Source organism: Adiantum capillus-veneris, chromosome 2 (genome assembly GCF_014529385.1).
Source record: "Adiantum capillus-veneris isolate H3 chromosome 2, ASM1452938v2, whole genome shotgun sequence".
NCBI classification, from domain to species: domain Eukaryota; kingdom Viridiplantae; phylum Streptophyta; class Polypodiopsida; order Polypodiales; family Pteridaceae; genus Adiantum; species Adiantum capillus-veneris.
Window position 1 is genome coordinate 100,616,228 of NC_140932.1, and position 72,089 is coordinate 100,688,316.

The following is a 72,089-nucleotide window of genomic DNA, read 5'->3' on the forward strand; positions in this document are numbered from 1 at the left end:
AACATGGGGGGTTTACGTTCAAGGTCCACCACTTGTCCAAGCTATTACCGCTAGTAGCATGAGTGGTTTTGTCTCAAGATTCACCACTTTATCACTCTATTTCATTATATTAGGGATATTCGGGTGTTAAGGTCCACCACTTGTGCAACCTATAAGGCTATATCTTAAAGGTTATTCTTTCTCACGCCTTGGAGTGACCATGATAGGTTTTCCATTGGGGTTTGGTTCCAAGGTCCACCACTTGTCCAAGATAACTCTATTGAAACATAGAGAGAAGCAAAGGTCCACCACTTGTGCAAGCTAGGGTCCATTGAAACATGGAGAGAAGGATGCTCCACCATTTGTCCAAGATAGGCTCCATTGAAACATGAAGAGAAGCAAGGTGCACCATGTCTCCAAGATGCTAGGCTCCATCTAAATACCTTAAACCCACGATATTTCGTACATGGGGGGTTAACATTCAAGGTCCACCACTTGTCCAACCTATTATCGCTAGTTGCATGAGTAGTTTGCTCTCAAGATTCACCACTTTTCCACTCTATGCCATTATATTAAGAATATCTGGGTGTTAAGGTCCACCACTTGTCCAACCTATAAGGATATATCATTAAGGTTATTCTTTCTCACCACTTGGAGTGAACATGATAGGTTTTACATGGGGGTTTGGTTCCAAGGCCCACCACTTGTCCAAGCTAACTCTATTGAAACATAGAGAGAAACAAAGGTCCACTACTTGTCCAAGCTAGGCTCCATTGAAAGATGGAGAGAACGATGCTCCACCAGTGTGGAAGCTAAGTCTATTGAAACATGGGGGGTTTACGTTCAAGTTCCACCACTTGTCCAAGCTATTATCTCTAGTAGCATGATTGGTTTTGTCTCAAAATTCACCACTTTTTCACTCTATGTCATTATATTAAGAATATTTGGGTGTTAAAGTCCACCACTTGTCCAACCTATAAGGCTATATTTTAAAGGTTATTCTTTCTCACCACTTGGAGTGACCATGATAGGTTTTACATGGGGGTTTGAGTTCCAAGGTCCATCACTTGTCCAAGCAAACTCTATTGAATCATAGAGAGAAGCAAAGGTCCACCACTTGTCCAAGATAGGGTCCATTGAAACATGGAGAGAAGGATGCTCCACCATTTGTCCAAGATAGGCTCCATCGAAAAATGAAGAGAACCAAGCTGCACCATGTCTCCAAGATGCTAGGCTTCATCGAAATACCTTAAACCCAGGATATTTTGTACATGGGGGGTTTACATTCAAGGGCCGATACTTGTCCAAGCTATTATCGCTAGTAGCATGAGTGGCTTTGTCTCAAGATTCACCACGTTTTCACTCTATGTCATTATATTAAGAGTATGTGGGTGTTAAGGTCCACCACTTGTCCAACCTATAAGTCTATATTTTAAAGGTTATTCTTTCTTACCACTTGGAGTAACCATGATAGGTTTTACATGGGGGTTTGGCTCCAAGCTCCACAATTTGTCCAAGCTAACTCTATTGAAGCATAGAGAGAAACAAAGGTCGACCACTTGTCCAAGCTAGGCTCCATTGAAACATGGAGAGAACGATGCTCCACCATTTGTCGAAGCTAAGTCTATTGAAACATGGGGGGTTTACGTTCAAGGTCCACCACTTGTCCAAGCTATTATATCTAGTACCATGAGTGGTTTTATCTGAAGATTCACCACTTTTTCACTCTATGTCATTATATTAAGAATATTTGGGTATTAAGGTCCACCACTTGTCCAACCTATAAGGCTATATCTTAAAGGTTATTCTTTCTCACCACTTGGAGTGACCATGATAGGTTTTACATGAGGGTTTGGTTCCAAAGTCCACCACTTGTCCAAGCTTACTCTATTGAATCATAGAGATCAGCAAAGGTCCACCACTTGGCCAAGCTAGGGTCCATTGAAACATGGAGAGAAGGATGCTCCACTATTTGTCCAAGATGGACTCCATTGAAACATGAAAAGAAGCAAGCTCCACCATGTCTCCAAGATGCTAGGCTTCATGGAAATACCTTAAACCCACGATATTTTTTACATGGGGGGTTTACATTCAAGTACCACCACTTGTCCAAGCTATTATCGCTAGTAGCATGAGTGGTTTGGTCTCAAGATTCACCACTTTTCCACTCTATGTCATTATATTAAGAATATGTGGGTGTTAAGGTCCACCACTTGTCCAACCTATAAGTCTATATCTTAAAGGTTATTCTCTCTTACCACTTGGAGTGACCATGATAGGTTTTACATGGGGATTTGGTTCCAAGGTCCACCACTTGTCCAAGATAGGCTCCATTGAAACATGGAGAGAAGGATGCTCCACCATTTGTCCAAGATAGGCTCCATTGAAACATCACGAGAAGAAAGCTGCACCATGTCTCCAAGATGCTAGGCTCCATTGAAAAACATTAAACCCACGATATGTCGTAGATGAGGGGTTTACATTCAAGGTCCAACACTTGTCCAAGCTATTATTGGTAGTAGCCTGAGTGGTTTGTTCTCAAGATTCACCACTTTTCCACTCTATGCCATTATATTAAGAATATCTGGGTGTTAAGGTCCACCACTTGTCCAACCTATAAGGATATATCATTAAGGTTATTCTTTCTCACCACTTGGAGTGACCATGATAGGTTTTACATGGGGGTTTGGTTGCAAGGTCCACCACTTGTCCAAGCTAACTCTATTGAAACATAGAGAGAAATAAACGTCCACCACTTGTCCAAGCTAGGGTCCATTGAAACATGGAGGGAAGGATGCTCCACCATTTGTCGAAGCTAAGTCTATTGAAACATGGGGGGTTTACGTTCAAGGTCCACCAGTTGTCCAAGCTATTATCGCTAGTAGCATGAGTGGTTTTGTCTCAAGATTCACCACTTTTTCACTCTATGTCATTATATTCAGAATATTTGGGTGTTAAGGTCCACTACTTGTCCAACCTATAAGGCTATATCTTAAAGGTTATTCTTTCTCACCACTTGGAGTGACCATGATAGGTTTTACATGGGGGTTTGGTTCCAAGGTCCACCACTTGAATCATAGAGAGCAGCAAAGTTCCACCACTTGTCCAAGCTAGGCTCCATTGAAACATGGAGAGAAGGATGCTCCACCATTTGTCCAAGATAGGCTCCATTGAAACATAAAGAGAAGCAAGTTGCACCATGTCTCCAAGATGCTAGGCTCCATCAAAATACCTTAAACCCATGATATTTCGTAGATGGGGGGATTGCTTTCAAGGTCCACCACTTGTCCAAGCTATTATTGCCAGTAGCATGGTTTGGTCTCAAGATTCACTAGTTTTCCACTCTATGTAATTACATTAAGAATATATTGGTGTTAAGGTTCACCACTTGTCCAACCTATAAGGCTATATCTTAAATGATATTTTTTCTCACCACTTGGAATGTGCATGATATGTTTTACATGGGGTTTTGCTCCAAGGTCCACCACTTGTCCAAGCTAGATCTATTACATATATATTATACATACAATATTCAACTAGACTCCCTACCTATCATGTCTAGTAGCATGGATGCTGTAGCTTTAAGGTCCACCACTTGTCCAACCTATACTCTCTTATGTAAGGGCGATCTCGCTATAAATTCAAAACCTTCTCGCCTAAATTTAAAATTCAAAATCTGATTGCCTAAATTTAAAATATCCCTCCCAAATTTTAAATATCCCGCCTAAATTTTAAAATATCCCGCCCAAATTTTAAAATTCAAACTTTTTTATAAAAATTTAAATTTTACCACTTAAATTTAAAATATTACACGCGAAATTGATTTTAGATTCAAGTTTACCACAAAAAGATATCATTATACCACCTAAATTCAAATATGCAAATCTCAAATCATTATATTGTACATAAATTCAAAAAAATTCAAATTAACAAGCCTAAACTGATATTAGTTTGCATAGATATGAATTTTTCACACCTAAATTATGTCACCATGTTAGAGAGAGTGGTTAGAGAATTTGAACAAGGTCCACCACTTGTCCAACCTAGATACCAAGAAGGATTGAGTGTACAAGGTATTGTTTGGAGGTCCTTATAGTCCACTGGTCTCAAGGTCCACCACTTGTGGTAAGGGTCACCAAAAAGTGTATATATTCATCCAAAGAAATACACGTATTTTTGGTCTACATGTCCTAGTTTCAACCATTTATCTCCATTAGGTGTATCACTAAACAACACTACTATTTTTGAGAAACAGAAGTTACAATCATATCTACAAATGGGTTAGAGGAAAATCAGCTCAGCATACATCCAGAACTCACTACAAGAATCGGCTTTAACAGATCACGCAAGTAAGTCTTCCATTCAAGTTTACTAGTATTACAATGTGTTAGTTATTTGTGATATTTATGTATGTATATATACTATGTGTGCATATCCTAATTAAGTGTAATTGTGTATGTGCATTATGTATGAGTATTACAATGAAATAACACAAATATACATACATACACATAGATAGCATAGACGCACACATACATGAGCATGTATTTTCAAGAGAGAGATAGCAAGATACAGAGATAGATAGAGAGAGAGAGAGAGAGAGAGAGAAATACCTATTTTCTAGAGAGAGGAGAGAGAGAAAGATAACAGATTTCACTGTGTTTATGTATGTGGAAGAGAGGAAGACGATGTATCGGAATATGTGCAGGTATTTTCAAGAGAGAGACAACAAGATAACAGATTTCACTGTGGTTATGTATGTGGAAGTGAGGAAGACGATGTGTGGGAATATGTGCATGTATTTTCAAGAGAGAGACAGCAAGATAACAGATTTCACTGTGGTTATGTATGTGGAAGAGAGGAAGACGATGTGTAGGAATATGTGTATGTGTGAGGGGATATTTTTAAACTACGTATCTCTGCCTTTTGACGAGAGAGTGTGTGTGCAAGAAGAGTTACAGAGAACCATCTTCTCTATATGGAGAAAGACAGAGAGTGAGAGAGAGAGAAATACCTCTTTTTTCTCTATTCGTGAGGTGTGAAATGTCTCTTGAGAAGAAGCTATGCCCGATCCTGCCCTTCTGGAAAGCGTTGCCTGCGCTGCTGTTTCTTTATCTTGTGCGCGAACTTTCAATCCTGTGCGCTCCACCTTTTTGTTGTGTACGATGCAGAGCTTGCTCCTCTACGTGCGCGTATACTCCAACTGTGTGCGATCCGTGTGCGCTTTCTGTGTGTTTGCTGCTCGCCTGATTTCTCTGTGTGCATTGCTCGTGCGTTCTCTCTGTGCCTAATCTTGATAGGGTTTATTAGAATGCCACGTATGCTACAAGTCCATGTTTTATCATAGCATTAAAAAAAACAAAAGCAATATAAAACATTAACCAATATAAAATCATAGGACCCCGCCTGGAACAATATCCCAAAATCAGCCTCCCAAGCCCCGCCATCGAGAGCGCTATATTCCACATCCCCATCAAGAGCGCTACCCCCAAACCTCACGTGGAAGCGCTGCCTTGTCACCCCATTGTGGCATTGCCCTAAGATCCCGCATGTGGAGTGCTAAATGGGAACATTCTTCATTAGTGAAATTTTGAACATAAATTATATTTAGCATATACTTAAATATAATACAAATATTAACATATTAACTATACTACTAATTTACTATAGCAGTTCTAGATTATGTCCCATACTATATTTAAGGTGCCAAAGGTTTGGCCTTATGGTCCTAGATTTAGCCAAGTGGTCAACACATATAGGACCAAGTGCACATTGTGCCACAAAACTTGTCCACCACTTCACTTGCCAAAGTTTAGGCCACATGATCAATCCTAAGTTTCCAATGTTCTTATTATGTCACCTTTTGCCTCGTGGAAAACCTAGGCTTGTTTTCACATACTCAGGCACTTCAAGCCATAATAAATTTTCATTACTCTTTGGCAACCCTTTTGTTCAAGTCTTTGAAAAAACGTTGCTTAAGGCCACCCTAAACCATTTTCATTTAGGGGTGTCTAAAACTAGCTTTTTGGCAATTCGAGAAGAAAATGGTCAAAGTTTTATACTTAGTTTTAACCACTTGACCAATTCAAATATTGGAAAGCAAGGTCTTGTAATACTTTTCTTTGGACATCACACATTAAAACTAGGTCCCTCACTTGTCCAAGCTATGCTCTAATACAATAAAGGGCTTTTGGTTTCAAGATGCACCACTTTCCCAACCTTGATTCCATTAAAGAATCTAGCTCTACTTAGACATTTAATAGCAAGGTCTTGTAGCAGTTCACATTGAACATTTTCCATGGCAGCTAGGTCCACCACTTATCTAAGCTATGCTATAATACAGTAAGGGGGTTTTGGTTTCAAGATCCACCACTTGTCCAAACTTGATTTGGGAAGCAAGGTCCTATAATAGTTTGCTTTGGACATTCACCATTACAACTAAGTCCACGACTTCTCCAAGCTATGTTCTAATACACTAAGGACGTTTTGGTTTGAAGGAGAACCACTTGTACGACTTTGTTTTTGGAAGTAAGGTCTTTACATAGTTCACCTTGGACCTTGGACATTGGATACTACAACTAAGCCCACCACTTGTCCAAGCTATCCTCTATATATAGCCAAAGGGTTTGGGTTTCAAGATTCACCACTTTTCCAACCTTTCTTCCATTAAAGAAAGGAGGGGCATTATAACTAGGTCCACCAATTGTCCAAGATATGCTCTGATATAGAAAGGGGATTTTGGTTTCAATAATCCACCACGTGTTCAACCTTGCAAGACTCAAGGGATACTTGGACATTGGAAAGCATAGTCCTATAGTAGTTGATAGGTGGTAGTGGGTATAACAACTAGGTCCAACCTATGCTCTGATATAGCAAAGAGGCTTTGGTTTCAAGGTCCACCACTTGTCCAACCTTGCTTCCATTAAAGAAATGAGGGGCTACGTAAACATTGGCAAGCAAGGTAGAAAGGTCCTAAGGTATTTCACCTTGGATATTGGGCATTATAACTAGGTCCACCACTTGTCCAAGCTATGCTCTGATATAGAAAGGGGATTTTTGTTTCAAGGTCCACCACGTGTTCAACCTTGCAAGACTCAAGGGATACTTGGACATTGGAAAGCATAGTCCTATAGTAGTTGATAGGTGGCAGTGGGTATTACAACTAGGTCCAACCTATGCTCTCATATAGCAAAGAGGCTTTAGTTTCAAGGTCCACCACTTGTCCAACCTTGCTTCCATTAAAGAAATGAGGGGCTACGTAAACATTGGCAAGGAAGGTAGCAAGGTCCTAAGGTGTTTCACCTTGGATATTGGGCATTATAACTAGGTCCACCACTTGTCCAAGCTATGGTCTGATATAGAAAGGGGATTTTCGTTTCCAGGTCCACCACGTGTTCAACCTTGAAAGATTCAAGGGATACTTGAACATTGGAAAGCGTAGTCCTATAGTAGTTGATAGGTGGAAGTGGGTATTACAACTAGGTCCAACCTATGCTCTCATATAGCAAAGAGGCTTTGGTTTCAAGGTCCACCACTTGTCCAACCTTACTTCCATTAAATAAATGAGGGGCTATGTAAACATTGGCAAGCAAGGTAGCAAGGTCCTAAGGTATTTCACCTTGGATATTGGGCATTATAACTAGGTCCACCACATGTCCAAGCTATGCTCTGATATAGAAAGGGGATTTTCGTTTCAAGGTCCACCACGTGTTCAACCTTGAAAGCCTCAAGGGATACTTGGACATTGGAAAGCATAGTCCTATAGTAGTTGATAGGTGGCATGGGTATTACAACTAGGTCCACCACTTGTCCAACCTATGCTCTAATATAGCAAGGATGCTTTGGTTTCGAGATCCACCATAATTTCCAACCTTGCTTCCATTAATATAGCAAGGAGGATTTGGTCTCAAGGTTCGCCACTTGTCCAACCTATGCAAACCTTTTCCATGTTGTAGCATGATTTTTTGTTTGAAGAGTATTTTTCTATAACTATGGATTTAACAATGTAATCTTTTTCACTTACAGGATGGACTTTGAATCTGGGGAGAAAGTACATATGATACTTGACAATGAAATTGTTGGTATTGGCTGTGTGTGTAGAATAGATCCAGATTCCACTTGTGGTGGTACAAAGATAGGGCAAGGAAATGTCTCCATACTAGTGGAGGAATGCTTGAAGGATGTGGTCCTACCTTTTCCTACAATGGATACTTCATCTCTCCAAGGCTCATTATGGAGTGATGTTCGATGGTCAAACCTTCTTTTGCAATCTTTTGTATTAAATGGGAACTTAATTGATCCACAGGAAAGCTACAATGGTGATGAAGAACATGATCATTATGATCCTCTAGTTACAGATGCAATACCTATGACAAGCCCAGAATTTGAAGCAATGATTCGAGAGTCTTGGAGAAATCAGAGGGTCCTTTTAAAAGATGACACAATGATGCAAACCATGAATGAAGGGACAATCTTATATGTATTTCCACTTGATTATGTCAACTTTCAGGAACTTGGTCCTGATTGTGTGGGTGTGGGTATTGAAAGAGAAAATGCAAGCATTGATGATGTGGTTGAAGTGGGTAGCATCACTTTGCTAAAGTGGCCCATCAAGCAGACAACAATGTTGAATGGGAGCCCATTACAACGATTTGTTCCTGTTGATGGCATGCATGCTACATATGAGGATGTATCCAACGATGACAATGTTGGAAAAAAACTTGATGGGAGTAATGTTGTCCAGTTGTCAAGGAAGAGACGATACACTTTCATGAACAGGACTCAAAAATCAAAAGCAGCACCAGCTTCGACTTTTTACCTTTCAAACAAATCAATTCAAAGGGTATCATGCATTGATTGTTGTGCACAAAAATGTTGCTAGTTTGCAGATCGTGATATGGTGACAAGGTTACGACAACAGTTTTGGGGAGAGTCTCAAAAATCACGCACTAATTATGTTTATGATGTTCTTTCTATATGTTATCAGAAAGATGAGAAGTCACGATACCAATTCAAGCTAAATGGCTCTATTGTTTGTTGTAGAGCGAGCTACATGGAATACCAAAGACATCATTTTATCGATACAAGGAGAACTTTGAAAATGGTGTGCGCCAATATCTACATGGGAACACATGTACATTGAGAAGGGGACTTCAACATACTAGTTTAGCAAGAGCACTACTAAATGAGTTTGTGGAAAAAAACTCTGAGAAGATGCCACATAGAAGTAGAACACTGCTAGATGGCTCAAGAGAGACTCAATTGGTGATTCCATCAACATACAAACAAGTGGTTATTTTATGTGAAATCAACAAGACACTTGACCAAATGGGCTAAGAGAAGAAGCTATCCCAATCTTCTTTTGGTAGAATTTGGAACAAAGAGTACCCACATGTCACTTTAACAAAGACGAGTGAGTTCTCTAAGTGCAATATTTGTAGCTCAATCAAGGCAAGGTTAGAAGCTAAACCTTCTCTTGAAGAGAGAGCTCTTCTCTTGAGGGAGAGAGAAGTTCACATGGCACAACAAAAGAGTTGCAGAAGCCTATATTATGCATGGCGCACGTATTCAGAAACTCAACCACAAAAATATGTATGCATAATCCATGATAAGATGGATCAAAAGAAGACTGCCATTCCTAGATTACGCATTGTTCCCAAGGGTGTGGATTCAGGATATAATCTGCAGGTGGCATTGATTGGCATGATCACTCATGGACATGGAGAAGGTCATTACGGACACTTTGTCTTGAATGGTTTGTGGCCAGCTGATCCAAATCTTACAATTGGCTCAATTGCTAATTGTTTACATAACCTAGAGAGGATAGATAAGCATCCTCTTGGTGATCTAGTAACAAATGGACTTCCAAGGAGCAATATTTCACTACTACATGCTTTGAACTCAAGGGATGCTTTGGACTACCATAACTTGAGTGATGGAAAAGAGCCCATTGTGCAGTCGTATGAAATTGCAGAAGAGGAATTGGGGTCAACATTTCACAGATTGCCAGAGAACTTGTTGCTACAATTGGATAATTGTGCAGGGGAAAACAAAAATCGATACTTATTTGCCTATTTGTCAATGCTTGTTGCAAGGGGTGTTTTCAAAACCATCCAGCTGGGATTTTTAATGGTTGGGCATACACATGAGGACATAAACGCCATGTTTAGTAGGTTTTCAGAGAAGCTGAGAGTTACACAAACCTATACTTTGCCACATTTGATGGATACATTACGAAACAGCTCATCTTCATCTCCAGCTCCATTTTTTCTCACAAAGATCCCCGATTTCAAGCAATATTGTGATGGCTATCTTTGTGATGGACAAGACATACTTGTTGGACATTCCAAAACGCTTCAGTTCAGGTTCTTTATGTAGGATGAGACACCAATGATGCAATATAAGGCACATGTAGGGGTATCTAGTTGGAGTGGAAGTATTCGCCTTTGGAAAACAGACACAAAAGTCAAGCCAATGTTACCACATGGAGATCCACCTCTAGTACAAATGGCGGAGTATGTCAAGGCCCACGAAGAAGTCATTTTGGGGATAAAGAGCTATATAAAATTTTGGAAAAATTTAGGGAATGGTTCAAGTATTCCGCGATATTATAGACCCGTGATAGATTATTGGAGTAAGGTAATTGAAGAGATTGGAAAAGCAATCATATCAGAGGGAGTCTTGTATGAAATGTTTTGGCCAAAAACTCAAGAATATTCTCACCTACAAAGCACTACAATGAATTTGCAACAAGGAGCAAAAAGATTCCTAGGCCTTGAAGAGTTGAACGATCATTTTTGTGGGCCTCAACGAGATAGGCCAAGGGAAGAGTTTGACCCTATGTCTGATGTGCACCAAGGTGAATTTCTTATGCTTGTTCCGAGTGAAATCTATCCAGTGTGGCTTGCAATGGCTTTATCTGACATTGATAATGAGCCTACATCACCAAACTACAGAAAACTCTTGATTCAATATTGGGCACCTTGCGCGAGAAAAAGTGGGATGACAGATACTCAAGCTTACAGCAATTGTTGGAAGGGTTATTGGGCTGTCAACTATAAGGACCCACAAGTGTGGGAAACTGTAGATGCAATTGTTTGGTCCTGGAGACCCAACAAAGAAGGACCATTTTCTAGAATAAAGATTCTAGAAAGGCATGCTCTAAAATCCAAAGAAGTCCTCCCTCGTGCACATCAACCACACTTGGATCAAAGTTCAGATATGGTATCAAATGTGGAGCTTCTATTGTGACTATACTAGTCAGTTTGTAAACAAAATCTTTTTTGTATCTTCCTTTGTTTTATGTAATTTATAGTTATTATTCAAATCCATGTGTTGTACATCCTCTTGACTTTTGGTGTTTATCAACACCACAATCCTATGAGATTTTCACTTTATTTACTAACCACACACCTCAATTTTTCCCACTTTAAGTGGAAAATTCCCAAATTACATGAATTTAGTCGATTTGGAGATTCCCATAATGTGAGATTTTTACCAAAATACGTAATATGGTCTTACTATCCATGAGTGTCATGAACGTAGCGAGAGCATTGGTTAACCCAAAGTGCATCACCAAAAACTCATAATGTCCAAACCTTGTTCGGAACGCTGTTTTGGGTATATCCGCACGCCTGATGTGTACTTGATGATACCTAGATCTTAAATCAATCTTTGAAAATATACGAGCGTGGGTGAGCTTATCAAATAGCTCATCCACTCGTGGCAATGAGTACTTGTTCTTAACAGTAACCGCATTTAATCCACGGTAATCTACGCACATGCGCATACTACCGTCCTTTTTCTTCACCAAGAGAATGGGAGAGGCCCATGGTGAAGAACTTGGTTGAGTAAAACCTCTATTGATATAGTCAGCAAGATGACCTTCCACTTCAGCAGCCTCAGAATGACTCATTCTGTAAGGCGGTTTACTCACTGGCTTACTGCCTACAACCATGTCTATGCCATGTTGCAAAGAACGTGTCGGAGGTAGCCCTGGTGGTAAATCATCTGGGAACACATCCTTGAATTCCCTTAAAAGTTCCTTTAATTCATTAGCAACATTTGCTTGTTTTGAATTAGTAGGCATAGCTGGAAGAGGAGAGAGAGAAGAATGCGGCGTTGAGGAAGTTTTATTCAAAAAATTATCATCATTAAAAACATCATCCACATTGGAAATAAAATGGCACAGTGAGTAACACAAAAAGAGTTCTTCTATTGCATCATCAAAAGCGAGCTTCATAAGCTCAGCTGTACAAATAAGTGGTGAGGAAGGTACATCCTTCTCCCCCAATAGCAGCACGTGCACACCATTGGATTCGAACATTAGACTATTATGCTCATAGCTACGTCTAAGGGATGATCTTGAACTATGCAACCATTCACGACTAAGAACCACATCCGCCCTCTCCATATTCATGACTTGGAAATCCAAAGAGGTACGGTATCCTTGAATTTTTAGAGGTACATCTTTAACCTGAGTTTCCCATATCTCAGCATCATGGCCGTTAATCATGGCTACCTTGTAGTGATGGGAACTCGCGGTTTGGGGCAATTTGAGTCGTTTCACCAATTTATAATTGATGAAACTGTGCGAAGCACCATCGTCTACCAAGATCCGCACCCTGTGCCCTTGAATAGAGCCATGCATACGCACCAACTCATGTGGTCCGAAAGTCTGCTGCCACATGGAGGCCGTGATACAACACTCATGCACCGCCTCGGTGTGTGTTACTTCCACATTAGCAAACTAGGAAGAGGATTCAAGAGGTAAAAGCTGAACCATGTGCACTGCTTTTTCCTTCCCCTTGTCTTGAGTAGCAGATTTCCCCTTGGGACAATCCTTTTTGCTATGTCTAGTTCCCAAACATTTAAAGCACAACTTTTATTTTTTGGCTTTCTCAAACTCTTCCGTTGAGAAAGGACGTCGAGACCCCTTGGGCTTTTTGGAGGTCTCTGATGCAGCAGAGGCAATTTTTCTTTTATGATGCACATGCTGTGGACGTGTTGAAACAAGTGTAGTGCCATGCACATGCAAACTATGCAATGCCCGATCATCGGGATCATCATGGATGTGAGCTTGCACTATTGCATCCTCAAGTGTTTGTGGATCCTGGGTTTTATCGTGCTTCTTAAGCTCGGGAGTTAATCCACGGATGAACCCACGTACCTCCTAAAAGGTATCCATCCCTTCCAGCTTGAGGATCACATCCCGATAATGGGAAATATATTCCAATAATGTTTTATGCTGGCGCATAGAACATTCATCCCAGGCGGTCCAATTTCTATCCTTCTCATTGGTAGGTATAAATTCCTTCCTGAAGACAGTCTCAAAAACCGCCCAAGTCTGTGGTAGCATGCCCTTCTCCTGGAGAGACATCCACCATTTGTAGGCATTGCTGTCCAAAGTCAGACTTGTCTGCAGCGCCTTGGCTGCATCCGGGGTACGTCTAAGGTCATGAATACCATTCCACTTACTGAGAAAAATATTCACGGTGTCCTTGTTTCGCTCACTCTCTTCTCCCCGAGAAATTGGTGGCTTTGTATTTTTCAACAAATCATCCACCTCTTTTTGGGTCAGAGAGTGTAGCGGTCCCGGAGGAGGGCCTTGCTCAACAGCTGGCCCTTGGCCTGGTGTGGAGCCGTGCTCCTGATTTTGCTGACTAGCAGGGCCCATGGCCTGCTACCGCATATGCAACTTAATCAAATCGAATAATGCTGTGACATTTTGATTTAATTGTGCAAAATTCGTTTCAAGCACAGTCATGCGTGTTTGCAATGCACAAAAATCTTGCATGTCCAGCAACTCATACGCATCGTCTATCGCTGTTGTGGCACGATTACTCTCCGTGAGAGGAACCGTCCGCGTGGCATCGGCAGACAAAACGGGTGCGGACTGCTCGAAATCAAATGCATGATGCATATCTATGTCCGAATCCATGCTGTGGACGAGCTGTGCGAGAAAAGATAGGAGAATACCTGAATTCCAACGAGCTCGTAGCAGGTTGCGATAATTAACCGTATAATTACGACTTTGATTGGAAAAAAAGCTGAATTTGAAAGCGAACGTCAATCCAAAACGAAGAGTAGCTTGAAAATAATGAGCAAGTCTGCAGCCGATGATGCTATTGAAAGCATCGATCAAGTTGGAGTTGCCAACGAGCGGGTTTGCATCTTATGCACTAGGCCAGAGGAACTTGAAATTTTCCGACAAATGGTGCAGCCGATGAGAAGCTTGAGAACACGAATCAAAGTACCTTCACCACCGAGTTGGCTTGCATCGTATGCAAGAAGCCAAAACCGGGAAATGTGTAACCAATCTTTGGCTATTCGAAACTGGAGAATCCGAGTTTCAACAGATGCGGACTGTAAAATATGCAGTAATCCACAGCCTTTGTGTGTTGTGTGTGCCCACCGATTCGGAGAAGAATGCCGTAGATCAACGGAATCGAAAGCGCGCAGGGTACGGCCCTTGTTCAAAACCCACGAGGGTTTGCTAGGTGTAAACAGCCAACCCTTAAGGGTTTTTGTAAAAAAAATAAATTGAGAAGCTCTGTTGCAGACGACGGCCGACTGCGCAGGGCTTCTCGGAGAGCTACCTCGCGATGGCGAGGTCCGCTGAGGACGGCAAGAAACGAATTTTGCTGCTCTTCCCCTTGCGCTCCCATTGAGCCCAACGCCAGACGATTTGGTACAGGTCGTCAGATGCCTTTGTCCCCGACTAGGGGTTCTTGCACAGGCGCGGGCTTCAGCCTCTCCGTCCTCCTCCCTTTTTTGGTTGTGCATGCAACATGCAGAAAAAGCAAAAATGTGCCCCAGTTCTAAAGATATCCTGAAGCTCTGATACCAATCTAAAACCAAAGGACTGCCAGGTCCCGGTCCATCTGCCCAACCTCCCTTTAATAGGTTCCTAGCCACTTTTGGACCCCTTCCCACTGGCACCCGGCCCTTGGCCGAGTCGGTGACCCCTTGGTTGGCCCTTGGCCTGACACGTAAGGTGAATGATTTTCCTCTCTTAATTATGTTATATTTATGTTCTTTTGATTATTCCCTGCTCTAAGTTGGGTATGCTATTTCTTTTTTTTTTTGCTAGATTGGTAGCCGCATGGAGAGCACAATTCAAATTGAAAAGGCGTGGACGACGGAAGAGAAATTGATTTTATCATTAGAGTAGTTATGTTTTGTACTTAAATTTCTTATAATATCACAATTGTAAGTTCAAGCAGATGGTTGTATCAAATTTTGGCAATGCACATTATCTTAAAGTCGTAGTGATGTGTTTTTAGAGTTAAATGATTGTAATTTAGTTTGTAAGCTTTTTATAACTCCTTGTTATTTGTGTTACTTTATGAAAATTGTTTAATATTTTAATTATTGTTATTTATTTTTTTTAGGGGGGGGGAGGGGGAGGGGGGGGCGCGTGCTATATAAAGCCTCATAAACCTTACCATTTTCACACTCTTTGCCTGTTCACACTCTCCTTTGAGCTCGAGCACTCTTTGCATTCCTACCTTAAGAGCTAGCATTATGGAATCCTCCTCCACCCCTCCCGAAGCCATGGCGTTACAACGCTTCCAAGCGTTTTTACAAACAACCGAGTGGCAAGATCGTGACGATCTTTACAATTTATTCACCCAATTCCCTGATGCGAATGCAACTATTCACCTAAACAGCCAATCTTTTCAGCCTATCTTGGAATTTTTTGAATTTTACATCGACAAGTATGCTGTATCAATTTTTGGACAAGGGGAATTGTGGATTCAATGCGATTTGCTTCGCTACATACACAAAGGCGATCGGCCTTTCACCTAGCGACTTCAACGATTTTGTGTAATTGCGGGTGAGGCAGGTCAGTACATTGAAGATTCACGTTTGAAAAAGAAGAAGGTCGGCACCCAGTTTCTAAGTCGCTTGGCGACTTTTGTGTTTCTTCTTGCGGAGGAGCTTGAAAGATCTGAGGTGAGTTTGCCTCATTTGCGCCTTGGGGGTGTCGTCAAGGACACAAAGGAGCCCATTACAGCGCCCTAGGATGCAAGCAAAGCGGGCAATATTCTTGCCCTAACCTACCCAGGCGGCGTCATGGATGCCGCCAAATCCATGGGTGATGAGGGTGCAGAAGCATCCTTTAAGCCCGCTGCAAATGCGCCGGAGGAGACATTAACTCCGGAGGTTTTTTTTGAACACCTCTCCCCAATTGTAATAAATGGGGAGGAATATTTGTTTTTACATGATCTTGAAAAGACTTTTGAAATCCGCATGGATGAGTGTTTGTCCATCCTCTGTGCCATTGTAGAGTCCTCTGCCATTGACCCCTCTTTCGATCCTTTGGATTGAAGCCTCCTTCCCCTTGGAGAGAGTGTGGTAGATACAGTGGAGTTGGCAATGGTGGCGGTGACAGATGCACCGCACTCATCTGTGTCGGAGGATGAGTTTACAGCTACACGCGCATTGCTTGAAGCCCAACGCACTCCTATGCCTGTTCATATAGATGAACTTGAGAGTGTCGCTATGGCTCCCAATTCATCTATTTCTCTTGACAGCCAAGGCATAAATGATGAGGACGACGAAAAACAAGAGGTATTTATTAATTTTTGTTTTGTGATTACGTTAATTTTCATTGTTGCATTCTGAAATCTTACTTACCTATTGATTTCTTTGTAGAATGTTGTGGAGATGGATGAGCATGTAGGTCGGGGAGGAGATGGTAGGCGCCAAGCTTTTGGATGGGAGTCGTCTCTTGCGCATTACCTTGGCAAGCTCCCCCAGGACGGCTTTGCGATAATCCACAAGGAGTACAATCCTTGTGGTCAATTTTGGGTGTCAATGATGAAAGCAATGAGCCGCATCCTATGCCTGTCAACCATATCTCAAGCCTCCCAAGTTATATATCTTGTAAAAAAATCTCTGTCTAGTGCTGCATTTGCAACACACATTCGTGGTCTTGTGCTTTGTAACATGGCCTTAAGCCAAGCTGTAGGTCTAAGCAATGTGGAACAAATTTCTTGGGATGTGCTGCACAAACAGCTTCCCTGCTCCCAAGAGTGCCGAGAAAACATTGCTCACCATATCTTAGATGGCTCAAGCACTCAATAGCTCCATAAATCTTGTAATTAACTCCTTCAAATATGTAATGAGATATATCACATCTTTGTACTTTGTTATTTCAAAATTCGAACGGAAATTGATTTTAACTGGTACTTTCCAACTTTTGTATTGAGTTTATGGTATGATAGACAGTATGTGATTGGTTCTACCTTGTGATACGATTGTGCAATTCTCTGAACCAAAATATAGAGTTTTTTTCATATAAATAACATCAAAAAAAGCATAATATCATAAAATTCTTATAATTCTAGTCTAAAAAAGGTTTAAAAAGGCTGTCTAGAGGCCTGCCGCAGAGGCGCACGAGAAGGCAAAAGTAACTTTTACTTTTTCCTTCTCGCGCACCTCTGCGGCGGCAGGCCTCTAGACAGCCTTTTTAAACCTTTTCTAGACTAGAATTATAAGAATTTTATGCCTTTTTTGGTTATTCAATCAGCCACACTTGGTTGACAGCTCTTCTATCCAAATCTCTCTCTCTCTCTCTCTCTCTCTCTCTCTCTCTCTCTCTCTCTCTCTCTCTCTCTCTCTCTCTCTCTCTCTCTCTCTCTCTCTCTTTCTACGACCGTCACAAAGGAGGTCAAAACTCAAATACAAGAGGTAATCTCTCACAGGCTCGAAGATCTCGTGGCCTCCACATTACGTGAACAGCAACGGCAAGAGGAAATCGCCCTCAATGTTCGCATTGGAGGGCTCCCAAGCGATTGGAAAGGGGAGGGAGACCTCAGTCACGAGTCATTTGCCCGCGTCCAATCCCCAATCCCCATGGTACAGTGTGATCCGGCAACCCTCACTTCTCTTACACATGAACCTCGCACCAATCATGCAATCTACACCTTCAAAACCAAGGCGGACCGAATCAAATTTCTTGAGCAATCAAGGCTTCTCAAGGACACCAAAATATGGTTTGCAAAAGATCTTACACCTGCACAACTCAAGCAAAAGAAAGTAGAACTACAAAAGGTGCGAGAAGCGCGCGCAGCAGGGAAATGGGCAGTCTACCGAAGAGGTAAAGCCATTATTCAAGAGTTTCGCACTCCCAAACTCGCTCCCTTCACACCCCTTTCTACATAGTTTTTATTCATCTTATTATCTCTCACCTTCTTTTTGGACCCTCAGTCCTTAACTGAGATGTATCCCCAAAACCCCCCACGTTTGTAATGTTTTTCTTTGGGTCCCATAGGTCATATTTGACCTCTGTGGACGATAATACAATCTATCTCTCTCTCTCTCTCTGTCTACTTAGTTTCACTTATATCACTTAAAACACAAATGTACACGACTCGTTATATTTGAAAAAGCCACGAATCGTTATATTTCAAAAAGATATTTTTACATTGGTAAAATTGCATAAAAGTCAAATTCAATCTCTTTGTCCTCCGACTCGACGTGCAAGAGCTAAATCCTTGGGCATTATTGTCACCCATTTTGCATGAATAGCACACAAGTTAGTGTCTTCAAAAATAGAAATTAGATGATATTCTGTCGCTTCTTGCCGAGCTTCTACGGCGATACCTTGAACTCGAAACGCCATTCGATAACTTTGCATGATCTCTTTCACCAAACGTGTGAATGGTGCCTTGTGGATGAGAAGGTCTGAAGTTTTTGGATAGTGACGAATCTCTTGCAACGCCTTTGGAATGCGTCGCTTCACAGCAGGATCCCATTGTTGAGGGATGGTAGGATCTGGGACATGGGCCTTGCGAGGGCGAACCTTAAAAAAAAAATTCTTTTTACGAGGAGGAGCTTGCGCATCTTCAAGGCCACCATGTGCTCCGACTGGCTCTGCAACTCCACCTTGCGCTCCAACTGGCTCTTCTGCTACATCCTCAAAATCCTCTTCATTTAGTAACCCATGATCACCTCTAGGCTGATCTGACGGCAGAGCGCCGAAGCCACGTGGTAGTGTCTTCCCAGCCGAAACTCGATGATTGCTTGGGATCTCCTATCACCTTACCATTCTCTCTCCATTCCTTCTAAGAGCTCTTGTTCGTGTATCCAAGGTGGTTTTTGAGCACCTTGGATGGTTGAGTGAGGGTGAGCAAAAAAAGGTTGATATTTTCTTGTTGTTTTCTTTGTGCGTGCCATGGTCTAAGAAGGGGCAAGATTGAAAATGAGACTCCCTCTTCTCTAAAAGCCCTCTATTAAAAGAAAAAAGGTCTCTTCACACTTGACCAGGCCACTTAAAACAACTCTTAATATCATCAAAATATAAAAAACAAAAAATGGATAAATGGAAAAGTATTATATGCAACTCAACAAAGACATCTACAAATATAAACATTACATTGCATAGCATCATTTGTTTTACATGTTGGGTAACCAACGTTTGCCCACTCTATGGCGATTTTCACACCACCTAGCATGATTAAGGGGCCCGGTGGAGTTTCTCCATTTCTCTTTAGAAGTAAGTCGAGATTGTCTCCTAACCTCCTTGGCAAGACTTGACTTTCACACTCGCTCTATGGCATGACATCTCCCCAAAGAACAACGAAAGAACCAATCAAACATCTCCTTTATGTAGTTGGATCTCATAGTTCCACCACCGTGACGTGTACTTTTAAAGTAAACACCTTTGGCTCGATAATGTGATTTTTCCATTCCTTGAGTGCTCCACATGTCTAATGAACCATATTTTGACATAAAGAATGCTCCATGCGCATACAAAATATGCTACATCAAGAAAAAATGCTTAGATCAAATAAATATTTATGTATAGTATCAAAATTTGAACTGAACAAAGTAACTTACCATGTAGTGTGTGATATTGCTCTCCCCACACTTGCACAAATGCTTTAGTGAAATTCGAAATATGATCTTTGAACAAATTTTGTTGCTCGCTCGTGGTTTGGGGTTTCCACATGATTTGAAGCACTGACTCCAAGTGGCGCCACACTTGCCTACACAGATTTACAAGCACGGGATTTGAATCTTGATTTGTCGTACACTTGCAAAGCGCTTTCCATAGCTCCCATGGAGCATCCTCTTCACCCCTCTCCTTTCGCATCTCTGGTTTCTTGGAAAACCTACGTGCTTTCACACCATTCATAGATACTTTTTGTGGCACTTCATGAATATTTTCCACCTCACCGATGATAGAAACATTTCCACCATGACATCCAATCGAATTTAGAATTGTTTCAACTATTCCAATGGCTTCCACGGATCTAGAAAGTGGTTTCATTGTGAAAGCGTACTCTATGTGAAGCTTTAACAAATGATCAAATATACGCATAAAGGCATGCAAAGTGCAAAAGTGTACATTTGTAAGTGGAAAATTGATATTGGGATGCCATGTTTTATCTTTTGTCGACCGATTGGGGACCTCCATGATAGGACACTTCAACACCGAGCACACCCAATCCCTTGCATCATCATCCATTGACCGTATTGCTAGACTTCCCTTGACATTTTTCTTTGAAGACGTGGAGCCACGAGTACTCTCCTTGTATCCTCGTACACAATATGGACAAGGAAGAAGTGATGAAGCACCTTGTTTACACCCAATTATACATTTGATTGTTTTTAGATCACCTCCTAAGTGCCACTCAACATCAAATGTACCTACTCCATCTACTTCTATCTTTTCTCCCTCTAGTTGTACCTACAAGGAAGAAGTGATGAAGCACCTTGTTTACACCCAAGTATACATTTGATTGTTTTTAGATCACCTCCTAAGTGCCACTCAACATCAAATGTACCTACTCCCTCTAGTTGTGCCTTAATAACCTCTGTGATCCACGGGATCATAGAGAAGACCCATGCCAACACCTCATGAGTCTCTTTGGGAACTTCAAAAGCTCCTAACCACCATATTTCTTTTTCCGATTGTACACGAAATGATGGTTTCTGAGAATGATCACCGATAGCATCGAATTTTGCAAAAAGCATTGCCTCATTCATGAGTATCACACTCATACGTTCCAATCTCCATCCTTTGACAATTTGACATTCATCTAGCTTAAGAATAAATATGAGCTTCTCTCCAAGTACTGAAACAACACAGGAATTGAATTATTATACTAAATGATATTCAATACAAATAAAAAATGACATTACAATTTGTATTACCTTGTGGAGACAAAGCATAAAATTTAACCATAGCTCGTTGTAGTCGTTTCAAGTCAACAAAAATATTGTTGAATTGATGATAACTAAAATACTTTGCCCCATTAGGAATAGTATTGCCTCCCTTTATATTACCCTCAATGTGTTTGTATTCGCCAAGGGATTCCCGAACGAGATCATTGTTTGCTTTTTTTGCAAGTCAGACCCTATGTGGAATACGAAATAAATTCTCGGTGATGCCTTGCTCTCGTAATTCATCTTTCATCAATCCATGAAGTGCGTGGTATGCATTTGTGCTGATCCCAACCTCATCACAAGCTCTCTGGACATCATCCTTAGACACAAGGTTAGAGATCTTTTTTAGGATCTCCTTTGTGATGGCATCTTTCATGTGTTTGGCCTTTTCACAACCTATGATGTAAAGTATATCTTCCTTTGAGATGCATCCTAGGATAAGATTGCAAAGGTCCTCTTGTCTAAAACTTCCACACACATCTTGTATATATGTCCTATTTCAAAAGGTGAACTGAGTTACAAATTGATGAAAATTATTTGAGAGTTATGAACACTGTGAATTTAAAAAAAAATACCTGATTGCCGTGATCCGCTTCTTACGTGCCCCTCCATTAGAGGCTAAGTTTTCAATGGAAGAGAACTCCCTCTTATGCTCACGCATGCCAAATGGAGTGGCTTTTAGATGCATCATTGCAATCTGTAGCTTAGTTACCTCTGTTTCTGTAGCTTTCATCTCCTCTTTAAAATCTTTGAGTTGTTTCTCTCTGGAATGTAGTTGTTGTTGGAGATTTGTGGAATGAATGTGTAACACTTGACATTGTTGTCAAAAATATGCCGACGCATCTGCGTGATTGGAGTCCAATCTCTTACAATACCCAAGAAGACCACGTTCTCCTTCTCCCAAATATTTGATTAAGCTTGGGAGTGTATGGAATGTCGGAAGATAGCCCACGAGCGGATCTTTTGGATACAACCCTCCATCAAGCCACAAAGTCAACATTGGTTTCTCCTCGAAATCGTCGTACGGATGCCGGTTGAGATGCTTTCTCGTCATTTTTTTTTGTGGGAGAAAATTCGATCGGTAGACGCAGACTGACATTAGTTGACCTAGTAGATGATGTGGCAGGTGATTCATTGGTTATGTCGCAAAGAGACATGGTGAAAAGTTATGATGGGAAAAAAATTCGATAAGATATACTTTTAGGATAAACAGACAGTTTTTGGGATAAAAAGACTTAAAAATATATTTTTTCATCTATAGGTTCAATTTTTGAGCTCAAAGGAGGGAAATTTTTAAATTTTTAAAAATTTCAATTTTTAGGCTTTATTAGATAGACGTTTTGATGACGTGGCATTATCTATTTATTCTTGGAGTTAATGTAGAGAGGGACCCAAGGAATTTTAGATTTGGACCTTATAAAAGTTAGATTCTTCTAAAAAAATACTGTTTTATATATATATATATATAGGGACCTTTTGAAAGCTTAAAAGATCCATTTTGAAGATTTTATAAAAATTCAATTTTTTGGGGTGAATTGATGCACGAACTGAAAAGTGGATTTTGTCATAACCACTTACTCTCTTTGTTTGGTGATAGGTAGAGAGAGAATGGTTCTTCTCTCTACTTTTACTCCTCTCTCTCTTTTTACTCCCCTCTCTCTCCTACTTTATCCCCCCTCTTCCTCCTACTTTACCACCCTCATTCCCTACTTTCCCCCCCTCTCCTATCTACGGAGAAGTTAGAGAGAGCTACAAAAGTAGCCCTATTTATTGTCTTTGTTTCCTCCATCCCCTACAAAATTAGCTTTAATCCCTTAAAATTAGGAATCCTTACATGGCCCCGAGGGGGTCCAATTTTTTCCTAATGCAACGGGCTGAAATCGAGGAGAAACCAAAACAACTATTCCAAGAAAAGATAAAAGAAACTAGAAGTGAAGTCAAAGAAACCACCGTGAAATCTAGAGGATCAATTTTGGTTGATAAATTTTTTGAGCCTATTAATGAAGCCTTGGAAGCTGACAAAGTAGGACTTAAAGCATGACAAAACATGGAAAAAAAATAGAAAACTTATCGATCTTTAGACATGGAAGCAGCTAAGCTTGAAGCTTATCAAAATTTGGTAAGAATCACACAAAAAATGCTGGAAATCCAAAAATCCAAGCTTAAAAGTATGGAAAAACCCGAGGAGCTTGTGGTAAGAGACAATCAAGAAAAATTCAAAGTAGTGGTAGAACCCCACCTTGAAACAAAACAGCCAGAACTTATAGTGCTGGACATTGAAGATGTTTTAAACGGAATTCTATTCATAGAGGAAGACTGGACTAGACACTTATGGAAAAAAATTAGAGAGATCAATGATGGGAGCCTAACTCTAAAGTCAGCTCCTATAGAGAAATTTGGTTAGACAATCTACCTCTTGATATGGACATGGATGTACAATCTTTGTATGGGGATTGCAGGTCTGAAGCTTCAGGAATGTCTAAACCATTGACCTTGAAAACATTATCCTCCTACTTGGGAGATAATGAAGATGAATCCATACTGTGTAAGACCACTGAAGTAAAACGAGGGGAACAGACCCTAGAAGTAGACAACATCCATTCAATCATGTCTACAATTATCCAATGCACTCTTACTGTGGGAGAACTATTGAAAATCAGACCATATTTATGTAATGATTTATAGAAAACCCTAGAGAAGGTAGGAATAACGGGGCTAATCGCAAAAAAATTGGAAAAATTGAAACACAAAATGGACAACAAAGAGATTCAATCTGTTCCAATGAACAAAGTCGGAGAATACTACAAAGGGGAAGAAGGAAACACCATCCTTCCAATGAAATATAATGACATAAAAACCATGGCAATACTGGATAGTAGGGTAGGCATAGCCATAAGTAGTATGGGAATCCTGGGGATAGCCAACCATTAGACAAACTCGAATGAAATTGCAATTGGTTGATGGGGACACATTGAAAGACCCTTAGGACTGCTTGAAAAAGTGATAGTTAATTCGTGTGGGATTGAAAATCAACACACTTTTTCCATAGTAGACTTCGGGAATAAACTCAATTACAAAATCATATTGGGAAGACCTTTCATGCGACAGGTACAACTCATCCAAGATTGGGAAAACAATTATCTGTACTTGAAGCAAGTGGGATTAATCACAATGGTTGATGTAAGAGATCACAGTTACAGAGATGTCATGAAAATGTCCATACAAGAGTTCGATTCAGTCTCTTCGGTTGAAACTAAGCTTTCATCTTGGTTGAACAAAGACACTCCTATTTGGATGTGTAGAGCTTCAGAAAACGGAAGCTTAAAACGAAAAGAATGTATTTTAGAAAGGGATTGCATAGATGAAGCCTATGTACCTAAACCCTTTCCAGAGCATTTGTTTGAGCCATTTTAGTGGACTCAAATTTTAGCGACAATGGATGTATGTGTGAATACATCTATGCCTACTCAATTTTGCAATGAGGACGGCTATGACATAATTCCCATACAAATGATATCAACCCTCCACATTGAAGATGAAATTCAAGAACCCAAGGACTTGATGAAAGCTCAACAAGTCTTTTCAAACCTCTACTATGATGCAACAGATGAGTTAGAAGAACACTCAGCCACCTCAGAAGACTCAGGGTCAGAAAAAGAACATGTGAGAGCTAAGCTACTCATGCAAGGAGGGGAGGAAAAGTTTTTGACTTTCCTAGACAAAAACCAAGAAGACAAAAATGGTGTAGACAAAAAAGAGACACTAGAAATTTGAAAGCTAGACCTATGCCATTAGTCTCTAGAAGAACAAAGTTCCTAATGCATATAGATGCACATGATTGTGTCAAGGACAAATCACTGGAAGATATCCTTCAAATGAAAATCCAAAAATGTCAAAAAAATCGAGAAAGACAAGGAGAGATACTCAAGCAAAGCCAAAAAAACAGGACAAGGAGTGAAGCATGACACGAGTTGAATAAACAAAGAAGTATCAGGAATTGAGAAAATCTCTAAAGGAGATATATACAATTGAAATGGAAACCACATAAGAGGATGGTTAAGATGTAATGAGTGTTCCATTCCATTACAAGAAATATACTCTCCAAGATCAAAGAATCATAGTCAAACAACCTATTAGAGAACTATAAAAACAGGGTGAGTCCTATGAAGGGCCAGAAAATGCAAAAAAGATAAATCTAGCCGAACCAGAAAAGAGCCTAGGCCGCCAACCTACATTGCAAATGACCTAATAGAAGAAGAAGAAGAGCTTTCGTTAAGCTTTGCTGAATGAGTACCGAGATATCTTTGCTTGGTCTAAGGGTGTTGATTGATAAATCTGTCAACATACTATACCCATGAGAGATGATGCAAAACCAAGTATACAAAGTCCATACACATACAATGAAACATTTGCTAGGAAGATCAGAGAAGAGATTGAAAACCTAAAGGAAGCCAAATTCATTAATGAAGTTGAACACACAAATTGGGTGTCTCCAATTGTGGTAGCACCCAAGAAAAATGGAAAATTACGAGTGTGTGTCAATCTCAAAAAAGTGAATGCAGCTACCATTATAGGCAACTTTCCTCTTCCAATCACTGAACATGTTTTAGAACGAGTTGGAGGAAAAGAAGTTTACAGCTTCTTAGATGGCTTTTCGGGATACAATCAGCTTTTGGTTGACCCAAAAGATAAGCATAAAACTGCTTTTTCAATGGAATGGGATATTTTTTCCTATCGGGTTATGCCTTTTGGGTAACTAATGCTCCTTCCACCTTTCAAAGATTGATGAGCCATTATTTTAAAGAATACCTAAGGAAATTCTTGGAAGTTTATATGGTGATCTATGCGTACATTCATCAATCCAGGATGATCATTTTGAACACCTGAAAAAGGTATTCAAAAAATGTAGACTTTATAGGATTTGCTTTAATCCTGAAAAGTGCACCTTCATGGGTAGAAAAGGAAAAATTCTTGGACATATAATGTCTAAAAATTGCATAGCTACTGACATGAATAAAATTCATGTTATTGCTGATTTGCCTAGACCCACAATAGTCAAGGGGGTTCAAGCCTTCATGGGACATTGTGGATATTGCAGACAGTTCATATACATGTACGCTATAAATGCAAAACCCATGTATAGCTTGAAAACACACTTTGAGTGGACTAAGGCATGTGAAGAATCCTTCATGAAGCTTAAGCAAGCTCTCACTTCAGCTCCAATTTTGAAAGCACCAGATTGAAATAAGATATTCCACATACATGTAGACGCTTCCAATTTCGCCATCAGGTGTATATTAGCTCAACCAGGAGACGGGAAAATTGATTTTCTGATTTCTTATGGTAGCCGACAGATAAACATGGCAGAAAAGAATTATACCACCACAGAAAGGGAAGGATTAGGGATGTTCAGGTTGACGGTTGGTGAGGCGGTCTTTAAGTGCTTTAGAGACTTTTCAAATCTGATCTTTCTCTCTTTATTTGGCACTTGCAAAAATTTCATAGTAACTCTATTTTTTCACCTCTACTATGGAGTAGCCTACAAATCTTGATGTCAGGTTGCTGATAGCTGGCCCAAAAATCTTTGTTTGCCAAGTGAAGAACCCTGTGTAGAACGCTGCCTCAAACGCCAACATATTATATGAAGGTAAGAACATGCATTGGTCACAAGTCATAGAGGACTTCTTTGGAAGGTTGACCACTGAGGTCGTAACATAAACCTTTATTACCCTTGAGGAAAGACATCCACGGGGTGCGTGCTTGCTCTGGCTCTTGAAAAACTTCAATGCAGGTAAGCAACATTGGGCAAATTTTATATAGCATCGCACATGATAGATGAGGTAGAATTTTGAAGAATGATGTGGTGCTCATTAGGGTTTTCACTATGTATTATTTTGTGGCCGGTCCCTTTTTTGGACCTCAAAATCTTGGGTAGTTCAGCCATGTTGGCTGCTTCTTTGTTATTGCCTCATACGCTTTCTAGGTCCTTACTCTTGGTGTATAGGACAAAAAGTGGGATCCTTTTGAAGTGCCACAGGTGCTCTTGTGAACAGAATTAGATACCTTGGATTCTTGTTCAACCAGCTTAGCCTCCACTTTGGGTGGTCTTCATCTCTGCCTTCTACTTGCATGTCTTTGTAAAGCCTCTTGACTTGGAGCAAATCCACCTTTATCAAAGGATATGGCAGGGATTGTTGATGCCATTGCGCATTGATTTGATTGGGAATGAGTTGAGTAACATTGAGAGAGTGAAGAACTCTCAAGTCCCAATGTATCGCAGTGAGGTCCTTGCCGCTTGTCGAGAGGAGCGGAGTACCTTTGATAGGTCTCCAATCCTGATAAGGAAAAACCAACGGACATTGCCTTAGCTACTACGTAGCCATGGGCATGAACAGTTAGTGAAGGATTGGTCCTATCTCGCTATGGCGGAGCGTGACCACCATAACCCTATCTAAAAACTATCTATAATCAATTATACCTAAAAGTATAAATCTTAGAGTGGCCAACCTTTGCGCTTTTTTCTCCATGTTTCAGAAGCACAGCTGCCAAGGTTTGTCTCTTTTAAAATTTATGACTAGAAAAAAAATTCTAGCATTGGAAAGTTACCCGACTCATCGGGTCCACCCGTCCATAGAATGATACCGTCGGGGTATCATTCTCCCACTTTCCACACCACACTCACCCTTCTTTTGTTATTTAATTACTACCACACTGTTTAAACATACATGGTCCTTTACTTTATTTATGATACTGGTTCATTAAAACAGCCCTTCAAACAATATTACAAACAATTGTCAAACAAGAAGTCGTCCAATTTTAAACCAACAACCCTTGGATTAGGTTCACTCAAGAATCTCTACTGGCGCTATTATGTCCGATCGGTATATACATTATTTATTAAAACCCTTGTCCTCATGAGCGTCCCATACCGCTCGACAAGTACTCGTTGTGCTAATCTGGACGTACTCCCGTCACAGCAACAACGGTGCCAATCTGGGCGTCATCCTCACGCCACGGCAAAACAAAACTACAGTATCCAACTGGGCCATTGTGGGTGTACTCCCACCACAACATCAGCAGTGCCATCCTGGGCGTTATCTCACGCCTCGGCAACTGCCACATAATACCAACGCTAATAAGTAGAGATACTTGAGAAAAACCATACCGAAGGTTTTGGACAAACATTCTTTCCTATAACAACCAGTTTAACCAGACAATCTTTCCTACTTGTCAAACATATGACGCGTTTCTTGGGGTTAAGCCCCGTGGTTTCGGTCCGTGTTTTCTTTTCATAAGGTAAATAATATATTCCTATGGTCTCGCATATGCAATGATGCATAACTTGAAACTGCAATACTAACATGTACCATAGCTCCAATTGGTCCGATTGGTGGAGACATAGCATTTTTCGCAGGGATTCCACCGTTACTTGTACCAGCTTCATGATCATTAGCGCCTTGGGTTCGAGCACGCTTTGGAGCCATTTTTTTTTGAACTACACTTATGTTATACACTGAGAACTTTCAATTGGTCAATTTTCCTAGTAATCTCCTTGTTTTCAAAGAGAGTCTGTAATTTGAACCCTCGCCAACTCGGATTCACACTTAGTGTTGTTGTTTTACATCTAATTTCTATACATCAAATATTAGCTAATCGTAATTAATCAAAAAATAAATGTGTAAACTATGAGTGAAAGTTTAGGAATACATTACTTTTCTGCTTCACATTTCTAATCCAATTCTAACTTCAATTTCTATACTTCAACTAACAATATATAAGTTAATAGTGAAGATGTACTAACTAGAGAGAGTAGGTATACTTAGAGAGATTAGAGTAAGAGAAAACATACACACATCTTTTCTAAAGTTAATTGAATCTTACTATCCATTAGAGATTAGAGTAATAGATAGCACACACACACACACATAACAATTGAATCTTACTAATCTATTAGAGATTAGAGTAATAGATAACACACACACACACATAACTAATTGAATCTTACTAATCTATTAGAGATTAGAGTAATAGATAGCACACACACACACATAACTAATTGAATCTTACTAATCTATTAGAGAGATTAGAGTAAGAGATAGCACACATACACACATATCCTTCTTAAAACTAATTGAATGCTCAATTAATACACACCTTATTAGTCCACTAGAGTTTTTGCTCTCTTAGTGGTTTGTGGACGCCTTCTCTCTAAGAGAAGTGGCAGCACTTCGTGAGCGCTATAGACGCAATCTCTATGTCTAAAGTGTGAGCATGGATGCTCTCTTTATAGCAGCAAGAAAAACGTTCAACTTTATTTTTCAAAAAAAAAAAATTCTTAAATTTTTTTTAAATAAAAAAATATTAAAAAAAAATAATCATATCCGCGTTTTTGGTACCCTTGTGGTACCCATGAGCTTGACCACTTTGTCATTATCATCAAAAGATAAGGCTACACAAGGCCCCCCTCATTAAGATTAGTCAAGAGTAGCCTCTCCTTTTTCATGTGACAGTGTGTCCCACTTTGTCCCCTCCTATGTGATCCATGTGCCTTCATTTGTCATCCCTATGTATTCTTTTGTCTTTATAATTATTTTATTTATTTCCTTAATGATAATTTACTTTACATTTTCAAGTTAAACTTTACAGTCTTATATTAACTTTACAGTAGTAAAAGAAAATTCTACAATCAGTAAATAAGTCTTGCAATAAGTTAGTTAGTGATTCATATAGCTAAACATGTCAGAATTTTGTAGCGTAAATTTTAAATTCTAGGTTTTCTCAACCTAGGATTCATAATTTGAATTTGAATATCTTAAATAATGAGTGATGGTTAAAAAAATTCAAATGCGTAATAGAACTTGTGTGAAATTTGAAAGTAGAGACCTTACAATCTCCCCAACTTAGAATTTGAGATGTCCTCATCTTAAGAACAGTGAAGGTTAATCCTTAAGAAGGGATGTCTCATCTGCCCAAGTAGCATCTTCTACAGGTAAATCCTTCCATAAGATATGATGTTCTTTGATGGATCTATTCCTAAGCTTTCTCTCTCGAGTTTCTAGGATAGTATCAGGTTGGAGTTGTAGAACATCTTGAGCAGGTAAAATGATTTGCTCATCATCAAGGACATGGTCAGGGTTATATACATAAGGTTTTAACAGACTTACATGAAATACATCATGCACTTTGAGATGAGAAGGGAGTTTTAGTCTATAAGCTTGATCACTTACAACCTTGATTATTTCGTAAGGTCCACAATATCGGTAGCTAAGCTTCTTACACATTCCGAGAGATAGATTGCTCTTTTTGGGCTTTACTCGTAAGAAAACTTTGTCACCTTCTTTGAAAACCTGATCAGATCTTTTTAAGTCGGCGTACTTCTTTTGTCGATCTTGAGCAGCTTGAATATCCCTTCGAATAGCTTTGGTTTGAGCTTCCATTTCTTCAAGCATTTTCTTTGAGGCTTCTACCCTTAGTGGGGTCAGAAAAGTTAAGAGGTGATAAAAATTCTTGACCATAAAGAGCATTAAAAGGTGTCATTCCAATACTTCTATGAGTAGAGGAACTGTATGCATACTCTACCAAGGGTAGGTATTGAATCCACTTGTGAGGTTCCTTATTGCAGTAGGCTCTAAGGATGTCTTCAATTACTTGATTAACTCTTTCAGTTTGGCCATCAGTTTGAGGATGATAAGCAGTACTAAAACATAATTGGGTTCCAATAGCTTGAAACAATGATACCCAAAACTTTGAAGTAAACTTGGCATCACGATCACTGATAATCCTCTTAGGTAAACCATGAAATCTGAAAACCTCCTTCACAAACAGACGAGCAATATCTGAAGCTGTAAAGGTTGTCTTGACTGAAATTAAGTGAGCCACTTTAGTAAGCAAGTCGACTATGACCATGATTGAATCATAGCCAGCGTGGACAGAAGGAAACCCGGTGATAAAGTCCATGCTAATACATTCCCATTTCATTTGGGGAATATCTAAAGGATGTAATTTACCTAGAATCTTTAGTCTCTCTGCCTTAATCCTTTGACAAGACAAACACTGCTTGACATAGCGAAGGACATCACCCTTCATACCTTGCCAATAGTAACTTCTGCGAATTGCATTGATGGTTTTGGCATAGCCTGGATGTCCTGAAGTTGGGCCATCATGTGCTTCATATAGGATAGCATTCCTTAGGGTAGAATCCTTAGGTATGCATAGTCGATTCCTATAGTAAATTTTCCCATCTTCTAAGGAGTAATGTAGAGGTTTAGGCTGATTTGATGATACCCTCTCTTCACGTAGGATACTAGCAAGCATCTGGTAATCTACATCTCTGACAGCAGCATAGGAGACCTTGTCTAAAATAGGGTTGTTAGCCATGGAAATTGCCCCCAAAAAAGCTTTACGTCTTAGGGCATCTGACACAACATTATCCTTACCTGGTCTAAATTTAATATCAAAATCATATTCTTGCATGAGCTCTATCCATCTCCTCTGTCTCATATTAAGGTTAGGTTGGGTAAAAATCCACTTAAGAATCTTGTGATCTGTTACCAATTGGAATTTGCGTCCCAATAGATAATGTTTCCATAGCTTGAGAGCATGAATAACTGCTAGCAATTCTAAATCATGTGTAGCATAATTCACTTCATGAATCCTAAGCTTCCGAGAAGTATAAGCTACAGGCCTTCCTTCTTGAGTAAGGACTCCTCCTAATGCACTCTTGGGTTATCAATTGCAGCATGTAGAGTTGCTCTTTCCTCTTGTTCTTCTCCCAATGTTGGTGCTCCTATGATAGCATTGACTCTGGCAGCCATTCCGCGCCCTCGACCTCGTCCTCCATTTCTTCCTCCACGATTTATTATTTGGCCTCGTCCTTTAGCTTGATTGGGTGGATTTGTTGCAGAGACTCGCCTAGGACATACATTCTTGAAATGTCCTAGCTCGTTGGATTCATAGCATCTAAGATCTGTATTTTAAGCTCCATTTGCTGAAGCTGCAACTACTGGATGAGTTTGGTGAACTGGGTGAACTTGCCTTTGGTTCCACATCATAGACCGTCCTCTCCTTCCAGCATTCCTTAAATTTCCATTTCGTACCCTTTGAGAGTTTGACATCTCTTTAGCTAAGGGTTTAACTCTTAAAAGAGAATTTTGTAAATTTACAGGCCTCATGGCTTCTAGACGAGTATTTAAAGGAGAATTTAGCCCTTGGCACAAACAGGCTACTTGTTGATCTGCGGTCATTGGCGGAGCATAGCGCCTAAGAGTTACAAATTTGGAGTAGTATTCTTCCACTGTAAGATGAAACTGATGTAAGTTGAAGAATTCATTCATCTTAAGGGATTCGTGTGCAGGTGGAAGATAACGTCCTTTGACAGCATACTTAATGTCTTCCCAAGTTTGAGTGTTTTGAGCTACTTGGTTATCTTTGCAGTGTTGTTTCCACCAAAGCTTGGCATCCCCCGTGAGACGAAACATAGCCAACATTGCCTGGTTATCGGGAGTAGTACCAGCAGCAACAAAATAATCCTCCATCTCTTCGAGCCACACTTCAGCATCGCGCTCAACTAGGGCTCCTTCCCCTTTCAAAGAGGGAAGTTTAGCTTGCTTGAGAAGTAGCTTTTTCTCTTGAAGAGATGTATACACCGCACTCTGTGCAATATAGATTAAGTAAAACTTTATTGGATACTCTAACTTTAATCCACTTTAAGGCAAGACTTGATCAGACAATAATACAAACAAAAGATAATATTAATCCAAACTTTATTTATATACACATTATTTACTACCAAGGTTGGTCGTCTTTAGGTACAAGGATTGTAATGTCTCTATATTTTGAGTTTAGTGACTACAAAAGGATAGGCTAAAGAATCAAAATAATAAGTTTCCTTTGACCCTTGAAAGCTACGAGATACACATATGGGTCGAATCCTACCACCATGGATAACTTTTGTAACTTGGTTATAGACCCATTGAGTTTGAGATATCTTTTCTCCTCCCAAGGTAATGGTAGCATCTGGATTCTTAGTACCAATGAAAAGATACACTTCGATGACTTTTAACTCCTCTGCCCAACGAAGTTTCTTAAGATTGGTATCCATGCACCATATCTTGTCAGCATCGATGGTATAGATTCCTCCAGATGGACTCCAGTTGATACCCCATCCTCTATGCACCCTTGGAATAGGTGGTGCAAACACCCTATCCAAAATCATCATCACCCTTTTTCGAAACTAATAATTTGGTGATTGGCATGCATTTTCAAACATGATGGTGAACACCTGGAATTTCAGGTAGGTTGAATGAACATTTTCCTGTACCAGGAAAGTTCAGTCTTCAATACCATATAAAAACTCAAAACAATTTTTCTAGGTTCTTCTATTATTTCAAACATTCGCATCCTTCAATATCCAAACATCAATCTAAAAATATCCCCAAGCTTTAACCTAAGCTCTAATACCAGTGTGAGGTCCCTGCCCCTTGTCGAGAGGAGCGGAGTACCTTTGATAGGTCTCCAATCCTGATAAGGAAAAACCAACGGACATTGCCTTAGCTACTACGTAGCCACGGGCATGAACCGTTAGTGGAGGATTGGTCCTATCTCGCTATGGCGGAGCGTGACCACCATAACCCTATCTAAAAACTATCTATAATCAATTATACCTAAAAGTATAAATCTTAGAGTGGCCAACCTGTGTGCTTTTTTCTCCATGTTTCAGAAGCACAGCCGCCAAGGTTTGTCTCTTTTAAGATTTATGACTAAAAAAAAAATTCTAGCATTGGAAAGTTACCCGACTCATCGGGTCCACCCGTCCATAGAATGATACCGTCGGGGTATCATTCTCCCACTTTCCACACCACACTCACCCTTCTTTTGTTATCTAATTACTACCACACTGTTTAAGCATACATGTTCCTTTACTTTATTTATGATACTGGTTCGTTAAAACAGCCCTTCAAATAGTATCATAAACAATTGTCAAACAAGAAGTCGTCCAATTTTAAACCAACAACCCTTGGATTAGGTTCACTCAAGAATCTCTACTAACGCTATTATGTCCGATCGGTATATACATTATTTATAAAAACCCTTGTCCTCATGAGCATCCCATACCGCTCGACAAGTACTCGTTGTGCTAATCTGGACGTACTCCCGTCACAGCAACAACGGTGCCAATCTGGGCGTCATCCTCATGCCACAGTAAAACAAAACTGTAGTATCCACCTGGGCCAATCTAGGTGTACTCACACCACAGCATCAGCGGTGCCATCTCACGCCTCGGCAACTGCCACATAATACCAGCGCTAATAAGTAGAGATACTTGAGAAAAACCATACCGAAGGTTTTGGACAAATATTCTTTCCTATAGCAACCAGTTTAACCAGACAATCTTTCCTACTTGTCAAACATATGACGCGTTTCTTGGGGTTAAGCCCCATGGTTTCGGTCCGTGTTTTCTTTTCATAAGGTAAATAATATATTCCTATGGTCTCGCATATGCAATGATGCATAACTTGAAATTGCAATACTAACATGTACCATAGCTCCGATTGGTCCGATTGGTGGAGACATAGCATTTTTCACAGGGATTCCACCGTTACTTGTACCAACTTCATGATCATTAGCACCTTGGGTTCGAGCATGCTTTGGAGCCATTTTTTTTTGTACTACACTTATGTTATACACTTAGAACTTTAAATTCGTCAATTTTCCTAGTAATCTCCTTGTTTTCAAAGAGAGTCTGTAATTTGAACCCTCGTCAACTCGGATTCACACTTAGTGTTGTTGTTTTACATCTAATTTCTATACATCAAATATTAGCTAATCGTAATTAATCAAAAAATAAATGTGTAAACTATGAGTGAAAGTTTAGGAATACATTACTTTTCTGCTTCACATTTCTAATCCAATTCTAACTTCAATTTCTATACTTCAACTAAATCAATTTTTAGTATTATTCAAAATTCTACTTAATCTAATTGACAATAAAATTGGTGAATAAGAATTTCATCATGTATAATAAGAATATGATAAGTTCTCTTATGTATTAACTTTCAATTAACAATATATAAGTGAATAGTGAAGATGTACTAACTAGAGAGAGTAGGTATACTTAGAGAGATTAGAGTAAGAGAAAACATACACACATCTTTTCTAAAGTTAATTGAATCTTACTATCCATTAGAGATTAGAGTAATAGATAGCACGCACACACACACACACACATAACTAATTGAATCTTACTAATCTATTAGAGATTAGAGTAATAGATAGCACACACACACACATAACTAATTGAATCTTACTAATCTATTATAGAGATTAGAGTAAGATATAGCACACATACACACATATCCTTCTTAAAACTAATTGAATGCTCAATTAATACACACCTTATTAGTCCACTAGAGTTTTTGCTCTCTTAGTGGTTTGTGGACGCCTTCTCTCTAAGAGAAGTGGCAGCACTTCGTGAGCGCTATAGAGGCAATCTCTATGTCTAAAGTGTGAGCATGGATGCTCTATTTATAGCAGAAAGAAAAACGTCCTACTTTTTTTTCAAAAAAAAAATATTTTTTTAATTTTTTTTTTCAAAAATCATATCCGCGTTTTTGATACCCTTGTGGTACCCATGAGCTTGACCACTTTGTCATTATCATCAAAAGATAAGGCCACACAAGGCCCCCCTCATTAAGATTAGTCAAGAGTAGCCTCTCCTTTTTCATGTGACAGTGTGTCCCACTTTGTCCCCTCCTATGTGATCCATGTGCCTTCATTTGTCATCCCTATGTATTCTTTTGTCTTTATAATTATTTTATTTATTTTCTTAATGATAATTTACTTTACATTTTCAAGTTAAACTTTACAGTAGTAAAAGAAAATTCAACAATCAGTAAATAAGTCTTGCAATAAGTTAGTTAGTGATTCATATAGCTAAACATGTCAGAATTTTGTAGCGTAAATTTTAAATTCTAGGTTTTCTCAACCTACGATTCATAATTTGAATTTGAATATCTTAAATAATGAGTGATGGTTTAAAAAATTCAAATGCGTAATAGAACTTGTGTGAAATTTGAAAGTAAAGACCTTACAATCGCTACTTTTCATTGCTCATCCACCTCCTTTGTAATCTTTTCTTTGAGTGCATCTTCCTCAGCTTTTGACAGGTGGACCATTGGCACTATATCAGATTCTGTTAATTGTACCTAGAATTCCTCTTCCCCACCTAGACCTTCTGCTGGGTGTGTTTCCATCTCAACAAAGATACTGAGGGAATGTCAACGTGTGGCTACTCTGAAGTTCCTGCTTCTTCCCCTGTATCTTGACATACATCTCTCAGTAAGCTCGTTGACTCTTTTAAGCTTGGCTATTTCTTTTAGCAGCTCTTCTTCTTGTTTCACCCACATTAATGCCACGTCTCTGCGTTGAGAGTGCTCCAGTTTTAGCTCCAGCTAAAGGTCTTTGTTCTTTTACTCTAATGCTTTGTAGACTTAGTCTGTTTCTTTGATAGAGACTGCTATGGGATTTTCTTATATTTGCCGCAAAAAGTTGCCTCATCATTTATTCTCTTCTCTAAATATTGCAGGGAGGCATTCGCTACATCTAACTGCACTTGAATCTTCTAAACTAACAGAGTTGTAGTTAGAAGCTCGTTGGTTGGTAACCTCTGTTTGCTTTTCATCTTGGGATTTGTAGGCATTTGTGAGCTTCATAAGAAATTCACCTAACTCCTCGTGCTGCTGATCGGAGTCTTTTCGTCATATCCTGCATTTGCTTTGTGTATTTGTTGACTTGCAGGATTACCTCATCATTTGTTTGTTGCCAATCCTCATTTCTTGTGAGCTGCCTAGATGTCTCTGCAGTCTCTTGTGACTCTCTTGACGGTGTCGTGGTGGCTGGTTGTTCTTGCCCTTGAGGTTGTCCTTGACCTTCTTCTGCTTTTTCATCTTGAGGCTTCGTGCATGCCTCGGCCCTTTCGTGCTATGTTCAAGTAGAAGGGGTTTCTTCTTAATCCTGTTCTGTGGTTTGCTCAAACCTGTGGTCTCCTGCGGGGTAGGACTTGCTTCTATTTCGGGCTCTGGTTCCTTTGCTTTAGCTTGCTCTTGTGTAGTGGCTGCATGTTGTGCAGATTCTACTGCTTGTTTCTGTTCAGACTCTATTTCTTTTGTGGGCTCAATTTTTGTGGTTCTATTTGCTTGTGATGGTGGTGGGCTTGGCATGGGGTGATCATGTTGTTCTTGTAGCAAGTGAAGAAGGTTGGGGAGACATGTCACCTTGTTCGTGATGGTCTTCTCCTTGTGCTGTTGCTTCAGATTGTTCTTGTTGCTCTCCTGACTCTTTAGCTTTTTGTTCTGCTTCTTGGGCTTCTTTCTACTTTAATGCCTCTGCCTCTTGATACATTCTTTCTAATAGGTCCTTGGGATCTTTGGCCTCTTTCCTAACATGGTGCTTTGTTCTTGGCCCTTTGATGTTTATAGGTACCCACTTTGCAGGGTCCTTGTCTTGAGCTTGGTGGCTTCGTTCATAAGAGTGATTCTCTCTCTCAAAATCTTGCCTGCTTCTGTTGTGGCTCCTCTTGATGTGTTGCCACAACTTTTCTTTTCATCTCTTCTCGTTGGACTCTTTTTTCCTCATGTCAGAGCAGTCACTACTATGCATTTCGAGAGATCTCTCGGCAGATTCTTCATCAGATTTGTATGTTCTCTTGGTAGATCTTTTGGTTCGAGGGAAAGGTTGTGCAGACACAATCCAAGTGTTCTGATCCGGGGCAAGTGGCAAGTTATTTGCCTTGCCAATAGCATGGTAGGCATTTCTTGTGAGAACCTCTGGTGCTCCCATATATGTTATTTTACCCTCTTTCTTTGTCCCTTTCAGCCTGGACAACACGTAATGCACGTGGTCAATTGGCTGCATGGTTGTCAACTTGAGAACTTGTGTAAAGGCGGTCGCAAACCAGATGATTGGGTGGCGTGTATCTTGGCGGTCCTTTAGCGAGGAAATGGAAGTGTTGGTGGTACAATCTTGCAGGTTCTTCCACTTGCTTCTGGATGAGATCGGCAAATGTGGCAGCAACGGTTTCCTTGGTGAAAGTGCCTGCTCTTTTTCTATCTCTTGCCCTCATGGTCATTCCTTCTGTTGGCAGTTTGAGAGCTTCGGCCACGATCTCTTTCGTAATTACTACTTCGACTTTTTTCCCTTGGTGGTCGGAGATCTAGGTTGTCTAATCTTCAGAGCTCATAAGATTTTGGGAAATCCACTTCACACTGCTCTTGTTCGTAAAACTCTCTGAGCCCCCGCCTTTGGTTGGCTTCTTTGGTCTCGGGCTTTGCTGCAACATCATATACTTCTTTTGGTAGAAGTTGCAGCTCTACCTGATGTCCTTCTTCACTTTTGAATCTACATGTGAACACTGTGGTGTTGTTCTCTTCCAATTGTTCTCTTGACAGATAGGTCGCTTTGGAAGTTTTGACTGAACTCGGGTCCAGTTGGTATGGTGGTATCTCTTGCAACTTCTCCTTTTGCAAGAGCTTCTTTTTGGCCTTCTCTACAGCTTGCATGGCTCCTATTAAGTGAATAGAGCGTCAAAGTTAGCAAATTTGACAAATTATTATCTGAAGTGTCCTAAGTCTACATTGTTGATAAATAGAGTCCAATTTGCTTCAAATAAATTTTTGATCAAGCATAGATGCATTAAAACATGTAACGATAAAAATCATGAAGTCAAAACAAAAAATTGCAACAAAAGAAAATAATCGCAATTATTTACAACTGAGTAATTTTTCAACTTTTTGCAAATTTGACATTATAGACTTGAAGTATATACCAACTACATACTCTGAGTGAAATATGGCCTCATTCGAGTGCACAGGGTGAGAATGGTACCAGATTTAAGCTTTAGGCCTCTGAAACAATAGATGTGAAGGAATTTTGATATTTTGAGCTCCAAATTTGTTCAAAATTGGCTAGTGGGCTTAGGACATCATGCACTTTGGTCCCATGATGGCAAAGTTACAAATTTTTTCCATTTTGGCCAAAAAGTAAATAATCGTGATATTAACTTTTTCATCAAAATGAACATTTTTTGGGTACAACTTGGTTCTAGGTATGGTGTAGACCCTGTGTATGTGATATGAGGTGATTTGGATCAAAAAATATAGCTCATAACTCAGAAATTGGCATGTAATAGGTGTGTACAAGTGATAGGTGAGGTGAGGATACAATTTTCAAGCCAAAATATTGCAAAAGTAAATAATCACGATTATTTTCAGCAGTCAACTTTTTCTTGCAAAACTTGAAAATTTTGACCTAAACACATTCTATACACCTAAGAAAAGTCCTAAATTGAATTTAGTCTTGTCAGCATCACTTTGTGCTTTGTTGACATTGAAATCATCGATTTTTGTGAGTACATGGCCTGTAGAGTTGGTTAGTCACTTTTGAGGCTATAGACTTGTCCTGAACATAGTCCTGAAGCAACTCATCCAATTTTGGCCCATTTGGAGTCAGTTTGATCTCGTATGTCAAATTTGACTCTTTATAGCCTTCGAACCGTTTTTTGAGGGCTTGACTTGATGGATTTTATATAACCAATCATATACATTGTGTTTCAACCTCATATGTAAGTCGTCTATGGAGTCAGAATCCAAATTTGTCATCTGCCAAAAACCTAGCTTTTCTACTTGGAACCCCCTCGACCCTTGCCAACTGGTCAACTATTGATATAGAAGTGTTCTATTATGTTGTTACATGCTACAGTTCAAGTCTCATCCGATTTGGTTGAGCTGACAGGCCGCTATGGTTGATTTTTGGTCGAAGTTCTTCGTGCACTGCTCAAATTCTAGGGTTTTTTCCAGGGGTCTAGACTAGCTACTGGCCTTACAAAATGGATCATTGATAAATATAGAACTTACCACTCATGTCTCGTGTGAGACGGCGCTGAAAACAGGTGACTGTGGACTCCGGAAAATACGCGCGAAGAGGGTCGAAAGGCTCTCTCACCAAAGGCAACAAGTGGAAATGAGGTTATTTTAACCTACCTTGGGTATCTATACTCAGACTTCTCGAACCATTTTTTCCCAAATTCCCCCGTTAGTCCTACTAGGCCGTAAAATGTTAGACTCAAAAATTTCTCCAATCGGATTCTTGTAGCTCATTCTACAAGAATCTGCCAAAGTAGGTTTGGCCACCTAATTTAGGCTTCTCGCTTCCATCTGTCGTTTGATTGCAATTTTTTGTGCATGTCTGCCTTGTCTTTCTGATCATCACCATGTCTTCAGTTTTTCCATCTAAGCTCCTTTGCTATTTATTATTAATTTTTGACTTGTTTATTGGAAAAATCAACGAAAATAACAAAATGTGCTAAAAAAGGAAAGTGAAAATCCAATAATTAAGAAAATACATTGAAAAACACAGCTTTATTGTCTTTTGTTGGATTTCTCTATTTTTAAGTCTCAATATCAAGAAAAATAATGATAAATAACCAAAAAGGACTATTTTTTATGATTTTTTGATAGTATATACACTATTTACACTCATCGGGTAGATATTATCAGTTAAATTCCCTTTTGTGATTATAAGGTATTTGGCAAAAATCACACGTTAACATCAAAGATTTTCCTCTCTCTTCAAACATAACCCTTAATTACTTAGTGCCCTTCCACCCCTCCTAGATGGCATACTCCGGGACGACTCTGTGTATGGGTTGAACAATCGTGTCTATGTATAGCCTTGGTTGGAACTACCATGCTTTGAAGATCAATGCTATTCAAATTATTATGTTTTGCAAGAGTTGGGTCTTAAGTAATTAACTCAAGGGTTTTTGATGTCGAGGATTGCTGATGATGTCTGCCAAAGAGAAAATCTTGTAGCTTGTGTGCTCTCTTCTTGATTGTACGATCAAGATGCTTTACCATGCTGATTGCCTGAGTTGTGGTGATCAGTTTTGACTATTGTCGAGCTCTTCCCCACCATTCATATTTTGGTTTATCTTGGTTAGAATGGATTGGTTGAGGTTTTTGAGACTTAACCCTCCATTGCTTGATTGGTTTTCTAGTTTGCAGAGAGGATAAGTGTTCTTTTTTCTTCCAAATCCATTGTGTGTTAGGTTCCTTGCTCGGAGATGCTCATCTCTGTGTTTTGCTCTTTGGAACTTGCTTTGGTATTGCCGATGATGTTTTGGGCACCCAGATTTGAATCAGCTTGTCCTTAAGCTGTGCATTTGGTACCCAAATTTACATGACTCCTTGCATGCTACTTGTAGAATTGGCTGGCCAATGAGCGATTGGCTTTTGGTGATTTCAGTCATTTGAGTGTAGCCTGAGTTAGATGCAAGTTGTTTGTTGTTTTTCGAGAGATTGACAACCTCTTGTAGCCTCTATGCACTGATCGAGTCAGCTTCATCCCATGGATTGACAATTTAATCGTGATTCTTGCTAAATCTGCAATAAGATAGGAGTGATAGCAACAAGCTAACTTGGATACCATTTTTCGGATTGCTCATTGTAAAAACACTTATTATTTTAATAAATTGGGAATACTGTAACTCCTATTTTTTGGCTAAACCTTGTAATTGATGAGCCGGGGCTACCAGCTTCCAGATTGTATCAACCTGTCAGTACCCATCTTTAGTTAGAGCTTCCATATTATTAGTTTTGACCACCAAAAACCTTGGCTAAGGTATAAAAGCCAATTTTTGTAAGTTAATTTGGAGTTTTGGATAATGAAATACACAACGTGAGCTAACGGTGCTCACTTCTCTCCTTCTTGTGATTCCTACTCCCTCCCCGGTTGTCACATTGCAGTCCTATTTGTTGCATTGCAACTACAGGTAAGAGCTCTAAGCATTGACGTAGACACTTTACGATATTTTGTTGCTTTTGGTGTCGCCGAGACCCGTGGCCTAATTTCAGCATAAGTAGGAATTTACACTTCAAAATCAAAAATTAAGCATAGGCAGGGAATTGGGGCATCATTGCTAAGCATTTAGGTGCATTTTGGGTCGAAAACGACTAGAGTAAAAAATCCACTACTATTAATAATTGTGATTTTTGCACTTGACCTAAAGTGGGATTTGAGACCATAAGCATATGTGCTTAGGTCTTATAAAATTATCCTAGAAGTTTCGTTACGTTTGGATGTCATTTTATCCTGTAACGGATGTGATTTGTTTGCCGATGAGTGATTGGATTTTGGTGATTTTAGTCATTTGAGTGTAGCTTGAGTTAGATGTGAGTTTTTTGTTGTTTTCCAAGAGATTGACAACCTTTTGTAGCCTCTATGCACTCATCAGGTCAGCTTTGTCCCATGGATTGACAATTTAATTGTGGTTCTCGCTAAATCTATAATAAGATAGGAGTGAGGTTAGACACTCATCCCACAACATTGTACTAGATGTCAAAGTACCTGGATGATGGGCTACTTGTGGACTAGCTTGAGGTGTACGCATCCAATTTCTTGTAATACAGACCTTGCACAACATATGAGCCTCTATCAATTGCATTGCCCCACTCATCGAGGTACCCCTTCTCCACATTTTCCTTTGCTGCATGACACTTGACCACGTAGAAATCCATATCCTTGACGTTGGTCGCAACATCTGGATTTACAAAAAATGTGTCCCCAGCACATAGAGTGCTACTCAACACATTATGATGACCTTTGTACGTGAAGTCATTGTAGGCATGATAATACCAAGGATGCATGTGACCTTTATTGATGTTGCGATTTCATCTTCCATGCATGCATGCATCACATAATCATGCCAAGGCTCTTGTTGTAAGGGCAACTAGATCCCCATAGTTGTGACCACAAAAATCATGCAGAGAGCGAGTTTTTGCCACAGTGGCACAATTCCACTTCACCTCCCTATTCACTTCCCCCTCTTTAACCTCCGAGAACACACGGGCACATTCCCTTTCTTTTGAAGGATAGTGTGAAGGTGCTCCTTGCAATAGGTTGGCTTGGCAATAAGCAACCACATCAGCTGCACACCCCAAAATAGCTCCATTAGTTTTTAGTTGTTCATGGTCAAGGTTCTTTTCACAACTACTCCTGCACCATCCTGCTCTCCCTTGCCGTGCCCTAATCCAAAGAACATCCAGCTCATCCCCATCTCTCTGAGTCCACCATATCTTGCAACAAAGTAAAATGGAATCGTTCCCTTGACCTGTGAGGCTGCACCATCAGACCACACCCAATGTTGCTTAGGAGTGACACCCTCTTGTTGTAATCAATCACGATGTAGCATGAAGCAATGTTGCATGAACAATGTGTCGTGCACCTTGTCATCTGATATGAAAAAGTGGATAGTTTTGACTACCTCCCCTGTCGTGCGGTAGTACGTTATGTGTACAAAAATGGTTACTTGACTAGAGTGCCAATGCATTGATTGAATCTCATTTTGTTCCTTGAAGGCATAATTCTCTGCAAAATCAACAACAACTGACATCCTTGAAATTATTATCCTTGCCATCGTTCCACATAGTTATGAGTGATAAAGACCTCCAACTTGGTCTTCAAGAGTTGAAGAAACTCCCAGTACTGCATTTCTTTGTGCAAAAGATCTTTTCTTTTGTTACTATTTCCCTGCTTGTCTTGAGCTTGTACATATGCAAATACTTTCACCTTAATACTATTACCTGGCTTTGCTGTCTCCAAGAATCATAATTCCAAGCTATTCACTCCACATGTCAAACACTCTCCCATCAGGCATTCCATTCTATGGAAAACTGCATCTGCGGGCTTTGGACAGAGAACAGACTCCCACATATGGTTGACACCTTTGAACGTGTGTTGTGAAGCCAAGCAACCCTTGCTAATGTTCTAACTTGGGGCACATATACTGCATATATAGTCACAAACTGCTCTATGCAGCCCAAAAGCATGAGAGTGCATGCGGTTTAGTGTGTCCTTCAAATAGGACATACGCACATGGTATTTGCAACAGCATGTGTATCCATCCTTTAGCCGCCTACAAATTAATGGCTTCAACATCTCAAAAATTCTCATGTCAATCTTGCAATTTGGATGTTTTTCCTTGAATCTACCAAATAACTCAACTTGCAACATCCAAATGATGATCGGTATTCAGATTGCTAACTAGGACATCGAGCATTTTCATGAAAACAAATCATAGTGTTAAATAGCACAATCAACATCCTAATGTGCATGCAACAATGTATGTTAACTAGCATAAAGAGTGTTATTTAGTATATATCTTGTGTTTACAATGTAACTCTGTATGCTAGGTAGAGCAAACGTCATGCTAACTAGCGCAGACCATATGCTAACTAGCATAGACATCCATCATGCTGTTGAGTAGACTAGGTGTTAACTTGTAGAAATCATTTTGATTAGCATACTCGATATGCTAACCATCATACTTCATATGCTAGCTAGCATACCTAGCCCAACTGCTAGTTCTAACTAGCATAACCCTTGTCTTAAATAGCATACCCAACTGCTAGTTCTAACAAGCATAACCCTTGTATTAAATAGCATACCCATCATGCTAGTGAGAATACTAATTGTTAACTAGCATAAGTGGGGTTAACTTGCATACTTTTTGTGTTGACCAACTAATTTTGTATGCTATTTAGAACTCAAGGCCTGGTAACGAGCATACTCCATATGCTACCTAGCAAACTCCATGTGCTAACTAGCACAATCACTTTCTATTAGACAACGTACTTATCATGCAATTGAGCATACTAGGTATGTAACTAGCATACCATGTATGTTAATTAGCATCCATATTGTGTTAACCAACTAGCTTTGTATGCTATTTAGGACCCAAGGCATGCTAACTAGCATACTCCATATGCTAACTAGCACGGTCCATATGCTAACTACCATAGTCTATATGCTAACTAGCACAGTCTATATGCTAACTAGCATACTCCATATGCTAACTACCATAGTCACTGTGATAACTAGTATACACATTAGGACACCAATCATGCTATTGAGCATACTAGGTGCTAACTAGCATAAATTATGCTAATTAGCATACATCTTGTGTTGAGTAGATCACTTTGTATGCTAGGTAGCGCACAAGGCATGCTAACTAGCATACTCCATATGCTAACCAACATACTCCATATGCTAAATAGCATACCCAGCCCAGCTGCTAGTTCTAACTAGCATAACCCTTGTATTAAATAGCATACACATCATCCTAGTGATCATACTAGGTGCTAACTAGCATAAGTGATTCTAACTTGCATACCTTTTGTGTTGAACAACTAACTCTGTATGCTATTTATAACTCAAGGCCTACTAACTAGCAAACTCCATATGCTAACTAGCATAATCACTTTCTGTTAGACAGTATACTTATCATGCAATTGAGCATACTAGGTATATAGCTAGCATACTAGGTATGTTAACTAGCATACCAGGTATGTTAGTTACCATACATATTTTGTTAACCAACTAGTTTTGTATGCTATTTAGAACCCAAGACATGCTAATTAGAATACTCCATATACTAACTATCATAGTCAATATGCTAACTAGCACATTCCATATGCTAACAAGCAAAAGTCTATAGATCAATATGCTATTGATCAGCATAGACAAGTTACTATGCACTAGAGATGCAATGCATAAAATGCATAAGTTATGGTACAAGTATCTGATTGATCACCTGAGACTTGTATAGGAGGTGCACAGGGGTTCTATGTACCTTTTCCTCCCCACCCTCTTTTGACAAACATCCTTCTGGTTTGATGAAGCGCGAGTCTCCACTTTCCAAATTGTGTAGACCAATAACTTAGTTTCATATGTGATAGGGCTATGACGGTGTTGCTTGTCACATGCAACCAATGAAAACAACCGACCATCAACATCAGGCTTCACTTGTCGTGATCTCACCTTGTGCAAGGTGTAACATTTGACATTTAGGACCCTCGAAATTTTTGCAATAGGCATGTTTCCCTTTGAGTTCAACATCATCTGCAATGCTGCATTCTTCAAAAACAACTCCTCATTGGAACCTGGCTGCTTGACGGTATCCAATGTGCTGTGGACATTGGACACAATTATGGTTTGTACAACAGCCTCCTCCTCGAAAGACTCATCATGGATTGCCCGAACATGCAGATGTTGACCAACAAGATTCGAGAGTTCCCACTTTGATTCTATACTAAAACCGTCAGTCCTACTCTTGAAAGCTCTCACAATCTAAGAGGCGATTTTCTTTTTCTCCTCATCGTTGAGGGCATGATGTTGTCGCTCAAATTTCATTTGTTTCTACACCCGTTGTTACCTCTTTCTTACTCTCTCATATTACCTGATTACAGAAAGAGTTGGATCTTGGGAGTTGTAATTCATTGCCTGTAGTGGATCTCTTTTGCTTTTTTTGGTGAGAGCTATAGTATGTTACTTACTTAAATGTATAGCTGCCAACACTTGATGTTGTAATACACACATACTATGAACAAATTCCCTCATAAAACTATAGATGTGACCAAAAAAACCAATGAATTCATTTGGAGTGGTGGGCTACACATAAGATTTTCTTACCATCTCATTACATTACGGCTCCATTTCGAGCATTAGAGCTAGTGGCAATAATGTTGGCTGCTGGTTCTCTATTTCTGTAGGTCTGTGTCGAAACGAGAGAAAGAGCTTAGCTTTGACAACTCATATCTAAGGCAGGATGCCCGGCACAAGGAACGAACGAGTGAGAGAGAGAGATCGAGAGAGAGAGAGAGAGAGAGAGAGAGAGAGAGAGAGAGAGAGAGAGAGAGAGAGAGAGAGAGAGAGAGAGAGAGAGAGAGAGACTCCTCATGTCGTCTTTAATAACTAAAAACAGAAGCACAAGAGGTGGGAAAATAATTTTTTTATGGAACATTTGAAATTCCAAGGACTTCCCCATCCACTTTCAGTATATGCTAACAAGCACAAGTAACTAGCACTATCCGGGACAACATATTCAGTGACACGTTAACATGCTTCTACCTAGGTCCTCCTACCCAAAGTGTTAGTGGGTCACCGTGATGGACATCTATAGCATATATGTATGACACTAACATAATGTCAATAATCAGAGAAGAGACTTTGATGGGGCACAAAGACTCTCTAAAGGTGTCAACCTCAAGAAGTGAACCTATGGAATTCCAATATCTCTAGCACCAACAAATCTATCACTCTTAGATCTGACAACCTGCTTATGTTCAATGTCATCCTAGTCAGCCATCTTACCAATTTGGCACTTTGACAAAGTCCAAATGCTACGGAACTTTGGGAGGAGGTTTGAGACACTTAGGACACTAACCTACCAAATTTGGTTACAATCCGATGAGGTACCAAAGTCACAATCCATCATAATCAAGGCCCTAGAAAGTGCAACAAAACATACTAGCAAGGTCACCCTATGGTCTAGGAGGACTCTCCTGTGGTTGGAATGTCAGAAAAAAGTCATTAAGACTAGGTTGGTAATGGGACACTTTTATGTCCTAGGACACTTTTATGTCCTGTTAAGTGACCATATTCCTTGAATTATGTCAAGAGTTTCAAAATGGATTTTGAGGTGCTATCTATCTAGAAAGTTGTCTCATGAGCTGAACAAAACTTGACAGTTTTTTGGAATATCAATTCCATCTTTAACTTTGTCCTTGCACAACATTTCACAACCTAAATTGTGTGAAAAAACGGGTCCTGTTTTTGGCTTTTTTCAACTTTTTGCAACTATACCACTCTAGAATTCATGTTTGTGAGGTCTATAATGCTAGAGAACTATCTTTAGTAGTCCTCAACATGTCCTGATGCTTCTAGGGAGAAATAAATATTAAAGTTGTAAGTTATGACCAAATTAAAAAAATTGTCAAATCCTATTTTTTAGCCAATTTTAGCTCTTTTTTGATTTTTTTGGTGGATTTCATGATATTCAAATGCATTTTTGATTTTCTATGTCGCATATTGTAACATAAAGCTAATATTCCTTGAGTTTTGGGACACCTAATACCCTATTTTGCATAGTAAACAATGATGGTTGATTTTTTCAATTATAGAGGAAAACAAAACATTCTAGTATATCAAGTATAGCTTTTTCAATACTGTTAGTTTCTTGTGACAACTACATGCATTTTGTAGGCAGTAACCATATCTAGTCATAAGGATCAAATTTGGCTAGATATTGAATAGTTTCTATGGGATTCTACAACTCATAATGTTGAACCCATTTTTTTCATGTTTGTTGTATTTAGCACTTCATCTTTGTCCCCAAGATTCCCCTTGGTAAGAGATGTATTATTATTTTGACATGCTCCATGGCTCCTTATGAACATAAAGGACAATAGGGAACTAAGAAAACATGCATATATTATCTGTATTGAGAGTGGCTATAGAAACTATGATGATAGGTTTGCAGAATGGTAAAAATTCAACTTTTTGGTACCTATTTATTTTGGCAAAACAAAAAATAGTGAGTGAGAAGAAATCATATGTTCTGATCACCAACCCATTGAAGTTAACTAGGGAATTTATCTCAAGTCCTATAAAAATCCCTAATCTTATCTTTATGCAACAAAATGTAAGAAATGACTGTTTTGATGAAAATGCACTGGTCCATCAACTTTGGAGGCTTGGTGTGACCAAAAGATGAGAAATTTTACAAGTTTCTTATTTTTTCCATGAGTAGTAGGCCTTGAACTATAACCTCATGAAAGGATTTTACAAAATGAGTGGATCTACTATGGTTTTGGAGGTTTTTTTAAAAACCCTGAAAGGACACTTTTATGTCCTGTTAGGTTACCAACCTAGTGTTAATGTACTCAAAATAGCAGATTTCTCCTACTAATGTGTAGTTCTAAACAATAGTATAATTGACAATGATTATACTTGAATGAAAGATCAATAGACAAGGAGCACATTGCAGGTTTCAAAATCAAAGTGTGATTACCAGAGGTCAAGATATGTTGATAACAAGGTGCATGAGAGTAGCCTCTCTTAGTAGTACACTCCAAAACTCAAAATGTTTTGATAATGATAAGCCCCTTTCGCACTTTACAAAAATGAGATTTATACCTAGGGCTTGCTTGGCTAGTGGTTGACTTTACAAGGCTCATACTCATTTATAAATTACACACCGCGAATTTAGATAGACTCCATGTGATTTGAATAAAATCAAGGACTCTCATATAATTACAAAGATTTTTGAAAAATAATGGATATCAAAATTCTGGGGCTCAAGATGAAGAGGTCAACTGTGCTAGGAAATAGGGTGTAGCTAAGTAGATATTAGAGTAGTCTACATAATGGAGAGAAATATTTTTCACACACAAGATATTATAGAGGGGAGAGAGAGAGAGAGAGAGAGAGAGAGAGAGAGAGAGAGAGAGAGAGAGAGAGCACATGATATACGTGGCTCACCCAAAGTGGGATACATCCACGAGAAAGCAGCCACTCAATGGATTTTGTACTTCAAACTAGAAGTAGGTTACAAGGGTATTATAACGTTAATGGAGCTCCAACCTTGATTTACTCTCACCATCTCACACACACCTTGTTTCATTAAATTCACAATGCACCACAATGCAATTTGTGTGTAGAAGAGGCCTCCTTTTATAGGCCAAAAGGGCTGCCCTCTTTCATGAGAGGCAGCCATGTCTAGCCGCCCTTATGTAGAAAAGTCCAAGTTGGACTCTCCCACGTGCCCATGTGTGGACGCCCTTGAGAAGACAAGTCTGCCTAGAAATCAACCACCGGCCATTCAATTCAGCCACCAGCCTCTGGTCATTGACTATCCACAACTAGCCATTTTTCAATCACTTTTTGTTCACTGTGGGACCATAATATTTTGGCAAAAAGGGGATATTCTAGCATGCATTTTTGGTTTTCTAGTGATTTATTTTTCTTACTCATGATGGATCCTCCTCATAATTGCATATTTAAGACTAAAAGTTACAAGGGTTAATCGGGATCCATACTTAACAGACTCAAAGGGTGCCCATTTGGTTTGACTACCAACATTCCCCCCATCCTAGTCTTTGCATGTCCTCATGCAAATTGTCTTGGTATTTGCCTTCATGTTGTCCTTGTTACTGCTTTGGCAGTTGTAGTGTCATTATGAATGTGGGAATTCTTAGTAATCTAGTGTGCGCTTCTCTAGTGTTTGGGTGATTAGGTTGAACTTCTTAGACCTTGCTTCATTTTACACTTTTTTTCTAATTATCTAAAAGTATTATTTCATAACACTTCCTTATTCTTCTCCTTCTTTTGCTTTTGGTTTATGGGGGACGTATGATCCATCTTTTCTTATTCCTCCACCTTGTGTGTCCAACAGTTGATTTGGCTCAACTTTAACAATCCATTTCAAGCTTGTTTTGGGAGACTATGACAGGGTTTGTCCGTTTGATGGTCTCTGCCTCCATTCCCATTTTTTTGTTGTTGGCTCCTTTGGCTTGTCCCGGTTAGCTTTGAGGATCCATTTCTGTTTTGGTAGATTTATTAAAGCATGAAGTTACTATTGGAGGTTTTCCCATCAACATGGTTTAGGACTTGATGTTCTGTCAAAAATCAAGAAGCTGGATTGGGGCAAGGGAAAAGATTGATTAGCAAGCAGCATTTTTGGTATCCATATCTGTTGCAAGTTTGATGTCATGGTTGACTTTGGAATATAAACTTTTTGAGTCTTTTTCTTGCAAGAGGGTCTCTTTTTCTTGAGTTGGCAGAAAGATTCTCTTCATTCCATATGTGATCTATCAAGGACATAACATAAGGTGTATTTGGATCTATAGTAGTTCAGCATGTCATCTCACAAATGTGGAGCTAACTTCTATGTATGCAACCATGATCTATATCTACTATGATGTGGAACCGATGGGGGCAATGGTTACCATCTATGTTCATTGAGACATTAGCTTGTCCCAAACTTACCATGGTTTCTCTGTTAGCCACTTTTAGTTCAATTTGTGTTGTTTCAATCATAGATTCTGATACTTTATGGTAGGTTGAATACTGCATAGCATTGACACGTGCTCTAGTTTTCACAAGTGCTCTTTTTGTTGTATCATCAGCAACTAGTTGGACATTAATTCAAACATCCATTCCACCTAGCCAATTTTTTGTACTTGAACTAATGTAATAGGAGGTGACAACAGCTGATGTTGGTCCTTGCACTTTGAAAACTGCAACCAAGCTTCCTTTTGTGCTTCATATTTAATTGCTTGTTCCTTTTGATGTCTTTCCTTAGCTAAATGTATCTTCTCTAGCATGTTAGGAGTGAGAGGTTGATGATACTTCTTCAATTTTCATCCATTTATCAAGTTAGACATTACATCTCCCTCCAATGTTGCAAGCGGGACGTGGCCACTTGGTGATGTGTCATTGATCACAAATGGGCCGTTACCCCGCTTTTGGAGTTTCGTGGAATGTTGCTTTAGAGTGTAGACTAAAATGTAGTTACCCTTTTGGAACTCCTTGTTTATTACATAATGGACATGTAACTGTTTCATTTGTGTTTTTTTTGCATACATAGTTGCAGTTGATTTGAGTCTTATTTTATCCAACTATATTAGTTGTTCCAATGTATCAAACGACTCATGTCCTATCCATCCTAAGTCTTGTGCCATGCATAGTGTAGGATTCAAGAACTCTATTGACAGTATACCATTTATCCCTAACACTAAATTGAAAGGTGTTGTGTTCCGTGGTTTTTTTAATGCTACCCAATATGCCCATAAAACTGAATGTTGTTTTTTATCCCAATCTGTTTTGGCTTTGTTGACAATTTTTGTGAGCACTCTGCATAAAATTTTGTTTGTGCTCTTGGCTTGCTTGTTTTCTTGAGGATGGTATGGAGCTAATTTAGAATGAAGCACCACAACCTCATGCAGCAGATAGTTAATCACATCCTTGAGGAAATGAGTTCCTCAATTGCTTACAATTTCAATCAGAAGGCTATGCATATCTCATGAACATTAGGAGAAATATGAACCTTGCATGGGCCTTGTAAGGAATCCTAATTTTTAGGGATTAAGGCTAATGTTGTGTGGGGTTTAGGGGGCAAGGGCATTGAAGAAGGTAGTTTTGAGTAGGCTTTTCTAGCCTTTTTTTAAGACAAATGTAGGATGTGGACCTAAAAGGTTGCTTTCTCTCTCTAGCCTTTTTTAAAGTGAAGGAAGCATAGGGGTGTGTCCACATCAGCAATTCCGTGGGTCAAAAAAAGTCAAAAATTTGACTTTTTTTTAAAATTTTCATTTTTATTCATTTTTTACTTAAAACTCCCTCCCAACATATATACATATCCAAAAATCAGTTTTTGACCCATTTTTTAACCCACAAGCTTAGAAAGTCCATTTTTTCAAAAATCTTTTCCCCCAAAAAGTAATAAACATTTTGTTCTCTCATCCTCCTCCCTCCTCTCTCCCTCTCTGCCCCTACCTTCCTCCTCCTCCCCAATCTCTCCCTCCCCTCCCTCCCTCCTTCTCTCCTCCCATCCTGCTCGGCCTCTCTACCCTTCCCCCTCTATCTTTTCATCATTTGCTTCCTCACACAACAGCTTCCATGGTGCTCACGGACATCACAAATGGTTTGCTTCCACCACCACGTACTCCGCACACCAAAAGCATACATATTCGCTTACCCACGGCATTTGCACCGAAGACCACTAGTGAAGGTGATCAAAGGTCATCACAGGAACGTCGCACCGCTTGTGAGACCAATGTTGACATTTGGGTGGATGGCCATTTGTACCCTTACGATCCTATAAGCCGCTTCCATCAACCGTTTAATAGCCTTTCCACATTTCTTCAATTTCTTGGGAGGGGAGAAGCAGGCTTGTTAGGCTATTGCAAGCGGCTGTGTATGGGTGCAGGTGCTTCTTTGCATATGTGGATGCACGAATGTCAAGCTCTTCACATCAAGACGACGGCATTACAAGAGAGTGTTGCCTCTTCGGAGAGGGTAGTTAAAAGTCTTGAACAACAAATGCAAGAAAAGGAGTCCCACATCCAGAAGCTTACCAACACCATCACATACTTGAAAGAAACACCCCTTGGTGCAAGGGAACGCAAACGCCCGTATTCATCCATTGAAACTCTTGCACATTCCGGAGGAGCACGCAAACGACGAGTTACAGCCACAAGGTGATTTGGTCTTTACTTGCATGCTGCATTCTTACTTCACACTATTTTCTAATTAACATTTATGTTTATTTGTTGCTAGAAACTTCATCCAGGAGGCATGCGGTGGAACAAGCCAAGATAATCGAGTCAACCTTCTCACTAGTTGTCTCAATACCGAGGACGTTATTTCTATCTTACAATCACCTGGAGGTAAGCACATTAAGGATGCAGTCACCAAGGACCTTATGCGTAAATTAAGAAATGTGGTTAATGATGATGACGTTCAACAAGCTTGTGATGAGGCTAGAATCAGCACCAAAGCCTATCAGGCTATTTTTCAACTCCTAAAGGATGCCCTCAAAGAACATGGCATTGTGGAAAACCTATTTCCCGTTCCTCACAAGGTCAAGCTCGCAAAGAAGGCCACAAACGAAGATGTGTTCTCCCGCATTGGGACATACCTACACATTGAGGACACAATGCCAACTTCCCTTTATGCTTCGTGCGCAACAAAGACAAGGGGAAAAGGTAAGAAACAATCCATAAGACCTTCGAATAAGGGCTTTCCTTACACAATGTGGAACAATATTTTCGTGGATCTTAGAAGGCTTCAAGAAGCCATGCTTAGATTTTACGAGTTACCTGAAGAAGGTGACACACTTTACTTTTTTCTTTGGTATTATTCTTTTCATAGAAGCTAAAGTTTAAGGTCTTAGCACTATTTATTTTGTAGTGCTTGGCACAAAAGTCGCTTTTGTGCTGAAACTCGATGAGTGTCAAATAGTGAAAGGCCGAAGGTTAGAGAGGCTAAGTGTCACTCTAATGAACGAGGCCCTTCTGCAAACCAAGCGAAGGGATTCAGTCGAGCCATATCCCACCCTATCTTTTAGCGTGCAATCAGAGAAAGACATTTGGTGGTTGGGTGCTATTGAGGTGCCCAAAGAGACCAATGGAGTACTTTCGTGGATTTTTGAGAGAACTCCATGGATCACAGAAGTAATACACTCCCAAATTGCAGGTCAGAAGTTGGAGATTGAGGGCTTTGGTAGTTATGATGTGGAGTGGCACTTAGGTGGGGATTTGAAGACCATAAAGTGTTTGCTTGGATGCAAACAAGGGGCTTCTTCTCTCATGCCTTGTCCATTTTGCACTCGAGGGTACAAACCTAATGGACAAAAATCACATAAGAGCACTGCAAAGGCCAGTTACATGCTTCCATGGCAAGTGCATGGAGAACAAGGGTTAGATTGTCATGATGTCGGAGATGAAGGTAGAGAATGGGAAGCGTCTATTCTGAGATGTCCCATGCTCAATGCCCCAGACCGTGATCAAAAGGACCACACTTGGAATCCAATCTTTCGATTTCCTCTATCGAATGTACATTTTTGTACATTACACGCATTCATGCGTATTTTTGATAGGCTATTGAAGCTCCACATTGACTATGCTTTCACAATGAAACCGTTGGAAAAGTCCCAGGAAGCGATCGAAAGAGTGGAGGTACTCTTGAATTCCATTGGCTGTCATGGTGGAAATGTGTCTATAGTTGCTGCAAAGAACACAGGGGAGGCCCATGAAATTGCTCAACAAGTGTCAATGAGTGGACAAAAAGCTAAACACTTTTTGAAGAAAGTTTCCCAAGGAAAGCCAAGTCGATATGATGCTCAAAGCAGCTCCAACCAGCAGGCAAGTAACCTTTGGGAGCTTTGGAAGAAGTTATGCAAAGCTACTACTGACAATGATTCAAATGGCGAGCCTGCAAACAAGCGCAAGCAAGTTTGGGACCATTTTGATAAAATGGTCAAGCTTATGAGCCTTAACAGCACAACAGAAGAACAACGGCAATCATTTCAAGAAGCTTTGGCGGATTTTACCAAGGTCTTCACCCTTTCTTGGGGTGAAAATAACATCACACATTACATGGTAAGTCATTCATGGTGTATTCATTACAAGGGATTGTTTTTATTTACTAATGTGGATCGTTTGCTCATGTGAACAGCATATCTTGTTTGCGCATGGTGCATTTTTTATGCACAAGTATGGATCGCTTGAAATTTTTAGCACTCAAGGCATGGAGAAGTCCCATTATCAAGCAAGGGGAGTGTACTTCAAAAATACTCGACATGGTGGTGGAATGGTGCAATCCAATTATTTGGAGGAGATGTTCAACTGGTTTTTTCGCACAACATTTGCTCGTAAGCTCACAATGGAGCGTGCGCGACAATCCAAGATTGCTATTGAAGTGCGCAAATGGAGTCGTCAAGAGCATAGCAACAAGTGGAAAATGTCGCAAGGTCCCACCAAGCATGCTGCATGGCGGCGATGCAGAGTGCGACAAGGATCAAAGTGGATACTGCGCGAGTCACTAAACGTGAACACGGGGTCCAACTCTTAGCGACATGTTTATTTAAAAAATAAAACTTCTTTTAAAAAAATTAGTGTGAACAGGGCCCTTTTTAAATGGGCCCTTATAAATATTGCATGCTCTCATAAATCACTCATTTCTTAAGAACAGGTGAGCTCTTACCAACGAAATGGCGCGCACCAAACAAACCGCGAAAGAGCATCCGCCTGCCAACAAAAACACCCTCCAAGGATGTGAGAAGCCGTCATGGCTTAAAGGCACAAGAAAACGGCCACGAACACCTGGCCGTTCCAGGAACTCTTCTGGTAGTGGGCATGGTGGTAGGGCACGAGAGTCATCAAGGACTGTTGAATCTCCACCTCCTCAAGATATAACACCTAGAAAGAGAATGAAGCAACGTGCCCAGCGCTGGAGAGAAGCAGAGGGCCAGCAAGCATCAGAGTCCGATAGGGAGCAGCCGTCGCGCCCCCAATCACAAGCAGGACCATCCAGGACTCGGGTGGTCAATACAGACACCGAATCAGAGAGTGAGCCACCATGGCTGCGAGAAAACATACCACGCACACACCGGGTGGCCGTTGGGGGGAAGACATTGCCTCAAGGCAAGGGAGCTCTCCCCACACGACAAGATCGGCAACCAAGGGAAGAGGAAGAATCAGAACAGGCTGCAGAACCAGCCCCTAAGCATGTAAACAGACGCAAGTCTAAGTTTTTCAAGAAGCCTTCACGCCGCCCGCCAGCAAATGTGCAAGTGCCCCCAAGACAACCGCAGCGACACTGAAAAATAGCAAGGGCATTTGCAGAAATCCGCCACTACCAGAAGACGACAGAGCTCTTGATTCGACGCGCCCCCTTTGCTCGCACTGTGAAGGAAGTGCTTCAAAGCTATGGAAATTAGTATAGAATCCAAGCAATAGCGCTAGAGGCTATTCAAGAAGCTGCAGAGGCCCACATCATTTCAGTGTTGGAAGATACCAACCTATGTGCCATTCATGCAAGCGAGTGACAATACAGCCAAAAGATATGCAGCTTGCACGACGATTGCGACGAGACTTCGAGCATTAGCCGAAGTTACCCCTCTTTTTGTATTGCACACCCTTATCTTTGTAATGATTTGACTGTCCAATGACAATATGATCAACAGTTGTGTCTACTCTGTCTATTATCTTTGTAATTTCAAGTTCTGTATGTAATTGTAGTCAATTTCAATAAATTTGTGCATTTTAAGTAACCTTAGGGGTAGATAAGCCTACAAGGGGCAGAAAAAGGCCTGGCCACAAGGGCGCGCAAATGGCCCATCCAAAACTGATTTCAAATATTTTTTATTCCTTCTAGCACGGTGATTTTACATCATGTATCTGAGGAGTTCAGAATTTTTTTGACCATTTCCTGGCGCCTATTTTGCGCGTAAGGCAACTCCCCAGTCAAGAGGGACTGCGCTATGGCATTTGGGTCAGTTGAGCCAATGGAAGCATGTATCCCTATCTGGGCAAGCACTTTACCATGAAAGCCAGTGCCAAACGCTGTGCATACAAGGGATCTACGCACTAGGAACACTTGATGCGCAGTTTGATCAATGGTACTCAAACACAAAAACTTGCTCAAAGCTTTTAACGACCAAGTCATAAAATGGGCTTGGGGAGTAAATTCATTATGGATAATGGCCACATCGCCAGGGGGGAGTTGTCCGAGGTAATGCGCAAGGGAAGCTTGAGGTCCAAAGCCCGTCCGCTTGCCACCCGTCCTTGCAGCAAAATCATCAACCTCCACAACATCCTGTCATAAACCGATGAAGGTTGAGAAAAAAGAAAACGAAGGATAAAATAGTAACATGAAAATTAGGTACAGTTTACCTCCTGCTCCTTGTCATCCTCCTCCCTGTTGCCCTTTGCATCCAAGTCAATGGTCCCATGCACCACAGATACAAGCTTTGGATCATCAGATGGGAGGTTGCATAATGGCATAGGCATCCTAGCAGCCTCAACCTTGGCTTGCGTGGCTTGGAAATCTTCATCAGCCACGTGCAACTGCTCTGCTGCCAGGACCTCTGCACATACAACTGCAATAGTGTCATCAACAGAGTCCCCATCTGGCAAGAGCTTGCTTTCTAGGGCATCTGGCGTATTGTCTAAGGGACATTTGCTGCTGTTGCATAGCACACTCAAGCATTCATCCATGCGCAGGCCAAATTCTTTTTCCAAATCATGCAGGAACAAAAACTCTTCCCTATCCACTAACACTGAGGAGAAGCGGCTAATTTCTACCTCTGGGATAGCCACATCCGTCAGTGGTAGTGGCACTGGAGTGTCACTAGGGCCAGCCGCAACTATGGATTTCTCAACCACTTCCTCAAGACCCCTAGGGTACTCCAGCTGGTGTGCTTTTCCTTCCGCTGCAGGGTTCATGGGGATAACCTGCTGCTCCTTGGTGTCCTTGATAATGGACCCAACTTGAAGGTGTGGTAAGCGGAGCTCCTCCAAATCAGGTTCCTCGCTCACCAAGAAGATAAATGTTGCGAGCCGAGAAAGGTACTCCACCCCCAACTTGCGCTTCTTGAGCGCTGACACCCCCGGGGCTTGCTCGTCCAAGTAATGGCCTGCATTGGTTGCAATTTCTTGGAATCGTTGCAACCGCTTGGCGAATGGACGATCACCTTTGTGTATATAGCGCAAAAGATCGCAAGGCACCCAGATCCCTGTATGTGGGGGGATAGATACAGAATATTTTATGATGTGCTCCTCCATGAACGCAGAAATCTCCTCAAATGCATCCATGTGAAGGGCAACTGTGGCGTCAAGGTCGGGGAGACGAGTAAAAAAGGTGTGGAGGTCCAACTTCCCTTTGTATTTGGTGTCCTCGAGGAAGAGGATGAAGCGTGACAAAGGGGTGGATGTGGGTACAGATGTAGAGGCTGTGGCAGCATCCATGTTTAGCCTGGGGTGTGGATAGAGAGTGGAGGAGCTCAGGAGTTGCAAAAGTGAAAATAGTGAATGAGTTAGGTGGCCCCCCTTTTATAATGTACCCTTTTTTTAAGACATTAAAAAAAAAAGGCACTTTCACCAAAAAATGATTTGTCATCCCAATGCAAAAAATTATATTCAAAGGCATGATTTGCCAAAGCAAATCATGTTGATTACAGCGGGGATCAATATGAAAATTGCAAGAGTTACAAAGTTATAAGATCGATAGCATAGTTCCATCTATCCCCCAGTCCTCCTCGACCTTCAATTTGTCTTCCATTCTCTTCCCAATCTGCGGACATTCATAACAATAAGCATCTAATGATCGACAAACCATGATGTATTGAAAATGTGGTGGAAGGATTCTCACCTTGTGACCTTGTAAACGAAATTGTGCTTGTTGAAGGGCCTCAAAACTCATAATAACCAAATGCTCTCGAACATTACTGAGAGTCCAATGCTTGTTCACTTGGACTGGCTCCAAAGCATCGTTGGGCATCTTCACTGCAATGTCAAAGCTTGCAATAGCGCCGTCTACACTCTGTAAGGGAGTCCACACTCCAAGCTTGCACATCCAACGATCAGAGTGAAATCGTATGTACAAGGAGGTGCGGGATTTCAAATAGCGCATTCCAATACCTGAAGCTCCAACCTTACAACGGTACCGGTCCCCATTGTGCATGCCCTCCACAAAACCCCAGTCCTCTTCTAAAAGCCTTCCTAATTCCTCGTAATGCGCATCTTTACATACAAGCATTGTGGTAGTCTCCACAAATCCAAACTCTTTAAAAATGTGCACAAAACAAAGAATAGGCAAACAACAGCTCAAGCCCACAGACCTAGAAGCTTTAGAGTATTTCAAAGAGTTTTGAACATCCATTATCATCTTTTGCTTGAAAGATGCTACCGACCACAAATCTGGGACCGGCCACTCCATACTTAATAAGGAAGTTACTTTGATGGGTTCAAGCGTTCCAAATGCTTGTGTAGAAGTAGGGACAATATAGGAGTGAGAATAGAAGAAAATCCTTCTTTGAACCAGTTTGGTTGGGCAAAGATGCGGGAACATTATTGCTCCAATATCCGCATGTATAGCATTGAATGTGCCGGAGAGACTATGTAGTGGCTGCTCCTCCACCAACGTGGATGGAAATATGACTATAAATGCATGACAAATGTTAAGTATGAATCCATAATAACATTACACTGTGATTTCACACCTAGCTTTGTATTCTCAAAACATGTACTTACAATGTGTTTGAAATCAAGGTGGTTGTTGCAAGTGCATGGTTGACATTGAGAAAACATGTTGCACAATGGCTATGGTCCCCTTGTCTTTGCGGTTCTTGAAGCCAAGGAGCTTTCCTTTCCAATGAAGATCCAAGTTTGCACGATTCCGCACACGATGAGGGCCAACAGCAGATGGTTGCATGTATACCCAAGCACCTTTGGTGAACTCTTGTGGCACCCACTCATCATCTACACCTCTAGTGTTGTGGCATGCAAGTGCTGTGACCTCATCCTTTGGTCGCCTTTGCGAAGTAGAGTTGGCCATGGTTGAGCAAAGCAAACTAGGAGGAGGAGAAGAACCTTGCTTGTTGCTACAATGTAGGTGTGATAAAGTGATATGAGAAAATGGTCAACCCTTGTGGCAATGGGAGGAGAAGGTGGACAACCCTTGCTTGGTGTGGCACTGGGAGGAGAAGGTGGATAAGCCTTGCTTGGTGTGGCACTGGGAGGAGAAGGTGGATAAGCCTTGCTTGGTGTGGCAATGGAAGGTGGTAGGGGAGGAGAGAGGAGCTTCCTTGCTGCAGCAATGGAGATGGTGTAAAGAGAGAGAGTGTTGGAGTAGAGGATGAGTGTGATGGTTGCAACCAAGGAGGGGTTGGAAAAGGGGTTCTAGAGAGAGAAAATCCCTTTTTGCCTAATAACTAATTTTGGGAGAGCGCTGGATAGCAAAAAAAGATTTTTTAAAAGTTTTTTAAAAATTTTGAATTTTAGGGTTTTTGGATGCACGTTTTGACTTTTTGAGATCAAAAAATGCTTTTTTGACCATAAAATAGTTTTAGGGGGGTTTTCAGAAGATGAAATTTGGGTTTTGAAATTTTTGAAAAATTTCAAATTTTTGGGATTTTTTCAAAACCGGATCAAAAAGGAGGGAAGTTGGAGGTTCCATATGGCCCCCCCCCCCTACCCCCCCCCCCCCCCACCCCACCTTCTCACTAGGTAAGAGCCCATTTAAAAAGTGTAAGACTACTTTGTCCCCCTACATTTTTGAGGGCATAGAGTGTGTCCACCACCCTCTTCTCATTAGCTGGCCTCTAATTAACCTTAATCCCAAAGGGCCCCTAGAGGATTCATATTTTTCCTAATGAAATGTTCTCATACAAGAATTACGCTTTGGTTTTGGCATCATTATTTTTTGTTGCCTTGGCCTCTACCCATTTGGTCAAATAATGTGTATCCACTTGTTAGAAGCTGGACACACCCTACGGAAAATGACGGCTCGACAGATTACTATTTTTTGTAATTATTCATTCATTGAGAAAACCCGACATTTCACCTTGTAAATGTTGGGGCTTACAGAAGTTTCCAGATTTTATCCCAGTTTTGATATTTAGATTGAGTAGATGGTTAATTTCGAACTTTAGGGTTTGAGAATTGTAAGGTATTTATACCACTTTTTGACCTTAATAAAAAACCCTTTTTGATTTTAAAAAAGTTTGGAAGTCTGTGAGTGAGCGTATTGTGTACGAGAGAGAGTGTGAGCTTCATCTTGATGCTACTTGTGCACCGGTGGTCGGAATCGAGTGCGGAGAAGTGCAACGTGTTTCCCCCTACGAGAGCTACACACCGATACCTACATTGCGCGCGTACGGTCCGATTTTTCAAGCTCCATCTACCAGCTTCATCTGGTGATTTGGTGAGCATACGTTCTATGATTTTGCATTGCAACATATCCACGCGTTCGCATTGAGTAGAGCTACACATTAGGCACTTTAGATTTTGGAAACAAAGACTTCCAAATTTCGGCCAGACATCCTACGTGATTTTGCACCGGGTGTTTCGGGTTGGGGTTTTGGTTCATAGACTTTAGGGAGAGCGACCTATTGGTGTTAGTAGGGTCTCGTTCAAGTTCTATGGTGTTTCGAGATTATCTGATGGGTGTTCAGCTCTAGAAAGCGTTGTAGGAAGTTTCCTCTTATGCACTCCTGAAGACTGTGACTTAGACATTGGGCAAGGACCTCTGTAGTAATTAGTTAGGAGTCGGTCGAGTGTAGGTTGACACCGTATGCTTGCTTCCACGCGCCTGTGGGTCGAGCTTCGTCCTTAGCTGACAAATCTTGTTAAGTGAGTTCTCACTGTGCTCACGTCCTTCGCGGCATATCCGTCCAACATGGGCGCCCCTGCCGGGGACGAAAACCTTAGGTAGGTGACTGGGACTAGTCCTTGAGGATAGGGATTCTTTGGCTTGCCATAGTCTCGTTTTACATTTAGATAGGATCAGAGGGTGGAGGACTCTCTAGGTCTTAGAGGGAGTCTAGGAAGCGTGTGTCTGGCCTAGATCCTTCAACTTAGGTAGATTTAGGTAGACGGACATAGTTTTAGGTATTAAAAGAGTAGGAGTTGGAGTGGTAGAAGCGGTGAGAGGAGATCTTGAGAGTCTGGAGAGGCCAGGAAGCAACCAAAACACCATTATCACCATTTCACATGATGAGTAGGAGTAGAGTAAGTAGGACATCATGATTCAGGATCTAGAGCATTTCATCCATGTATACTTGCTTGGTAGATTCATCACAAGGTTGTAAAAGATGCAAAAGTGTGTTTGAAAGCTGAAGTGAAGTCCAAAAGTTACTGTTAGTGTTTCTAATAGAGCTGCAGAGCATCAGAAGCATTTCTATCAGGAAAAATTTAATTTTAATCCAGGAGACATCCTACGCGTAGGATGTCTACATGCTAATATGGTGGGAATTTTGGAATTTTGAGTTGACCAGTGTGTTCAGAAGGTGGGGTTTTCCCTATATTCACCTAGAAAGTGGAAATTTGACCATATCTTGACAGGATAAGGCTAGATAGAATAAAATTGCCAGACATCCTACCCAAATTGTGCCAAAGCATTATTTTAAGACCAAAACCATAGGATGTCTGCATGATATATTGAGTGAGTGAGAGAGGTTTCATCTCATTTGGGTGAGAAAATTGGGTTCTAAGCAGACTTTAGCACTTTTGACTGAAAAAAGGCTAGAACAGCTAAAATTGGGGACTTTTGAAATCCAAACCAAAATTTAAGCATACTACTGGGTTGCTGACATCAAGGGGAAGCTATGGGTCAAGTCTAGGGTCAAACTGGCCAAAAAGACATCCTACATGTAGGATGTCATCTGTGTGATTCTGCACTCCAAACTTAATTTTGAGCATACCAAAGTGATCAGCACCTCAAGGGGAGATTGTGATTTGAATTTGAAGCCATTCTGGGTAAAAATACATACTATGCGTAGGATGTCAAAAGTAGGAAATTGAAGCCAGATACTGACTGTGGGCATAACAAGGTGTTGTATAGCTTGAGGCAAGCCTCCTAGTAAATTTTGGTCCAAATTGGAGTTGATTAGACTGATCAAGACCAACAGCAGGCCGTGAGAACTGATTTTTGATCCATTGACCAGCTTATAGGTGTCCAAATGAAAAAGTAAAAACAATTGTGGACTCAGCACATCAAGGGGAATCCATAGTGAAAAACTCCAGGCAAAACAGAGTAGGAGACATCCTACGCGTAGGATGTCTACTGGGGATTAGTGAAGAGAAAATTTCATTGGGCTTAGACAGTGAGGTTCCATTTGGCTTAAGGGTCCCAAAACTTCTTTCAGAAGTGAATTTGGACCTTGTTCGTCCATTTGATGGAGCAAAGACTCAATTCAGACTTTTTCACGTAAATTGACCAACATACGAGGGAAGTACAGTTCCAGATTAGCAAACCTAATCCAAAACATCAGCAATGTATAAAATACAGGAGTGGTTGAGGTTAACTCTCTAGTTATACCAATCATTACTAAGATCACCTCTAGCGGTTAAATGCTTTGATTCGATTGCCGAAATTAAACGCTTGTGTACAGGTACATTCAGCAGCAAAGCAAGAAGTTGTGCGGAGACTGATCCTTTGCCATGTGAGTGGTTGGATTTGTGATCAACTGCATTGATAAGTTTGATGAATTTAAGGTCAGGAAGATACATTTTTAGAGACCAAAAGGTGGCAGGTGACCAAGGTAGCTTAGTGTCCACCGAGGAGAGTGTAACTCAGGCAAGGCTAGATCCACTAGCACCAATTATTGAGGAAGGTAGTGATACTGATAGTTCATCACAAAAATCCTTCTTCATGATGGGTAGTGAGGTTTCACCTATGACGGACCCATGCCAGGAGGAACCACCTCCCTAAATCCTTTGAATGATTCCAAGTTCGCTGTGATCTTCTTAGAAGGAGAAAACTCGAGGGGAGCCCTAGTCTATTCTCACTATCAAGGACGCAAGTGCATTTGTATTGAAGAAAGACCAGATCAGAGACTGGAGATAATTTGAGTCTATGATGATGGAGATAGATTCCGAGACAAAAAGGGGAACCACTATCTGATAGTTAGTAACCCTGAGGATTACAACAGATATGGAGATAACGTGGCAAAAGGGAAAATGGTTTCAGAAACTCAAGAACCACCACCAAACATTGATCGACCTGGAGCAATTTTTATGTATGATAAGAGAACAACCAGGGTTTCAACTTATAATGAGAACGTGGGAATCTACAAGAATGAGAGTGAGGGAATAGTCTCTTACTTTCGAAACAAAGAACCATACTTAACCGAGTTAAGAAAAGACAAGGTTCTTTACTTATTCTCTTATGAAACTGCTATGGGGAAGGATATAATTTTTGTTGATAGGTACGGGCGAGAATACCAACGTATTCTCCCAGACGAGGTAGAAAAGGCAAAAGTTTGAGGAGCATCAACATATGCCCCCGATGAAGTGCCAAGAGCCACCTACACCCCTAGCAAGTCTACAAATCCCTTTTCAGAGGAATATGACGAGACCTCACATTCTACCCGACCGCAGACATTCAACAATCAAAACCAACCAGCAACTCAGCCATCATTGCAGGCATGGCTTCGACAGAGTGCAACATTGGAGCAAGACCAAAATAAGATGGTTATCAAGCCGCACGAGGGATAAGGGATTTGGAAGAACCACCACTCTATTCAAGGTATCAAGGAGAGAGTAAGCCAAAAACTCAAGGGTCAACGGAGCTGAATGACCACCCATAGAACGAGTTCGAAGAGACGAACCATCTCTTACAAGAACTGTTAGAAATTATGGCTTAGGAGCACCATTGGGAGAGGAACCAGCCTACTACAAAAGACCAGAGGAGGTATATCGATTACGACATGGAGATTCAATGATGAGGCTTGTAGACCATCGTAGAATTAGACCTTCTCAAGTGCAAAAATGGGTAAACAAGAAATACACAGGAAACAAAGATCCAAGAGATCATGTAGCAGCTTTTGTGCATGTAATCAGAGCGGAAGAGGTGTTAGACTTCCCTTCCCAATTTGCATGGTTTGGACTAACCCTAGAGGATAACGCTGCTACTTGGTTTGACTTTGTGGAGCGTAGAGACTTTGAGTCTATGGAGGAAGTGTTTGAGGAGTTTATCGAGGAATTTTCACAAAGGGGAATAGCTCATAATACGGTCTCACAAATCCATAAATTCAAACAGAAAGACGGAGAATCTATGAAAAAGGCAGCCCTAAGACTAAAAAGGTATGTTAAGTTCTATCCTGTGGAAGAACTGCCAACTCAGTCCAGAATTATGCTTATATTTATCCAAGGACTAAGGAATGCAGATCTCTAGAAGGACTTTCATATGAAGAGGAGCACGACGTTGAATGAATTAACCAAGGAGGCTCTTTACCTTGTAGACAATTGTGCAGTCTACAAAGAGGGCGAGTTCAAGGATCTTGATGATGATTCATCTTCACAACAAAGTGAAATCAAGTCTTCTAAAATAGCACCGAAAGGAGAAGTAGCTATAAACTAGGAGCAGCTTGTGAGGAAGTGCTAAAAAAGATTAACTTGTATGCCAAACCCCAGGCTAAATAGCCCAAGTCGTGTGCTATTGAACAAAAATGGACAAACCATGGGACGGAGGAATGTTATTATAACAAGGGATATGTGAGAGAAAGACCTTACGCTCCCCAAGCTCAGGTGGATTCTCCTCAAGTTCCACCAATGCCTAGGTATCAAGAAGGCAACCTATCAGGACCTGTAGGTGTAGAAAGACCACAACAAGTGTTGGGGCAACAACCACCCCTACCAGGATTACGACCAGTCGGCATAAGATACACACCAACCGTAACCGAATCAAAAGAGAAGGCTTTGGTGCCTATGCATGCATATTATGAAGATCCCAATGGATATGTGGCAAACACTGTCTATCATCCACCGGAAGAACCCTCGAAACTAGAACCATGGAGCATGATAGGAAATACAGGACCACCAACAGCTGCACAGGCAGTAGCAGAAGGGAGATATAGCTTAGATGAACAAACATTGTTGTTCATAGCCAACGGAGGCATGGGTGGGCAGAGACATGCATACCAACAAAGAGGAACTCAAGGAGCACCTCAACAGCCTAAAGGACCCTACTACAAGTGTGGTGGAAACCATTGGCTAAGAGGCTATCCTCAGGAAGATGAAATCATTAGAGTCAACGCATATTGCACCGAGTGTGGAGTTACTCATCTGATTCCTGATTGCCCTAAGAACCCGAGAAAAGAAGCAAAAACTACCTTGAACATGCTGGAAGAAGTTGTAAAGAATGAGGATGCAAGAGAGCTACACAAGACAAGCACAAAGCACACAGAGATGGAAAGCTTCTTCTTCTTCTTCACAGAAAAGAGAGTACAAAATGACTAAGTGCTAAAGCTGAAAAGTAGCACATATGTACATGCGTTCACTAAGTGTGAACTCGCTAGAAGCGTATTAGGCTGGCACTATAAGTGTAGTCCAGCTGTAGAATCACTGGCAAAGATCCTCCGTGTCGGTCACCTAACGCACCAATGAGTAAATGGCGTAAGCGGCCAAGACCCGTAGTGGATGCCAGCTCAAGGTGTAGAGCTCGACATCTCAACACTCACCCTCGAGCTCTGCATGTCGCAGAGTCCAAGCATAGTCCGGAAACGTCGAAGCTTCTCGACTCCGAGGGCCTTGGTAAAGATATCCGCTATCTGCTCCTCTGTGCTGACGTAGACCAAGTCGATGTCTCCCGCCAACACTCGCTCTTGAAGGTAGTGGTAATGGACCTCTATGTGTTTGGTCCTGGCATGGAACACTGGGTTCCTAGCCAACTGCATGCTGCTGAGGTTGTCACAATGGATGAAAATCTGCTGGTCCACTTGCACTCCCAAGTCCTCAAGTAATGTGCGTAGCCAAGCTACCTCACACGCCGCAACTGCTGCACCTTTGTACTCGGCCTCTAGGCTCGATAAAGCAACCGTAGGCTGCTTTTTGCTGCTCCAAGTAATAGAAGCACTCCCAAAAGAGAACATGAAGCCACTCGTAGATCTTCTATCAACAATGCTACCTGCCCAATCTGCATCCGTATACCCATACAATGCTAATGTTGCATCTGCTACAAAAAACAATGTGTAGTCAAGAGTACCTTGCACATACCTAAGTGTGCGTCGTACTCCATCCAAATGTGGCTTCCTCAGAAGCTGCATGAACTGACTCTCCAAGCCTACTGTGTAGCTCAAGTCTAGCCTCGTGATAGCCAAGAAGATTAGACTACCCACAATCTTTCTGTACATGTTGACATCCTCAACAACATCACCCTTCTCTGCACTCAGCTTTGCATTCACATCCAAGGGAATAGAAATTGGCTTACAATCATCCATACCATACTTTGACAACATGTCCAAAGCATACTGTCTCTGTGATAGCCATACACCTTCTAGAGTCATGATCACCTCAATGCCAAGAAAGTAGCGCAACTCGCCTAAATCTTTCATTTCAAACTCCTGTTTGAGAAGACCCTTCACATGGTCAATCTCCATAGCATTGTCACTAACAATAATAAGGTCATCTACATATATGGTAATGACCACAATCCCCACATCATTCTCATGTACATAGAGTGAATGATCAGCATGAGCTCTCCTAAAACCAATACTGACAAGATACTTGGCAATCCTGTCATACCATGCTCTAGAGCCCTGCTTCAAACCATACAAAGCTTTGAGAAGTCTGCATACATAATCTGGGTAACCTGGATTGACATAACCAGGTGGCTGATCCATATACACTTCCTCTTGCAACTCACCATTCAAGAAGGCATTCTTTACATCCATTTGATGCATAATTTATCCTCTAGATGCAGCCACTACTATAACAGCTCTCACAGTCGTCATCTTTGCCACTGGAGCAAAGGTCTCCTCATAGTCTATGCCATACGTTTGTGCATAACCCTTTGCGACCAGCCTTGCCTTATGACGCTCAATGTTACCATCAGCCTTATGCTTGGTTTTATACACCCATTTACAACGAATAGCTTTTTTGCCACTTGGCAATGGCACCAACTCCCATGTGTCATTTGCTTCCAATGCAGCCATCTCTTCATTCATTGCATCATCCCAATGCACGTTTCCAACTACATCCTCAAAAAATGTGGGCTCCACATCCTGTATCACGTTAGCCATGTAGGCTTGGTGATACGCTAGATACCCATCATAAGTCAATTTCTGAACTGGAATTCTGACTCTATTAGATCTGCGCGGTCCTGGGTCACTCCTTTGCCCTCTAGCATCTTCTTGTACTTTCCTTACACCAGGTGTCCTGACAGCCGGAATTCCAAATTCCTCATCAAGACTTTGTTCAGAACCATCTGAATCCATGTCTACATGTGAAAAACCTGATGATGCATCAGCCATAAAGAGAGGTTCATCAACCTTTTCCTTTCCTTTTCGTGATACATTCCCTGTACCTGTTGGTGGAGTAACCTGCGTACGTAGTCTACCATCCATGGTTTCTCAACAGAGCCACGAGAATAGGACTCTTGTGGTCCACTCAAAACCTGTGACTGTGGCCTCACATTTTGTACAACCACATCATCTTTTACATCAGCCCCAATAGTTCCATGTGCATTACTGTACCAGCTGCTCATCTCATCAAAGACTACATCTCTGCTCACTCGTAATTCTCGTGTAGTAGGATTGTAGCACCTGTACCCCTTTTTTTCAAGGGAATATCCCATAAGAATACATTTCTCTGCTCTAGGATTCAATTTCCTATGCAACTCATCTGGTACATGCACGTAAGCTATGCAGTCAAACACTTTCAAGTGTGCCAAATCAGGCTTTGTACCTGTAAACTTTTCCTCAGGTGTTACATCATGCACCGCAGCTGTAGGTGTCCTGTTCATAATGTACACAGCTGTATTTATGGCTTCAGCCCAGAAATGATGAATCATGTTCTTCTCATTCATCAATGCACGTGCAACCTCTGCAATGTGCCTGTTTTTCCTTTCTACGACCCCATTCTGTGTTGGAGTATATCTACATGTAAACTGCCTGCGTATACCATGCATTCGCTGAAAATCTGAAAAATCATTGGAGAAGTACTCTCCCCCTCCATCTGACCTCAATGTCTTGATTTGCATATCTGTCTCCTTCTCAATCATGACATTGAAGTCTTGAAAGTGACCAAACACTTCACTTTTGTTACGCATGAATTTGACCCATACTTTCCTTGTATGGTCATCAATGAAAGAGACATAATACCTGCAACCATGTATACTTGTAGTATCGGTTGGACCCCAAACATCTGTGTGCACCACCTCAAGTGGATTTTTACATACATTGTGCTCATGTGAAAATGAGCCCTTTGACTGTTTTCCAAACTGGCATGCTGCACACACTTTATGCAAACCATCCACCTTGAATTTGGGCAAATCTTTTACAATCTGTTTTGATTGCATGCTGCGCAATCTCTGCTCATTGACATGGCCAATGCGTTTGTGCCAAATGTCAACATCATCCACAACACCTGTGCCCTGTGCAAATAATGCAGCTTTTACCTCAGGCATGTCTACATTCAGCGTAAACATTCTGCCCACACATTTTTCCTCTGCGATCAGCTTACAGCCATTCTGGAAATCTTCTACATAACAGCCATTTGGATTGAAGCGAACCTGCAAACCCTGCTTAACCATTTGTCCAATAGAAACAAGATTCTTTGTAATGTTTGGGACATGAAGTACATCTGCTAAGTACTTTGATTTCCCACTCTTCGTATTTAGAGGTATGTCCCCTACATGAGCAATGGGGTGAGCTGTTTCATCTCCTGTCTACACATAGCCTGACACATCTGGTTTGCGTATATCTCTAAACCACTCTCCACGAGACGTCATGTGATTAGAGGCACCTGAATCCACATACCAAACATCATCTTGGGTGGAATTCTCTACAGTCATTGTATTCATTACATGCTGCATAACAAACATGCGCTCGTTTTTGCTGTCATCTGCATCTCTGCTAGTAGATGCATAGTTGCCCTGTTCTCTCATTCCACTTGCTTTTCCCTTTGGACAGTCACGTGACATGTGACCTCTTTCACCACAAGTCCAACATTCTCTGCTATCTGGAGTATGTTGCTACATGCTTGATCCTGTAGCACGACCTCTTTGACTCCCCCTGCCTTGAGACTGGTTTCCCCTGCCACCTGTATTGTTTTGATTTGATTGGCCTTCCAAAAATTGGCCCGTGCAACCCCTTGGGCCTCGACCAAGACCTCTACCTCTACCTCTGTTGGAGTTAGAATAGAAGGCCTGTTCAGAATTATTTTTGCCATGAGAAGAAGATGTGTCAAGGTTCTTCTCCTCAAGAATAAGCATAGAAATCAAATCTTGGAACACGAGGATGTCGTCTCTTGTATTCATGGAAGACCTAAAATGTACATACTCATCTCCTAGACCATCCAAGCATGCACGGACAATGTCATCGTCTTCCACTGAGACTTTAATAGATCCAAGAGCCTCAATGGTACTCTTGATCTTCAAGGCATAATCATTGATTAAGAGGTTGTTCCTCTTAACCTGATTTAGCTCCGACTTTAGTTGAAGCTTCCTGGCCTTGGTGTTCACCTCAAACACTCTGCCTAAGTTTCTTCATGCAATGGTGGGGGTTTCAGCATCCTGTAGATAGTCCATCATGCCATCTGTGATAATCATAGAAAGCCAATACATCACTTTGCTCTAGCCTTGTTGCCAGTCCCTCAAAGCTTTCCTTTGTTCTACTGTAGCATTTGCCTCGGGAATCTCTGGTTCCTTTTCATTGTCTCCTTCTACATAGCTATTTTTCTCAAGCTTCTCAGTAACAATCTGACTGAAACCGTCAAACATCTTGAAGCACTAAGACAAAATAGCTGCAATCTGCAAAAACCTGCAAATCTACTGAACCTGCTATCGTGGTACCTGTAACGCTTTCTACACTCAACGAGTGTCTACAATCAAGCGTACATACAACCACTGTACTTGTACAATAAATCTCTGTATACTGCACTTTGGAGACTTGTTCAGAAACTTGTGCGAAAAACCCGTGGATTGCGAACGAAGGGATTGTGATGCTCTTGCTCTCTTAGCCTCTCTTGCCTGCACCAGGCTCTGATACCATGTAAAGAATGAGGATGCAAGAGAGCTACACAAGACAATCACAAAGCACACAGAGATGGAAAGCTTCTTCTTCTTCTTCACAGAAAAGAGAGTACAAAATGACTAAGTGCTAAAGCTGAAAAGTAGCACATATGTACATGCGGTCACTAAGTGTGAACTCGCTAGAAGCGTACTAGGCTGGCACTATAAGTGTAGTCCACAGCTGTAGAATCACTGGCAGAGATCCTCCATGTCGGTCACCTAACGCACCAGTGAGTAAATGCCGTAAGCGGCCAAGACCCATAGTGGATGCCAGCTCAAGGTGTAGAGCTCGACATCTCAACAGGAGTGCCATCCAGTGGAGGGTCAAAAAATGAAACAATCATACCTATTCAAGCGGTGACACGAGCCCAAGCTCAAAGAATGACGAACGAACCCATAATTGAAGAGCCAAAAACTGATGCCCCAAGCTCAAAAATGAAAAATCAGAGAAGCACTTGGAAAGCTAGAAAGGCGAGGATGAAAGCCAAGAAAGAACGAGAGCAAATGGATCTATCCGAGGAGTTAAAACACACAAAGGATATATTAGAGTGGTTAGAGGATCTAGCTAGCCTAAGCTCACACACTGCGGCAACCATAACACCCAAGGAAATAGCAGAATCCAAAAGTGCAGGATTAGGAGGATCTGTACTGACAGACAAGGTAAATGAGCAGTTGGATGCACTTCTAAAAGCTTATAAAGCTAGACTAAAAAAGAACCAGACCCAAGAGCAAAGATGGATGACTTATCCATATGCTGAAATAGAAAAACAGAGGTTGGAAATGTGTAGAAAGATGATTGAAACAACTCA

At 40.7% G+C, this 72,089-nt stretch overlaps 1 protein-coding gene across 1 annotated transcript; it reads left to right on the forward strand.

Annotated features, from left to right (window-relative positions):
* The first annotated feature begins 14,077 nt into the window (after positions 1-14,077).
* Positions 14,078-18,202, forward strand: LOC147463283 (uncharacterized). Its single transcript, XM_086496083.1, is given in 3 exon segments — positions 14,078-14,259; positions 17,691-18,018; positions 18,020-18,202. Coding segments are annotated over 3 exon segments (693 nt in total).
* The last annotated feature ends 53,887 nt before the right edge of the window (positions 18,203-72,089 follow it).